Source organism: Cupressus sempervirens, chromosome 4 (genome assembly GCF_028749045.1).
Source record: "Cupressus sempervirens isolate cs-2001-9-10 chromosome 4, ASM2874904v1, whole genome shotgun sequence".
Lineage (NCBI taxonomy): Eukaryota > Viridiplantae > Streptophyta > Pinopsida > Cupressales > Cupressaceae > Cupressus > Cupressus sempervirens.
In genome coordinates, this window is record NC_143121.1 from 828,160,064 (window position 1) to 828,232,152 (window position 72,089).

At 33.0% G+C, this 72,089-nt stretch overlaps 1 protein-coding gene and 2 pseudogenes across 1 annotated transcript; 1 reads left to right on the top strand and 2 right to left on the bottom strand.

Annotated features, from left to right (window-relative positions):
• Nucleotides 1-28,880: 28,880 nt before the first annotated feature.
• Nucleotides 28,881-33,257, bottom strand: LOC149563946 (UPF0496 protein At4g34320-like). The gene is made up of 2 exons (XM_089827054.1): nt 31,678-33,257; nt 28,881-29,221 (listed from the first exon to the last, which is right to left on the bottom strand). The coding sequence occupies exons 1-2, from the start codon at nt 33,237-33,239 to the stop codon at nt 29,215-29,217; spliced, it is 1,569 nt and encodes a 522-aa protein (XP_089683180.1). The 5' UTR covers nt 33,240-33,257; the 3' UTR covers nt 28,881-29,214.
• An 11,715-nt stretch (nt 33,258-44,972) lies between these two features.
• On the bottom strand, nt 44,973-46,450 carry LOC149563947 (aspartic proteinase nepenthesin-1-like; annotated as a pseudogene).
• A 1,208-nt stretch (nt 46,451-47,658) lies between these two features.
• Nucleotides 47,659-48,489, top strand: LOC149563948 (F-box/kelch-repeat protein At5g43190-like; annotated as a pseudogene).
• The last annotated feature ends 23,600 nt before the right edge of the window (nt 48,490-72,089 follow it).

Genomic DNA, 72,089 nt, shown 5'->3' on the forward strand with positions numbered 1-72,089 from the left:
AGGGTTCATTATCTCCCAAATAAACAAGCCTAAAATCCCCTTGGACATAATCAATGAAATAACCTCTATGAGTTGTAGCATGGAATGAAGCACCAAAATCTAAAATCCATGAGTCATCAACACTTTCTAAAGATAGAAGAAAAGCATCCTCATCAGATTTGTTACTTACCACATTTTTCTCCTTGTCTCCATCTGGTTTATCTCCTTCATTTTTCTTTCGATTCCAATAATCTTTCTTTTTGTGCCCTAGTTTCTCATAGTACTAGTAGCCATTCAGTCCTCTCGATTGAGACCTCCTCCCTTTTGACTTTCCTCTTGATTTCCCATGATTTCCAGAATTACTTCCTCTCTTAGTCATTCTGCCCCTACTTTATGCATTCAAAGCACTTCCTAATGTAGATCCACCCGAGAATTTCCTATGAGCTTCCTAACTCAAAATAACACTGATCACATCATCATATTTTAGGGTACTAGATCTAGGAATAGAATTACTCACAGCCATTACCAAAACATTCCAGCTTTCAGGCAAAGAACACAAAATCAAGAGAGCCCTAAATTTTTCATCAAAATTGACACCCACAGAAGATAACTAACTAGTAATAGTATTAAACTCATTTAAATGATCTATTACAGATCCACCTTTTTCCATTTTCATATTAAATAAACGCTTCATGAGAAATACCTTGTTTGAAGCGAAGGGCTTTTCATATAGTGTCGCTAGGGTTTTCATCAAATCTTTTGTTGTCTTCACTTTTGTAATATTAAATGCCACCGATGGTGCTAGGCATAATCGAATGCTTCCAAGTGCCCTTCTGTCTAAAAGATCTCATTCATCATTTGACATAGATCCATGATTCTTGGCTTTTCCTTCTAACAGCTTCCATAAATCCTTCTAATAAAGATAGTCTTCCATTTGCATCTTCCATAACTAGAAGTTATGTCCATTAAACCTATCAACCCTCAACTTACCCTCATCTGCCATCGCTCCCACTTGATCGTGAGACTCTCACTCAACCATGAGACTTTCTTGTAGAGGATAACTAGAAAAAAAACCTCGCTCTGATACCACTTTTCAGGATTAAACCAAGAACATAAATAATAATTACATGCAAATATAACCAATAACAGAAAATAATAGATCACACAAAAGGGAACACGAGGCACCAAGATTATATGTGGTTCACCCAATCCCTAGGCTACATCCACCAAACAACAAGTCTGATATTTTTATGATCCAATGATTACAACCTGATTACAATCTGTAATCCCTTACAGCTCAATACCATTGCAAGAACCAACTTCACATCACAACTATGAAACAACCCCTAACCTTAAGCCCTTTTATACAAGTATTAAACTGCTTTAGAGTTACAACATGTCGACCCAAAATCCTGATAAAATAGGACCCAAATTTTTTTTCCTGAGGCGATGCCCCAAACCCCAAAGAATTTATGAACTATTTACAGTACTTTCCTAATCAGTCACCACAAACTAACATTTTCCAACAAGGGAAAGTGATTTTGTAATCCAATAATCAAGCTTCTTGGTAATCTTGGCAAGCACACCATTCCAATGTTCAACAAGCGTAGCCTGAAAAGCAAAAGGAATGCCAAGAAAGCATAAAATCTCCCCATGTGTAACCCATTTCCATTCAAACTGGTTGAGCCAAGGTGGAGTTGGCAAGAATGACTGGCAAAAGTAGAGCATTTTATGCCATTGAATAGAAGATCAAGAGGCTTGACAAAAGGTGTCCAAGCAACTTAAAGCATTGTTGATGTTTTCTTCATCGTCTAAAAGAGTGAGAAAGGAATCATCTGCAAAGTGACCATTGACTAATTGGGAAGATGATTTGGGCAAGGAAATGCCATGAACTAGTCTAGAAGATACAGGATGAGCTAGCAAATAGCCAAAACCTTCAGCAGTAAGGACATAAAGCGTCGGAGTCAAAGGGCAACCTTGCTTGATTGAACGAAAAAGGCCAAAAGCCTCTAATTGTGAATTATTGATGGTAATGCAAGAATTAGCATCACCAAAGAGCATCTCCATGGATTGTTAAAAATTGGGACCAAAACCCAGAGCTTGGAGCATAGCTAAAATAAAGGGCCATTCAATGTGATAATAGGCTTTAGAAAAATCAATCTTTAGAAAGATAACGTTCTGTTTGGACTTACAAGCCCACTCCATGCCTTCCTAGACAGCAATAATGTTGTCAAGAATATATCTGGACTTAATAAAGCCAGTTTTCTCAGGGCACACAATTGAAGGCAACATGTGTCAGATTTTGAGAGAAAGTGTCTTAGCAATAATCTTATAGGACACATTCAGTAGGGTAATGGGCCTCCAATTGCAGATGTCCTCTGGATCGCTAGCTTTAGGTATGAATTTGATATCATTGATGTAGTTACATGGGAAATGTACCACCACCTAAATCTTAGAAAAAAATAGGGAAGTGAGACAAAAACCCACGTAAAGCCAACCCATGCTAGCCAAATGAAAAAATACCTCAAAATCAAAAGTTGGCATTGAAATCTAAGAGAAAATTGGTTTTAAAATTTTCATTTATATAGTTTGGACATGTATAGGGTTTTAACTACTATTAATGCATGACAATATCGATCAACATTTACATATTTTATTATTATTATTCTAAAGGTCTTTTTTTATTTTGATAGCGTGTCCTCTTAAAAATCCTTGATAAAGAAATTTGATTAGAGCATCCTTTTACCATTCTGTTTCATTTCTATTCTGAGGGTTTGAGTGAAGATGGGAAACTATGTTAATAGCACCTATACCCAAAATGGAGCAAAGTTCTTGAACTTCACCAAACAGTCTCCATTTTCACAAAATCAAAAATTCTTTGAAGACAATAGAAAAAATGAACGTATTTCTTTTATCATGCAGAGCATCCATAATTTTCAAAAGATGTTTTCAGAAGTGTTCAAGTGCATTCATGAAAATAAGAAACATATATGTAAGGATAGAGACATGAAAGAGCTTGTTAGGGAAAGTATTGATAACAGTTTCGATACTTCAAGATTTTACTTTGGGCTTGCAAAATCCCTTCAAAGGGAGACGGCCAAGCAACGTATTATCGAGATAGCATTACAGAAAATAGGGGCTGAGGGGGGGCCTCTGAGTGAGACACAAGTTATGAAGATTAAGGAAAAACTCATTGAATTTGAAAGTGTCAAGGATCCATTTAAGGATTTTTTGTGGTAGTATGAGCTTCTCTTGGAAAGACATGAAGAAACATAGAATAAGGTAGAGAAGAAAATCAAGGAAATGGGTTGGAAGTGGAAGGTGAAGAGTGTGTTGAAGATTCTTTTGAGGATTATTTTGTTGATGTTGGCGGTGAATTTCGCAAAGAGAGGAAGAAGGCAGAATACAGGAAGAAAAACAAATTCTTGTCATTAAAAAAGATTAAAATAATATGTTCCCATTGCAAAAATAATAGGAATAACTGATAGAAGTTGCTAACAAAATACCATGCATGAGAGAATATCATAGGAAACAGAGATGCATGCATACAAATGAGAAAAATAAATTCAAAGTTAGGAAACTAAACTAAATTGAGTTTAATATATAAGACTTATGATTAAGCTAGTAAATAAGTCTGGATTAAGGAAATAGAAAAGGAACTAAGATGGATTAAAAAGAATAAATCTTGGGAGTTGGTTCCTAAGTGTCAAAATAAAAATGTGATAGGTAAAAAATGGGCCTTTGGAAACAAAATAGATGAAAATGGTAAGATGACAAGGATATTCATGGGATTATTAACCTTTAAAGGCTCTAGGATAAACAAAATGGATGTTAAAAAAATTCTTAATGGCTATCTTGATGAAGAAGTATTAGGATGTTTGTTTTTTATTGTGTTTTATCTAGTGAAACCAAGTTTTAAAAAAATTGCGACATGCTCCTAATTGATAGCCTCTTAATGAAAAGGCTAACCCAAGTGTACAATAAATAGAACCTATAGCTTTTGTACTAAAATCCACCTCTCCTTGGTCATGACTTCATATGAAAAACTTTTAGTCCTCAAAACCATATGAATTAAATAAACACACATCTTTAATCTAAATAAAAAAGTGTCACCTTAAGATAACACTTTCTTTACGTTAGGGTAGATTTATCTTGCCAAAAATGTGATTTATGATTTAAAAGACTAACTTGATGAAATGCGATCATTTTGTATTATTTTTATTTTAAAATACTTACAATATTCTCTCTTTCAAAACTAATTATGTTCTCCAACAAAATGAAATCTCCAAATGATCAAAATACACTACTAACTTCTACCCATTTCAATGGTATAATCAATTTCAAATAGAGATATGAGTCTAAATTTTTTATTAACTTGGGCTAGAATTCCTACTAAAATGATTGGATATATATGTCTAATAAAATAGAGGTGTAGAAACACTTTCCCTAAAATAAACTAATAATATCACTATGACAGACCTATAATAAGAATTCAGTTATAAAAAAGGAATCACTTAACAACTCAAACATGGATTTGAAATTCTCTTACTAGGAGACTCATATAGCACCCCACATATTTGTATATTATGCTAAAAGACTTAAGAATCATGTGGTCGACCATATTCTACATTACGAATGAGAAGAAGGCACACCTGCAAACAAGTAAATGAGAATGATTTTAGTAAAAAATGAAACATTTTGAACTTGAAAGTAAAATTGTTCAAACAAAATCATTAATAGAACAAACTGCAATCCGCAAGGCCTACAATTTTTTTTTTAAATACTAAATTTTTTTATTCATAGAAATCCTTCATCCCCAAAAATATAAGTTAATACTAGAATATTTTGTTTATAATGTTCTCTTCTATAATTAAACAAAATTAATTTAGAGGTTCTTAATAACTAAAATATTTTTCAATACTCAAATTTAACTAATTTATGATATAGGTAAATTTCTCCTTGTTCTTCTCAAAATGACTTACTTTCATTAGTACTTGGTAAAACTATTTTATATAGTATTTGTTATTTTTTTTGTTGGTTTTATCCTTTAAACCTTATTTAAAACCACATACCCATAGTCGATAGCATTGAACTATCTCTTTGAGTTTTCTACCATATGATCTTAACTTGTCCTTCTCTAAATTGTCCTTCTTCAAACTCATCCAAATTTCATCTCTTTTGCTAATGTCAAATCTTGTCTTTAGATGTTTGTGAACCCCCTTGTATTAGAATAACATTTCTTCCAATATGATTCACTTATGAAGGTGTTTCTTCACACTTTTTGCATAGATCAAGAATTATAGTCCTAATATAAAATGTGTTAGGTTTGGTGATCATTTTAAACACTTGAGAACTTATGATTTGGTACAACTTGATGAGAGGATACTCCCACTATAAATACAAATATATAACAACAATTAAGAAATAAATAGAAAATGCACTTACATTTAGAAAAAAAAATTCCTATAATCCTAATAAAATGAAACTAAATAATCTAGAAAATAACGTACTATAACCACATTATCTTTTTTCATTTCAAAATTTTTAAAGCTAAACACATAATTTTCTCTACTTAATTGTCTTTTATTACCCTCGTTTTGCCTTCTTTATATAGAATGTTTAATTGTGTTAGAATATTTTGGAAAGTGCAATAATTAGTTTTTTGGTTGAGTATATTTCTCTCCTTTTTCGGCCTTCACAAAATATTACTAAAACATCCTGAAAATGGCTTTTGGAGACCAATAAAGTATTTTTTTATTTTTTACTTTTTCTTTATGAAGTAGGATAACTTCTCGAGACCATAGCTTTTAATTTGAGGATTCAAATGAGTCTAAGGAAGGGTTCCCATGGGAGGGACTAGGGATCTATTTTTGTGGAGTGGGTGACCCATGATAATTTTTTAAGGGGGGCTACAAGTTTATTTAGAATCTATTCCTATAAAATAGGAGCTTCAACTTTTTAAGCCCCTCCATTTGAGCAAGTTAAAATGGGGTGGGGCTAGAAGTAGTCCACTAGCTTAGGGAAAAGACCCTCCACTTGTCAAAACCTACTATTCATTTTCTTACTAAAATGATATAATCTCACCAAAGAAATTTATGAAGAATTTAAATTCTAATTTTTGAAATTTATAAGACCACAAGCTTCCTTGAATTTGGGAGTTTATTTTTAAAGCTAATTCACATATAAAATTCATGGGACCACTTCCTCTTAAATATTCCTTAAAATTCTCAATGGCACTTGCTTTATTTTTAAGGAAATAGAAGCCCATGGGACCCAGCCTAAATTTTTTTTTTAAGATAGATCTTACAGTGATATAGAGAATGATTTCTATAAATCACCTTTTGATTTGGCAATCATTATAGTTATATTTAATCATTTAATGGTATAGAGGTGAAGTTCAACATTTTCTATAATTTTTTTGAAATGTGTAACATTAAAATGTCTCAAATAATAGATTATATTAGATGACTAGTACACAAATTATTATATTTTTTCATTTTTCTCCTTGTGGTTAGTTTTGAGGTTTATATGTGTACAAATATAAATTGGTTAAAAATAGTAACCTTATATTTTTAGCCCTTATTAATAATTATTGACCAAACTTGGAAGATTTTTTTTTCTTAATTATATTATTAGGATTCTCAAATACATCAGTAAATAATAAAGTCAAAGTATCATAACCTTAATGAATAATGAATGTAAACTGAATTTAATGAGGTCTTCGTAGTTTTTCCTCATGAAGTAGGAAAACTTATGGAGAGCATAACTTTTAAATTGAGGATACAATTGAGTCTAACTTTTTTTAAAGTAAAAATCTTGTAGTGATATAAACCATGCTTTCCATAAATCATTTTTTAATTTGACAATCATTATAGTTATAGATAATCATTTAATTGTATAGAGCTCAAGCTAAATATTTTTCATAAAATATTGGAAATGTGTAACATTAAGATTTTTCAAATAATAAATTATATTAAGATGACTAGTTCACTGATTATTATATTTTTTCATTGTTCTAAAAAATATTTTATACAGATCTAAAGAACTCTAAATTATATTTTAATGTTACAAGATGTGGATCATATTTTAATATTGCAAGACCTTTGTAGCAAAAAGAATAAATACTAAGAAAGCTAACTTGTTACTTAAGATCACAAGGCATGTCTATATGGTAGACAAATTTTACATTGGATCTTTTGTCCTAAACTTTCTTTCTTTCTTTAAAAATTCTTCTAAATTTAATAAATTGTTATGCAATCTTAATGTTTTTAAAGAAATGATTTTCAAGTGAATCATGATACTTATTTTATAGATTTTTTCATAATTTAAAATTATAACTTGTAGTATACCAATCAAAAAAATTATAACTTGTAGTAGATTTGGTACTTAGATTTTGTGATATAGCCTGTAATGAAGCCCTAGCTTCATCAAATTATATTAAAAAATTAAATATATCACATCTAAAGAGAATAATTTAGGGCCTGTTTCACTGCAGGAATAGGAATAGCTATTCTGGAATACTTATTCTAGAATAGAAAATGGGGTACATATTCCTATTCTCCATTTGGTTCAACCAAAATTTGATGGGAAATTTGCGGACCCAAAAATTTATGTTTTCTAAAATAAATAAAAGTGGAATAGGAATACGTATTCCAATTCCACCTATTTTGGTGGAATTGCAAAACTTCATTTTTGGGCCAAAATTGGAATACATATTCCTATTTTATTTTGTATTCCAATTCCAATTTGTTGCATCCAAACAAAGAATTCAAAATTTTAAGAATTTACATATGCCTATTCCGCTTGTATTCCCGATGCCAAATGGACCCTTACTAAAAGGAGATTGTAATTAGTATTTGTAAATATATGCACAAGAGTTGAGTTTTCATGGAAAATAAACGTCAATAGCTAGAAATGAAAAGTTGAACATAGGGCCAAAATATTACCTATTAAGTCAAGCCCACATAAGTCCGGCCCTCTGCTTGTGTAGTTGCTCGATGCAGCGATCCACGTCCTTGCACAGATCGTCGAGATTCTGGATTAACGGCTCCTGCAGCATCTTTATCTCCTCCGCTTTCTCCCTTAAATCGAGGACATGACCTGCATCATTCGTCAAATAATTGTCGATGTACCTCCAATTCTTTTATACTTTTTTGCAGGAAACATGGCATAAAGAAAGAGCTCACAACCAGCTATACACCACAATAGAATGGAGTGGCTAAAAGAAAGAAAATGATCGTTGTTGAAATGGCAAGGAGCATGATGAAAGAGAAAGATCTCCTAACTAAATTTTGGGGAGAGGTTGTGGCAATAGTAGTTTACCTAATTAATAGGTGTCCTACAAAGGTAGTTTGTGATAGAATTCCAATGGAAGCATGGTCACTAGGAAGATGGATAGTTGAACACCTAAGGGTGTTTGGATGTGTTGCATATGCACATGTGCCTAAAGAGCAAATATAGAAATTGGATGACAAAGGTGTGAAGTGCATCTTCATAGGGTACAATTTAGAATCAAAGGCATTCAGATTGTATGATCCATTGAACAACAAGATGATTCTCTCAAGAGATGTGAAATTTCTTAAAAATCAGTCATGGTATGGATCAATTGATGAATCATCGAGCACCTCAAGTAAAATGCCAATTATGAGTGAAGAGGATGTTGATGAACAACAAGATGGAGCAGATAGAAGAAAAGGTAAGCTGCCTCAATTATTGTCGAGCTCTTCCAGGCATGACCGAGTGTCAGTGCCAAGTAATAGTGAAGATCGAGCTGGTTAGCACAACATCAGCAGTGAAGATTCTAATCCCACACTCTCTTCCCTATTACCAAGAAAGACTAAGAGTCTTAGGGAGATATACCAAGATGAAAGGTATGAAGATAATGAGGAGAGTGTTAATTTTGCATTATTTTCTCATAGTGATCCAATATATTTTAAAGAAGTTTTTAAGGAGAAGAAATGTTGTAAGGCCATAGATGAGGAGATAGATGCTATAGAAAGGAATGAGACATGGGAGCTAACTAAATTGCCTCCCAAAAAGCAAGTGATTGGAGTGAAATGGGTCTACAAGACCAAATGCAATGTTGAAGGCAAGATTGATAGGCATAAGGCAAGGCTGGTAGTCAAGGGCTACAAACAACAGTATGGCAAAGATTATGATGAGATGTATGCCCTAGTTGCAAGAATGGAAACCATGCGTGTTGTCATAGCAATTGCAGCTCAGCAAAAATGGAAGGTATTTCAAATGGATGTGAAGTCTGCTTTCTTGAATGGTGTATTGAAAGAAGAAATCTATGTGGAGCAGCCACCTGGTTATGAAGTTGCAGGTGAAGAACATAAAGTATATAGATTGAAGAGAGCTCTTTATTGGCTCAAGCAAGCTCCAAGGGCATGGTATAGTAGGATTGACTCATATTTGATGAGCAATGGCTTTAGCAAAAGCAATGGTGAGCCTACTCTCTACATCAAGGCAGAAAATGGAAATGTGTTGATTGTTGTCTTGTATGTAGATGATTTGATTTTTACTGGTAAAGACAAGGCTCTAATTGGTGAGTTCAAAGAGGCCATGAAAAATGAATTTGAGATGACAGACCTTGGTATATTCAAGTACTTTCTAGGCATAGAAGTAAAACAAATGCATGATGGCATCTTCATCTCTCAGGAAAAATATGTAGAGTAGATCTTGGAGAGATTCAAAATGCAAAACAGTAAGCTAGCCCCTACACCAATAGCAATAGGTCTGAAGTTGAGCAAGGAAGACTCTAGCAAGAGAGTGGATCCAACACTATATAAGAGTATGGTTGGAAGTTTAATGTATTTGACTGCAACTCAACCAAACTTGATGCATACAATAAGTTTGATTTCCAGATTTATGGAAACACCAAAGGATTCCCATTGGCAAGTGGGAAAGAGGATCCTAAGGTATGTGAAAGGTACCAAGGGATTTGAAATTTTGTATACTGCAACAAATGAATTCAAGTTGGTAGGTTATATAGATAGTGATTGGGTTGGAAGTATAGATGATAGGAAGAGCACTTTGAGATATGTATTTCATATGGGATCAAGTGCAATTTCATAGGCATCCAAGAAGCAACCTATTGTTGCTCAATCTACAGTAGAGGCTAAATACATAGCAGCAAATGCAGCAGCATGTCAAGCTATTTGGTTAAGAAGGATCTTGACAGATTTGAATGAAAGGCAAGAGGATGGAACCACAATTTATTGTGACAACATTTCCTCAATTGCACTGTCCAAGAATTCAATCTTCCATGGGAGAAGCAAGCATATAGAGATCAGATATCACTTCATTAGAGAGTTGGTGATAATTGAAACGCAAAAGTGTAGTCCTTATTTTTTTACCTTCCTTAGGACATTGTCCAATAGTTTTTTTGGTGAAAGATGTCATCTTGTAGGAGTATCTAAAACCACTTGAACGAGCTATACACATATCTTATTCTTTTCTAGCTTAGTATTTCTACTTGAGAGAATTTCAAATTAAATTTATTGAGTATATTAAATACCAAATAATAATTCTTACTTGTGCATAGGGACTCTGTGTGTTTGGGTAGTAATATATTGCTTTCAAATTGAAATGTAACTTGAAGTGAATTAGACATTACATTTCTAATCATTCATAATAGGATATCAATATAAAATTTGAATAGAATTTGTCAATTTAATGAGTATGAAGAGGGAAAAATAATTTAAAGAGTTTTAATATAACTTATGCACCATCAACATGGAGATATGATCATAGTACACATCATATTATTACACTGGCATCCAAATTCTTATGATTTGTAAAGAAACCAAATAAGGTTTTTACGAATAAATCACCCCATTTTGGAACTTGGCTTATTTAGGCATTTCTCAAAAAAATTGGTTGGCACTTGTAAATTTTAAAGAAACCAAAATGGGTAAAGGACACAATGAGGGTGCAAAATAATGAAGGGAACATATGGCGCAAAGCATTTGAGAATTACATGATCTATATTTTTTTTGGGAGAAATGACAGTGAGAAATTTGATCACACAATACTATGTGTCTATTTGGGAACTAAATTTTTCTTAAATCTATTTTTTTAAAGAAATGATATAAGGATTGAGAGGTTCAATTTAAAGGATTCATAATGAAATCAAATAATTCCATATAATATTGAGCATCACATGTAAAATATAAAAACCAGTCCACCCATGAAAGTGGATCTTTATAGAAGAAAAACTCTCTCCTTAGGATAAAGGAAAGGGACAATACATTATTTTAAAGGTATAGTATAGAAGATATGATTACAAATAGGCCTTGTATGCTTCGATGAAATGATAGAAAAAGGAACCTATTGTATTGTTCATAGAGAAGAATTAGATATGAAATTTTTGCACCATATAAAAGATAGAGCCCCAAGTAGGGTGGTCTAACATTCAAGCTACATGTGGTGGAACAACATAATAGGAAATGTGGGTGCTACTGTATATATTTTTAACACTAATAATTAATATAATATGTTTTCTAAATGAAATTGTTTATTTTTCTACTAAATTTTGATAATTTTTCACAAAGGAACAATGCAATAAAGAGAGTGATTCTTTCTACGATGATAAGTATATAGTAGATGTTTTATCATTTGGTTATTTATTTTTTAGAAGCTTAATTTATGCTAAACTAATTTTTTTAGCAATTTTTAATGTGAGATAATCTCTTAGCACTAATAGAAAAAATATCATCAATATTCATTGAAATTAGGAAAGAAAGAAATGTAGAGTTTGATATCGAAGAAATAGGATTTTGATGTGGAAGATAGGATGGTGTTTTAGGAAACAAATTCCTATACAATTTTTGGTGACTTGTGTAGGAGGATATATAGGCAACTTTATACATTGTTTATTAATTATGATACCTTGTTCATAAATTCTAATACATTGTACTTCATTAGTTAGGCAACTATAGTATTTTTTAATGTGAGATAAGCTCTAACACTAATGAGAAATGATCATCAATATTCATTGAAATCGAGAAAGAGAGAAATGTAGAGTTTGATATAGAAGTAATAGGATTTTGATGGGGAAGATAGAATGGTGTTTTGGGAAAATAATTCCCATACTATCTAGGTTGACTTGTGTAGGAGGATATATAGGCAAATTTACACATTGTTCATTAATTCTAAGGCCTTGATCAAATTTTCCCTTTATCGAGACTCTATATCAAGGGGCTAGTAATTGGCCATTCACCTTTATTAGGTTTTTCCACTACATCATTCTTCACTCTATCTTCAAAGTTAATATAAGGAGAGCCTAAGTTGTCTTGACCTAAACCATGGTGACATTGAGCCTATTCATTTAGTTTCTTAAGATTGTTAATGATATTTACATAACCATATTTTTTACTCAGATTCATGAGTGCCCAAAATTTTTCATGTACATTATCAATGGATACACGACTATCCTCCATACAAATGCACCATTGACAAATTTTCAAAAAAAACTAAAAACACAATGGATTTTGCTAAAACAAATTGGCATTTGTTCTTAACGATTTGTATATTTCGTGGTAAAAAATAAAAATTTGGAAAAAAAATCATTGTGTTTTTGTGAATTTGGAAAAAAATTGTTTGACTTTTTTTTTTTTGTCTTTGGTGCATTTTGTTTGGAGCTTAGTCAGTGCTTATCAATGGTCTCTTTAAGATATGTAATATTTATTAGTTTTTAGTGATGTGTTGTGACAAAATGAATTTTTTAGCTTTTGTGGTTAGTTATGACATCACTTCAACAACAAACTCTTCCACCAAATAGAAACACATTTCGACAGGAAATTAATAATTGTACTTTGTTTGGCATCTCCATCTAAGTTGCAAAGAAAATAATTAAACCAAGTTATCCTGCCAAGTCAGAATGTCAAATCTATGAACTTGAGATTGCTAATGTTATTTTGCATAACCATTTTACTCACATTCATGAATTTCTAGACTTTTTCATGTACCTCATCAATGGGGGCACAACTATCCTTCATACAAAATGCATCATTGACTAGATTTCAAAAAGAAAAACACAATGGATTTTCCAAGGTTTTTTAGCATTTTTTGTTTATGATTTCCATATTTTGTGGTAAAATATAAGAAACTTAAAAAGAATAATAATCATATTTTCATGAATTTGGGGAAAAAGTGACATTTTTTTTTCTTTTTGTCTTTGGTGCATTTTGTATGGAGCTTAGCCAATGCCTATCATGGATCTCTTTAAGATATGTAATCTTTATTACTTTTTAGTGGTGTGTTATGACAAAATGAATTTGTTAGCTTTGCGGGTTCATGTGACATCATTGCAACAATAAACTCTCCCACATAATAGCAACTCATTTGGAAAGGAAATAAATAATTGTTCTTTGTACTTGGCACCTTCATGCAAGTTTCAAAGAAAATAAATAAACCAAGAGAACCCTCCAAGTCAAAATATCAAATATAAAAACTAATATAACTAGTAATTGCACCTTGTCTACAATAGGTATGCCAAAGATATATTGAAGATTAATTATGAAAAAAATATATAAAGATAAAATGAGAAAATAATGGATTTTCTCTTTGTGAATTTCTCTATCTTGTTCTTTCTAGCTCTACCTCTTTATAACTAGACTATATACCTCTCTATCTCTATGTATCCTTCCATCTTTTGCCACATCTCTCTATCATTTTCTAGCTATATCTCGCTCTATATGTATCTACTCTCTATTCAATTATGGTATTCCCTCTCTCCTTTCTCATTCACTCCATCTATGCTACTTTGTACATATGTCTCTTTTTCTCTTTGTATCTCCCTTGCACTCCTCCCTATATTTCCTTCTATTTAGTTGGGTAGTGTTCATTCTCTAACATGAAAACTCATTTTAAATAGAAATACAAAATATATCTCCACTTTTGTAAATATTTGTAAGTATTAGCACTAAAAATAGTTCAAAATTTTTATAATTCACATTATTAAACATTTTTTAGCTTTATAAGTTCGTTAATCACCACCATGAAAATATCTTATAGAAGGATCAATGATTAATGTTATAAAACCATGAAAGAAAGTAGATGGAAAAAGACATCTATTATTGAGTTAAACCACTAAATGATTGGGGGTGAACCCACAATAGTGGGTTACACTTTTTCGGAGGAAGAAAATCCTCCAAAATCACACAACCACAAAAATTTCACATCTTAGTTTTGATAGAAAATTTAAAAATTTTTGATAGAAATTAATTAGTTTCTATCAAAACTCACAAAAATTAAAGTTTCTATCATAACATTTTATGCCACGTAGTTCTAATCGAAACTACATTGAAAGTTTCGATCAAAATTTTTAATGTAGTTTCAATTAGATCTAAGAAGCTTAACCGAGGTTTATTAACCCCACTGCTGGGCTCCTTAGTTTCAATTGAAACTATATAAAGTAGTTTCATCAAAACAACTTTATATAGTTTTGATTGAAACTATATAAAGTAGTTTTGATCGAAACAAATTCATATAGTTTCGATCGAAACTAAAAAAATGGAAATAGATTCAAATAGTCTTGCAACTTGACCCCACATGTCATTTTTTACTATGGCAAATAGTTTCGATCAGAAGCGCAAGGAAGAGGAAAGGCATCTGAATTTACCAACCTTCAAAAAAGGTATGATTTTCCCATTTTTTAAACCTATTTTATACATTTTTAGTTTTATTTTGTACATTTTTAGTTTCATTTTATATGTTTTCTTGCTTCATTTTATGTGTGTGTGTGTGTGTGCATATATACATGATAGATATGCATATATATATATATATATATATATATATATATATATATATATATATATATATATATATATATATATATATATATATATATATATATATATATATATATATATATATATATATATATATATATACACTCACACACACACACAAACATACATAGATACATTAAAAAATTTAATGTACACACATGAACAAGGTAATAAATTAAAATTTAAGTTCATGTATACATTTGTGTGTGTGTGTTTTTAAATCTTCACCTTACTTCTAACTATTTAATTTCAATGAACTAACCCTTTAACGTTAGTTCCAATAGGTTGCCTCTCTCTCTCTCTCTCTCTCTCTCTCTCTCACACACACACACACACACACACACACACACACACACACAAACACACACACACACACGAACCCTAATATAAACTTCACCTTGACCTCCTCACCCTAATCTTGAAAGTCTAATTAAATCTTGACTAGATTTAACCAAATCTAATTTAAATAAATATAATCATGCAATCCTAACCCTAGAATTTTCATGTAACACAATGCTAACCCTCATGTAAATTTAATCCTAATCTTATCTCTAAACATGTTATATATATTTACCCTAGAATCATGACAGGTTGATTGTAACCATAAACATAAAATCTAAGTTACCCTAGAAACATAAACCTTTAAACCTAAAGTTATATCATTTTAATGCAAAAGTTATCCCTAAACCTAACCATGAATATTAATTCTAACTATAAATTTTTACAGGATGGTCCTCACTTCTTAACCCTAAAAATTAGGCTAATTTATGAATCCTAACTAAAAACTTTAATCTAGATTTGTACACTAGCCCTAAATATTCAATCCTAAAGATCCCTAAACATTATATTAATTTTCTAGGTAACATTTCAATCATGATTCTAACAATATAACTATGTAACCATGTAACTATAGTGAACCATAACATATTTACCTTTTAATCCTAGGTAATACTAAATCAGGTAATAGGCTAATTATAATAACTTACTCAACATTTAACACTAAATTAGATAAACCTAATAATAATTCTACCTGTAACACTAAAATAAGTCTCACATTGATATTAAACACTAGAATGATCTGACTATATAAGTTATGTAGAATTTTATAACACTAACCCTATATCTAACCATAATAGCTTACTCTTGACATAAAACACTATTCTGAACACACACTCATTTAACCCTAGCCCTAAATATTTTCCTAACAGGCTAACTTAATGAAAATTTACCATGATTAAACCCTAGAACAATGGTCCCCTAAACTCAATCTTAATACTAAACTAGGTAACCCTAAAATTAACCCTAGAGCCATAACATATAAGTCCCATAATCATGATAAAAAATTATCATCAAGAATGTCAATCCTAATCAAATTAATTTAACCTAACTAGGCAATGTTTTAACTTTAAGCCTAACCCTAAAATTAACTCTAAACTTAAGACTAACTAGATAAATTTCTAAGCATACTTCCTACTTATTTTCCTAGATAAAATTTTAAAGCATGATCCTCACTTCTTAACGCTGAAAAATGGGCTAATTTATGAATCCTAACTAAAAACTTTAATCTAGATTTGTACATGCTAACCCTAAACATTTAATCTTAAAGATCCCTAAACATTATATTAACTTTCCCTAACATTGATCTCATGATTCTAACAATATAACTATGTAACCATGTAACTATAGTGAACCATAACATATTTACCTTTTAAAATCCTAGAGGTAATACTAAACCAAGTAACATGCTAATTATATTAACTTACTCAACATTTAACACTAAATCAGGTTTAAACCTAATCATAATTCTACCCGTAATGCTAAAATAAGTAACACATTGATATTAAACACTAATGATCTTACTATATAAGTTATGTACAATTTTATAACACTAAACCTAACTCTAACCATAATAGCTTACTCTTGACATAAAACACTATTATGAACAAAGACTCATTTAACCCTAGCCCTAAATATTTTCCTAACCCTAACTTAATGAAAATTTACCATGATTAAACACTAGAATAATGGTCCCCTAAACTAAATCTTATTATTAAACCAGGTAACCCTAAAATTAACCCTATAAACATAATATAAGTTTTACAATCATGATAAAATATTAATCTCAATAATGTCAACCCTAATCAAATTAATTTAACCTAACTAGGTAATGTTTTAACTTTAAACGCACATATTATTTAATTTCATGTGTTTACAAAATTCTAGTTTATTAAATGTCATATTTTAATTTAGGATGTACAAGTTCACACATGTAGTACTATACATATGTTATGTTCATTTCATGTTTATACGTATTATATATGTTTAATTCCATGTTTACAAAATTCTAGTTTCTTAAAATGTCATTGTACTTGGTAAATTTCAATTTTATTAAAAAAATTATATTTAAATTCAAATTTTAGGTTTACACATTATATGCATGCATGCATATACTACATACATTGACCTTTACATAACAAATCAATAGCCTCATATCCCCCCAGAGCAATAGCCTCCTACACCCCCAGAGCAGTGGCCTCCTATCCACGTCGAGCAGTAGCCTCCTATCCCCTCCTATCCCCCCCTCCCAAGCAGCACCAACGTCTTGCCCCCCTTGAATACCAAAAACCTCCTATCCCCCACTAGTAGTAGCCTGCCCCCCCTAGCAAGGTGTTATTCCCACAAATTAGTACCCTATCCCACCCGACATGCTCTATGATTGTACTAACCAAAAGATTCATAGACTTCATCAATCCTTGGCTAGTAGAACATGCTCTAGTGCATATATTAGTACATGTCAAAGCATCTTATGAAGCCTCACATATATTAGAGATGAGATTCATGTTGCTTCTCCATATTTTGCATGTAGTATACAAATTGTTCTTGATAGTAAGAGGCAAGAGGTCTCTGCAAGGCTCTCACTACAATAGGTACAAGGCTTCATGCCGAAAGAGACACTGAAGAGGGAATGTTTACCTCATTATCTTCCACTAAAGTATGTGAATGGGTATTCTCCCCTTAAGTGTATAGATCCACAGATGGTTGTACTTATATACCCATGCTCCCTTACTACTCATGGTCGTTATCCAAATAACGACCAAATTCCACTCTATTTTGCATGACAACTTTATGCTAAGGTTCGCTTAGGTAAGGTGGCACGAACTACACGGATTTACCATGACATTTAGGATAGGGATGTGGTAGACTAGTTGATAGGCAGGTAGGTTATCCACAACTAACACATAGGTCGATTATCAGAGAGAGGGCACCTACTATTTCCCCTATATTAGGTCTGTTAGCTAATAAGGCCATGCATAACACACAGTTGCAAGGGGTTATTTAGGGAGTTGGAGAGATTTTTGCAGCTATCAAATCTATTTCTAGTGATGAGGTTGGCCAGTATTTAATGTTACATTGACATTCTAGATCATCACTTGGCGCTTCATCTTCAGGAGACTTGTACAGTGTAGTGGGCATCCCTTCACTAACTAGCTTAGAGGGTCTCACTGGAGTGTTGGCACGAGAAACTATAAGTATTCTTGCAGAGGATCTATTATATTCATATAGATTCACATTAGAGAATCTTGGCATAACGATATTAGATGTTTAACATCATGTCCACGGTGGTATTAGGAGACATCCTCACCCACATTCCTCTCATCGATTAGGTAGTGGTCATGATGGTAATACACATCATGATCCACCTACTGACCACTCTTTTACTATAGAGGGACATATACATACTAGTGCAGACCCTTCAGCTAGTGCAGGGCATGGTCAAAGTTCAGATGTGGGCCTTGATGATGTTGACTTCACCTTGTCGACCATAGGATGGATGGACTTGTTGACACATGATGATTCTACTTCTATGCCATCTCATCTAGTCAATACATTTGGCTCATCATTATTAGGACATGTGCCAGCCACTAGTCATGGCAGTGTAGATGTACAGATGGAGCTAGATGAGGCCCAACAAAATCTAGATATATTGATGGACACAATCGATGTTAGGCCATCTAAGTATTATAAAATGCCACCATCTACAAAGGTAAATCTAAAGTTTTTTACATGTTCATGTTAAAATTTCAATTGAACATTTGTTCAACTAATAATGTATGTATGTATACATATTGTGTCTTTGTAAAATTAAATACATGTTTTAATATGATTTATTGTACACATGTATGTATGTATTGTAGGGGGGCATTCCTTTTTTTAACTCCATTTGATGCTTGATTGTATACACCGTTGAGACTCAATTGATGATGTCAGTAGTGGATAGGTGAGTTTTAATTTTTTTGAATTAGACACGTGAGTTTTAAATGTAATATATAAATTGCATGCAATTTGTAAATTTAAAAGATATTTAATTATATATGAATTATATACATTCATTTCACTTTCTCTTTAATATATATAGGGTTCAGCACATCCTAGTGAGCATCGTGATAGCCAGTATTTAGACCGCACTATGAGGAGATATCATGATGATAGTCCTACACTTGACGATCTATAGTTTCTTTTTATATCATAGATTATTTGATCTAGACTTTCATCCAAAATATACATGTTTTTGTTATTTTTTATTTGATGTAGGCTTTCATCTAGATCAGACATGGTTGATGATTGACATACATATATACTATGTTCTTATATGTTAGATTATGTTGGATTATGTTAGACTATGTTCTCTTACATGTTAGATTATGTTGGATTATGTTATTAGACATATTAGATTATGTCAAGGATAATGTTATATTATCTTGGTAATTATGTTAGATTATGATAGATTATGTCGGATTATGTTAGATTACATGTTCTTTTACATGCTAGATTATGTTACATTATGTTGGTTTATGAAATTGATGTATATTTCTATGAAATTGGTTAGGGTTACGGTTAGGTAATTAACTTTACATAATTCCTAATTCCTTATAATGCAAGTGATATTTAGATATGATTATGGTTAGGGTTATGGTTAGGTAATTAACTTTACATAGTTCTTAATTAGTTACAATATTCCTAGTTCCTAATAATGCAAGTAATATTTAGATATGATTAGGGTTAGGGTTATAGTTAGGTAATTTACTTTACATAATTTCTAATTAGTTACATGATTCCTAAATCCTAATAATGCAAGTGATATTTAGATATGATTAAAGTCTAGTCCTAATTTCATCCCCTTAAGACACAAGTCCTAATTTGATCCCCTTAAGACAAGTGTTCAAATTTCTTCCCCTCCAAAGGCACATGTCCTAATTAGTTGCATACAAGTTCCTAACTTCTATAATTAGTTACAAATCATAATTTAAACTTCACAAGTTAAATGAAAGAGTAAAAGTAATATATAATTAGTTACAAGTCCTAATTTCATCCCCTTAAGACACAAGTCCTAATTTCATCCCCTTAAGACAAGTGTCCAAATTTCTTTCCCTCAAGGCACATGTCTTAACTAGTTGCATGCAAGTTTCTAATTGAACTATAATTAGTAACAAATCACAACTTAAACTTCACAAGTTAAATGAAAGAGTAAAAGTAATATATAATTAGTTACAAGTCCTAATTTCACCCCATTAAGACACAAGTCTTAATTTGATCCCCTTCAGACAAGTGTTCAAATTTCTTCCCCTCAAGGAACATGTCCTAATTAGTTGCATACAAATTTCTAATTGAACTATAATTAGTAACGAATCACAACTTAAACTTCACAAGTTAAATGAAAGAGTAAAAGTAATATATAATTAGTTACAAGTCCTAATTTCACCCTCTTAAGACACAAGTCTTGATTTGATCCCCTTAAGATAAGTGTTTGAATTTCTTCCCCTTAAGGAACATGTCCCAATTAGTTGCATACAAGTTCCTAATTGAACTATAATTAGTTACAAATCACAATTTAAACTTCACAAGTTAAATGAAAGAGTAAAAGTAATATATAAGTAGTTATAAGTTCTAATTTCATCCCCTTAAGACACAAGTCCTAATTTGATCCCCTTAAGACAAGTGTTCAAATTTCTTCCCCTTCAAAGGCACATGTCCTAATTAGTTGCATACAAATTCCTAATTGAACTATAATTAGTTATGAATCACAATTTAAACTTCACAAGTTAGATGAAAGAGTAAAAGTAATATATAATTAACTCAACCAAAATCCAAATTGAAAATGATCAAGTTCAACCAAATTTTAAATTATTGAACCAAATTTCAGATTTCAAATAGTTCAACCAAATTTTAGATTTCAAATAATTCAACCAAATTTCAGATTTCAAATAGTTCAACAAGTTGTTTCTATCTCGTATCAAGTGGGTCAGCTCGTTGCTGGATAACATTTAATATTTTCTCATGATCATCACTATCGAGTGTCCACTTACATATTCCAGGTCCTTTGACTAGATGAAGAGTTAGACTAGTGACAATAACATGGTTACTATCCTAATACACCTTATTGCTAGGTTGATAATCAGTGAAATGAATTCCATTCTTAAGTACTTAATTTGGCTTCAAATATGTTCCTTGTACAACAAGAAAACCTACATAAAGGTCAATCAAATAATTCAATAAATTTGAATTCATATAAAAACATAGATGTACATACACGTACATGATTCAACTATATAGTAACCCGTGGGAAACATAATTCCATCACTTATTTTAGTCTTTGTTAGCTTCTCTCTTTGTATGGTGCAACCCACTAAATAATAGATAACACCTTCTACATTTTTAGATTCTCCATTGACTGCAAAAACATTGCCTACATAAAGTATATGCATATAAATTCCATGTGTCATGTACATGAGTATATATATATATATAAACAAAAAAGATGAAATATATACCAAATCTAATCAATCCTGAAATATGGTCATAATCACTAGAAATCAATGGAATATCATCACAGTTTTCATCCTCAAACTCATTTGTATTGATAACATCTAGTGGCACCAAATTCCATTTACCCACATATCCATGTTCTTGATTAATGGCACCCATCATAGTTTTCATCAATGCAATCAGGAAAAAAAATGAGTATTCTCTTGTGCACAATGACCACACATTACTATCTATACTCATAACTGAATGCAACGATCGTGTCTTCTCTATCCTCTTGCATGCATGCATTGATCTTCTATCGACACCTGAATGTAAGGTCCATATATACATATATATAATTAGTTTTAAACATGTGTGTACCATAATTTAGTTATGACATAACATATTAAATATAAAATTGATTCAATTATAATATTTGAAAATTAATTTATACCTAATACCTCCCAAAACACTTTGAATGGTATGATTTGATCTACTTGCGATGACATGTTATTTGTATTTTTTGGCACTGTGCACCACTCAACCACATCATGAGCATTATTAATGCGGTATCCTTTATAGTCCATTTAATAATTTCCTAAAGAACATTTGATACAAGCTCCTGCACCATCATGCTCACCCTTTCCATATCCACACTCAAAAAAACTCGAAATGTGTAGTATATTAAGGTATCGATGATATCTACATAATGTGTAAAATGATCTAGCTGATTTAAATTGTGTTGCACATCCATCTAACCATACAAAATGCTTTTCCATTTTTATGCCTTTGTTTTTCAAATAATCAAATAATATCTTAAAATAATGTTCCACAAAATGTATGTTGTGTTCTTTGTCATCACTAATGTAAAAGTGATACTCTTTTTTAATGACTCGTTGTTGATCTATACTTTTCACACCATCGAGATCAATTTGTGCATGTTGATAAGACACTTGAACTATATAGTAACCTGCTCTGTATAGTAGTATTCCACCTGAAGTTGTTTTTGAGAAATGAATGAGTAACTCTATGCAAAGTCAACAATAGATAATATTGTCTCGAGTGAAAAGGATTCTCTTAGTGTTTGAAACTACTCTGCTTGCCACTTAGCAAAAAAAGCATGACGTATATATGGTTGAATCAATTTATGAAAATTTGACATAAATTCTCTAGCAGGTATGTCATCCTCTACATATTCCAACCTTGTTGATTCTTTTCCAATTTTTGTTTCTGACTTTATGTACTTATATCTCTTACATTTTACTATCCTCATCATATCATTATCTTCATCTCTCATAGGAAATTTTGTTAGGTTACCACATGTTTCACAAGTTCCTCCCATGCAATCTATTTCACCTATTGCATGATCATTTGGTTTGTCACATAAGATTGATGTTGTGAATTGGTTCGGTCGTTTATGAAAATAATTTTGAGATCTATCATCTTTCTGAACCCTTGATAGTACAAATAAAATTAAACATGATATCGACAACAACATGTTTCAAAAGATCTATCTATCTTCACAAAATAAGGTTTCAATCATTCAAACATTGTTTGTCCAATCTTTGTGTCAGGATTTAAATTACAAAATGAGAGATACAATTCATGTTGTGTGACATCCAACCAATGTTTTGTGTTTTGAAGATACTCCTTAGGCCCAATCCTCTGCTTGATGGTACCTCTTCTATTTGGTGAAGGACGAGTATTATCAATCCAAAATGGAATGACTAAGTTCTTAATTATTACGCAATCCTTTTAGATCGAGGAACTCTACACATTAGTGCCCAGTTTCCTTCTAATGTACTATCATCCAAATTGTTTCTCCTTTTTAGATAATGTAATATCATCTTTTGACTATACCCAATATAAGATGACAATGAAGAAATCTGTCTTTTTTTCCATAATTCCTAATTTAAAATAGATGTTAGTATCACTCTTCATGCAATGGATTTATCTATAGATCTAGATTTTTTTCCAATAGAGTGTAACCCTTCCTTAACACTTTCAACAATATCTTTTTGTAGTTTAGAATTCTTCCTCTTTTTTACACTTGTATCTATACCCAATAGTTTCAATGGCTCTTTTAATTCATCTTTAAGAAGTGAAATTGATAATAGTTGAGCTTTCTCTGCTGTATCAAGATTCTCAAATTGTGCAATTATTTCGTTAGACTTTTTATTCAATTTCCTCTTCAGAGTATGTGTAGATTGACTAGCATATTCTCTCAATTTTTCGACATCCATTTCAATGAAATGATCTATGTTTCTATGATTAATTTTTCTCTTCAAAATTTAAGCTTGATTAACATTCTCATTTGTTGTTTGATCTCGAGTTGCAAGAAAAATTAAATTAAAGACTTAAGATACAAATTTTCTTTAGGGTCCACATATGTGTATATACATAACAAATGAATTATTCAATACAATTTTATCTAACCTTCAAATGGTCCTTCTTCAATATCCATTGCTTCATCTTCAATTTCCTCATGTCCAACATTTTAATCATCTACTACTACACTTGCACAATATAACAAATAAAATCAAGTAAGTTTGTAAGGGGATTTTTCCAATTCAGGGCTTTTGTTGAGAAACAGAGTGGTTTATCTATCAAGATATTGAGATCAAATAGAGGAGGAGAGTATAAGTCAAATGATATTTTAGATTATTGCAGAGATCATGGAATCAAAAAGCAATTTACTACTAGTTACACACCATAGAAAAATGGTATTGTAGAGAGAAAGGATAGGACAATAATGGAGATGGCAAGGAGCATATTGAAAGGTAAGAACCTTCCTAATGAGTATTGAGTTGAGATAGTTTATTGTGCTATTTATATCTTGAATATGAGTCCAACAAATATTGTGAGGGACATGATTCCACAACAAGCATGGAGTGGTAAGATTCATAGTGTTTCTTATCTCACGGTGTTTGGTTGCATTACATATGCCCATGTTCCTAAAGAAACTAGAAGTTAATTAGATGATAAGTGTGAGAAATGCATTTTCATTGGCTATGATGAGAAATCTAAGGCATATAGGTTGTTTAATCCTATCACCAAAAAAGTCATTGTGAGTAGGGATGTTGTATTTAAAGAGGTTGAATCTTGGGATGGAAATATAGATAAAACTGTTATAGGTGCTACAACAATACCATATGATGAGAAGGATAAAAAGATCATGAAGATCAAGAGGATCAACCAAGTGACCTAGAAGGAACTCCACCATAAAATCCACAAGGAGATCACTTAGAAAATGAAGTCAAGAACATGGAGAATCTTTGAATTCACAAGTAATGATTCAAATCCTATACTTGCACAATTGAGATCAAGGATTACAAACAAGAAAACTAGAAGTTTGAATGAGATTTATGATCAAAGAAGTAAAATGGATTTGAAATCAAATTGTTCTTTATTTTCTCAAGACCCTATATATTTTGAAGATGCAATTAAGGAAGAACATTGGATTAATGCAATGGATGATGAAATAGAATCAATTCAGAGAAATGATACATGAGAATTAGTTGATTTTCCTAAGAACAAAGATTGCATTGGTGTAAAATAGGTTTATAAGACTAAGTTTAAAGCCAATGGAGATGTACAAAAATATAAATCAAGGTTAGTTGCTAAGGGATTTTCACAAGAATATGGGGTTGACTATATTGAGAAATTTGTACCTATGGCAAAACTTCATACTGACTGAATAGTATTAGCTATTGCAGTTCAATACAAATGGATGGTTCACCAAATGGAGGTAAAATCAACATTTTTTAATGGATATTTGAAAGAAGAAGTCTATGTGAAGCAACCACCAGGATATTAAATAAGAGGACATGAAGACAACGTTTATAAGTTGAAGAAGGCACTCTATGGTTTGAAGCAAGCTCCAAGAGCCTGGTATAGTAGAATAGATTCATACATGATGGAGAATGGATTCAAGAGAAGCACAAGTGAACCTACATTATATACCAAGATCAATGAACAAGGTTTGATTTTGATTGTTTGTTTATATGTTGATGATTTTATCTGTATAGACAATCTGTCTATTGATATGTTTAAATCAACAATGAAAAAGGAATTTGAAATGGCAGATCTAGGATTGATGAAATCTTTTCTTGGCATTGAAGTTACTCAAAATGATAAAGGAATTTTCATCGTCAAAGAAAGTATGCAAAAGATTTGTTGAAAAGATTTAGATTGATAAATTGTTGTCTAGTTTTGATACCTATGGTAGTAGGCACCAAACTAAATAGAGAAGATACTAAGAAAGGTTTTAACTCAACTATATTCAATTGGTAGTTTGATGTATCTCAAAAAAACTAGATCATATATTATGTCTGGAGTGAGTTTAATCTCTAGATTCAAGGACTCACCTAATAATTCACATTGGTAGGCAGGAAAAAGAATAGTGAGATAGATTGCAAGAACTATGAATCATGGCATATTGTATTCTACTTCAAATGATTTTAAATTAGTTGGATATAAAAATAGTGATTTTGCAAGGAGTATTGAAGACAGAAGAAGCACACCTCGATATGCATTTTATCTTGGGATAGGTGTTGTAGCCTGGGCATCAAAGAAGAAACCTATAGTAAATCTTTTATTAGTTGAAGCAGAGTATGTAGTGGGAACAACATCAGCATGTCAAGCAATATGGATGCGAAGGATTTTGAAAGACTTAATGCAAGTTCAAGATGGACCTACTAGAATCTATTGTGATAACAAGTCTGCTATTGCACTTTCAAAGAGCCATGTGTTTCACAAGAGGACAAAGGACATTAACACAAGGTATCACTTCATTAGAGAGTTGCTTAGTAACAAAGGAATTTATCTACATTGCAAATCAAAGGAACAACTTGCAAATATCTTCACCAAGGCTTTAGCATAGGAACAATTTGAGATTTTGAGACAAGCATTGGGAATTGTAAATATTAATGATGTAGATAGTCAAAATTAGGTGGGAGTGTTAAAAATAATAATTTATACTTAGGATTAATTGTCTGTCATTAGATGTTTCTAGATTTTTTGGTTTAGGTATTTTGGTTGTGTTAACTATAGTATTTTCCAAAAGTATGTAGATATTTTGTCTTGTCGGCTAATGCTAGATTTATCTAGAACATTACATACACTTGCCTATAAAAAGGTACTATGTATTCATTTGAGATCATAGTGAATGAAATGCAATCTATTTTTATTGTGCTGCAACACATTGAGTATTGTGTTTCCATTTTCTTGTGCCTCTACCCATCCATCAAAAAAGGATGCATTAAAAAGGAGGAAGGGGAAAAAGATTCCTCATAAAAGTCTGGATCATCTTCATCCCCTCCACCATTGCTAGATTCTATATCAGATGAAGCCCTACCTGCTCGTTGCGCTCCATTCAAAATTGCACCCCACTCCATTTCTTGTTTGATGCTGACTCAATTATTTTGATCAATTATTTTTTATTAAGTATTTAGATCAGGTTTTTTTTTTCCTGAGTTTGATCTACTATTGTTCTATATTTGTGTGTGTTTTGGTGATGATTCTCTAAGATTTGAGGTAGAGAGGAGGGTAAACCATCTTTTAGGCTAAAACTATTAGAGGTTTCATTGGATTAGTATATGCCTTTGTCTTATTGAAATGTTAATAATAATCTTTTGCTTCTTTGCAACCCTTACCATGGGTTTGATGTATTTGGTATAAAGTTTCTATCACAAGAAGAAGCAAATTTCATCAATGAATGATGCTTCTTGGCCAAGAGCCTATATTTTGGTTATGATCCATTGTTCAACAATAGTTATTTTACAAAAGTGTTGCATACCAGGTTGTTGAATTCTATCAACTCTAACATAGATCTCTACCAATTTAAATACAAGTTTTGAACTCGGTTATGAGTTGAGCACTTGAGTTGCCAATCTCCTTTTACATTTCTACAATGCCTAATCCTATATTTACAATTAATTGAAGACATGTAGAAGGGGATTTGAATAAATAAGTTAAAAGAAGGTAGAATTCTATTAATGTAAGAGAGAAGTATTTATGTTTTTGTGTATTAAGTAGTGGTTATAAAATGAATATAAGATAGATATAATAAGATAATAAATAGAGAGATAAATACATATGTATCCCTCCCTCTATTCTTTTGCCCGCCTATGACTCTCTCCATTTCTCTTCCAAAAATGCTCTCTCTATGATCACTCTCTTCTTCTCCCACTCTTTATATATCTCTCCTCCCAGCCATGTCTTTCTCCATCTCTTCATCTCTCATATTTTCTTTTTTGTCCATTTCTCTATCTCTATGTCCCTCTCCCCACTTACCTATTTCTTTTTCTCTCTTTTACTTTCTACCACTATCTATATTTGTCACTATCTCCACATCTCACCCTCTATCTCTCTTTTTGTATCTATAAACATATTTCCCTCCTCTTCTCTTGCCATTTTTTCTATTAGCATATCTCCCCCTCTCAATCCATTGAGACCCCCCCTCTCTTTATAAATAGAGATAGAGATAGAAAAATAAAGGAAGAGATATACAAAAAAATATTAATATTTAGTAATAAGTAGAACTATAATTATATAACATAATATAATAACTTAAATCTAAAATTTTGAAGTTTTTTTTCACGATTTTCCACCATGTTTACACCTTTAAATTTACACTGAAAGATTAGCTAGTAAAATCTACATCTTCCACTATCTCTTGTTTCTTTTGTTTATTTGTGAATGGAAGTAGGTAAATTTATAGTCTAGTTTAGCAAGTTGACGAGTCAATGCTAGCACAAAAAAATAGAGATAAAATTATATCTTTAACTTTGTTCTATGTAGCAAGAGAATTAAGAAATAAATAAATATATAAATAGTTTTCTTCAAGATACTCTATCAACTCACTTTGTGTCTCTCCCTCTAGGGGCTATGGAATTCATGAATATAAAATATCTAACCTTACTTCTTCTTTTATAAAAACATTATTAGATTAAAATTCAAAATGATCACCACTTAGGCTAGAAAATATCTTCTATCATTGATAAACCATAATAGTAATGTTTGTGTTGTTGTTATTGTTACAACAATGTATTCACTGCAAAATAATTTAGCAATAATTACCACCTTCTCTTTCTCATGATCTCTTGTATAGATTGCTTTATTCACTCGAAAAGATTATATAAAATTGATCCTAATTTTCCATATAGAAATAAAAAATATGAAGTTTTACTAGTGCTACCATATAAGACTTTGTAAGAACCTAAGCTAAAGAATTATATTCTTCCATCCTAAACATACAAATTCTTGTAATAGAAATCTAGAAGGAATTAGTCTTAGAGATGCAATAAGCAATCCTCTCTTTAAATAATGAAACCTTATATCATATCACAATTTTTTAGTATAATAATATATATAATTAGATATTAGATACTTTTCTAGTAAAGAAGGAAGGTCCATAGTTTTGTTCAACATTTAATAGATCATATACAACTGGAAGAGTCTCCTTTCTGACTTGCCCTAACACTTAATTTAAAGTAGCTTCTTGTCCACTCTATAAGTATGTAAGTCCTTATTAAAATGAGAAATATGAATAGACATAATGAAATAGCCCCATATACTAGAAGTCTGGTGTGCCAAAATATAGTGCATATCCTAATTTTTCCATTGTAATCCATCACACCCTGAAAATCAAGCGAAATCTAGAATCAGAAAAATCTATTGGTAGAAAAAAGAAAAGTTATTTGATAAAAAAAAATTAGCTTTCCTTTTATCCTTCACAAATGGAAACCTCCATAGAGGATGAATCTTGGAAGTTGCTTTTCACTCCATTATAAATAATTTAACTTATTTGAAAATAAATCAATATTTTGGGTTATTAGTTTATTAATGATAGAAGAAGTTTAATCAATTAAAATGTAAATGAATAATAACTTTGTAATCAACACAAAAAAAAATAGGAATTGTAATATCTATATTAGAGGAAAAAAATCTTAATATGTTTTTTTTTCATATTTGGCTGGGGTTAGTCTCTCTTGCCTTCATTGCTGATGTTATTTGGGAAAAAAATTTAAAATGGTGGTGGAAGTGCAACTTTTATAACACTTAGAAGGGTAACTCTGGACCTTTTGGAGCAAGATTGATCATTTGAGATTCAAATGGTGAGCTTATTGCATGTAGAGGGAAACATTAATTGTATGGTACAAATAATGTTGTTAAGGAAGAGGTTGATCTCTTGGTAGTACTAGAAGCCAAGAAACTAGGAGTTAGGAAACTTCATGTGGAGGGCGATTCACAAATCATTGTCAATGTGATAATAAAAGGGGACAAGTTTTCTTAGCATTTGCAAAGCTACATGGATCAAATTAACATAGAATTAGCATCTTTGGATGACTTCAAATTATCACATGTCAAAAGGAAAGACAATAAATAGTGTGGCATCATGTCCAATTGGGCATTAGATCTCAATGTATGAAATTGTACTTGAGAATTTCCAAACTTTAAGGATCAATGGGTGAAATCATTCATGATCATTCCTTTCCTTTTTTGGCCACTGTCAACTTCATCCATTTAATATAGTATACATGCAATGATATTTATGTGATGGGAGTTCTTTTTGTTACTAGAAGTGCCATGTTATTACTACCAATTAGTTTGATACTGATGGAGAATGTTTGTTTTGTGTGCCCTTAGAATTGGATTCTTAGTGCAAGTTGGGTTTCATAATCACATTGTCATCTGAGAAGAATTTTGTAATTGGAGTGATGGAATTTTCTTTTACTCTCATATGCACCAGGCAAAAAATTCTTTAAAATGGACAAACAAACAAGATTAGGCTTGACATAATGTTCAATTTTGTGGAAAATAGATTAACTAAGAGTGGTTTGGTTCTACTAGGGCAATGTTCGACCAAGTTGAGAGATGCCACTAAACCATCACCAACATCTATTCCATGATCATGGCATGGGCTCTATACTGGGCGAGGATAGGGACATCATCAAGCTTTTCATGGAAAAATTAGTCCCTTGGGAGGCTTTAGGTGGAATAGAGGAGATTTTAGCAAATTTCATCCTAGAAATAGAGATAAATTTGGGTGATATGCAAAGTGGCTTGGAAAGGATTTGAAGGCACCAAGTTAACAATTTTTGTCTGATAATTACATGAAAGATTCATAAAAAGGAGGTTTGTAACGACTAGAAAAGGATGGTTTGGTATGAAAATAAAGGCAATGATTAAGCTTGGGATGAAGATGTAGAAAGCATGAAAGCTAGTTTTGTTTGGATGAATGAGGATAGAGCAAGACTTTAGGAGAAACTTCGGCAATGGGAGGTGGTTGGAAATTGAGAGCACAACATATCTAAAGAAAGAATCAATGTATGGCTGCACGAATAGATTGGTGGTGTCATGGTTCCAAGTTGGTACTAAGGGATGGTAGTTTTCCCTAATGATACCTTGCCATTTTATTGTAGTTCTCCAACTTGTTTGGGAGTTTATAATGTGTTTGATGCCCATTGTGCACAGGTCTCTTATGACTCCTTCATTTTTGAATGGGAATGTCCATTTAGGTTCTCTAGTGTGGCATGACGCTAACTTCTTTTGCATTGTACAGGCATGTCATGACTGTAATTGGAGGTTGTGGATATAGAAATTTGTAATTTCTGATTTTTTTGTGGTTGATGTCCATATTTACTTGCAGTTCATTTTGGGATTCCCATTTGTTTCAGGAAAGTCTTGGAAAGCCAAATTTGGCTGTTGGATTCAGAAATGTCTTGGAAAGCCAAATCTGGTTGTTGGATTGTAAAATTTTCCTATATTGACTATAATTCGGCTGTTAATAGCCTGTGGGAATTTTTTTGACTAATTAAATTCAGAAACTATTATTACAAAAAAAAATTAAAAAGAAAAATAAATAAATCTTTTGTCAGTATTCTAAATACAAATCTAAGTGATCAATTGATACAAATCTAGGTGTTCTGAATATACATTTGCAATTTGTTGTCAGATAACCTTTCAGATATTCTATATCTAAGATCTCTATCTAAAGATTATCTGTAATGGAGAAACTCCTAATCAATTTGAGTAAAGATTACCATTTTGTGTTCTCTAATTTTCTTCATTAATAAACCAATAATAAAAGTACCTGATGTTCTTGCAAATGACTAGGACGCTGTTATTTTGTATTTCCTGTCTGCAGCGACTCACATGATTTGAAATCTTGGTGATCTGGTTCCTAAAGCTCTCCCGCTTCTTCAAGATATCCTCAGCTACAGCCTTCTGAATATTGGTCTGCTCCTCAAAGCTTCGAATTTTCTTCACGAGACACATGAATACATCGTTATTGATATTGGACTGGTCGCCAAAGCTCTTGTGCTTCTTCATCAAATCCTCCACATCAGCACTCTGGAAACTGCTCTGCTTCTGATCCTTGCACATATGGAGATCTTCTTCCCCTAGAGCATTCTGAATATTTGTCTGATCCTCAAAGCTCTGGTGTTTCTTCTTGATATCCTCCACCACAGCATTCTGCCTGTTGATCCTGATCTGGTCTTCAAAGATCGGCTGTTTCTTCCTGATATCCTCCGCTGAAACATTCTGGGTGTTGGGCGGATCCTCACAGATCTCTTGTTTATTCCGCATATCTTCCACTTCAGCTTTCAGGGTACTCATGGTGGCCTGGTCCTCGTCATGACTCGGCCGTTGCTCCCTGATAAACCCCACTGTAGCCTCAAGAACATCGATTTGATCCTTAAAGCTCTGCTCTTCCTCCCTTATATTTTCGACCGCATCCTGCTGGTTTGCTTCGTCCTTGCAATACATGTCGACGCTTTCGAGAATCAAATCGATGCTGCTCTCCAATCGCTCCACGCTAACCTTGATTTGATTCAACTCGTAAAGCCCACCGTAGGTTATTTTCTGCATCAAGTCCAAAACCTCACATTTCACCTTGACGGTCTTCTCGTACTTTGCCAACTTAGAGCCGAACCAGCGGACCAAGCAGCTAACGGGATTCGAAATGGCTGTGAAAACGATCAATGGGTACGGCGCCGACGCCATGGTCCCTGCCACCACAGCACAAATAAAAAAGGAGGCAGTCACCGTCGCAAAAATGATGTAGAAAATCTTCCGGCAAGCCCTCACGCGCTTAAGGCTCTTATCCAACTTCCTCTTTTTTGCGTGAAGCTTCTCAAGAATTTGTTGGTGCTGTACGTGGGCAGACTTCAACAGCTCAGAAAAGTCCTCATTAAAGGAATTCTCAGCCTTAAGAAACTCCTCCAGCTTTTCCTTACATTTGCTGTACTGTGCCTTTCCGGGAGGAGGATTTGCGGGCGCTATGAAGCGTAACGCGACCTGAAGTAAACTGAGCTTGCCTTTCATCTTTCCCAGGCAATTGTTGATCTCATTGTAGAACTTTGAAGTCGTTGTATTGAGTTCCTCGTAGAGCTCAACCAGCTCTCTCAGGTTCCTATCTTTCCAGATATCTTTCTTGTTTTCCAGTATGAGATTTTTGAAGCGCCGGTCTTGTTCAGCCAAGCATGAGATGACCTTCCTTAACAAATCCGTAGACAAGCGGCCCTCAGCACTGGCGTTGATAACTACTTCAATCTCAGCTTCGAGGTTGTCGTCGAAACTCTTCACGTCTGAATCATCTCTGCACGCCTTTCTGTACCTCCTTTCCCAATTACTGGGCTCTTCGCCTCCCATCTTTAATCTCTCAACAATAGAAACACTACAACATGAAGGGGCTTTTAAGACAATATTGGAGACAATTTTTAAGTGAAAAGGGGCTTTTAAGACAATATTGGAGACAATTTTTAAGTGAATCGTTGTAATTAGAGACAAAAAGAAAGTTGCATATTGTCTTAAGTATTGTCTTTAAGTGAGTGTCTTAAACTATTGTCTTAAAGTATTGTCTTATAAAGACAATAAGGAACAAGTGCTACTATTGTCTCGTAGAGACGATTTTAATTTTGTCTTTATAGAAAGAACAACAATGTCTTTAATCATGCTTATTCTCTTCTTGAATACAGTTAGAGAGAAGATGATATAAAATAATAAATTAAAGATATATATATATATATAAATAAATAATATAAACTGCAATATAATTAATTCATTCATGTTAAAGCACGATGGATTCGAACCACCATCCCCCTGCTTGTAATGCAGGTGCTCGTCCATTGAGCTAGCACCTTTTAAAATAAGGAAAATTAATAGTCTAACGTTTTGCAAATAAGAGATACAAGAAGGGAGCAAGACAGATTAATTCACTAAGTAGGAACATTGGTGGTGAGTTGAGACTTACATATGGATAGAGACGGTGATGGGTTTTGGCAGGTTCAAATCTCACACTCAAGCTTGCTAGCTCATCACACAGATGTTGAAACAAATTAAATGGATCTAAAACTCGTTTTAATTGTAAACTATAAGACATGGTTACAAATGTTGATTAAAAGCTTTTGATAGTTTCAAAAAATTGAATTCTAATTTAAAAACTTTTACATGTTCTCTACATGTGCTACCTTGAGGCTTTGAAAATGGGTATGCACATACAACAACAGAGACAGATTTTAGCTACAGCTGACCTGGTACCCATGTACACCTAATGTGGAAGTAAACACAGGCATGCCAACTAATTTTCATCACCACTTATGCCAAGACTAAAAGCCTTTAAAAGTAACTAACTTATTAATCAATTTTAAATCACTGCATTCCAAGAAGACCATTAAACTCCAATTCTAAACACGACAATACACATCAAGTAGAAGTTGAATCACCCTAGGGAAGATGAATGGAAGAAAAAAAATTTAAAACTTTAAAAAAAGCCAAATCTAGTGTAATAGAATAGGGAAGTACATTGGAAATTAGAGACATTGTTGTGAACAAGAAGGAGAAGTGGGGTTGTGGGGCAATGACAGGGAGATGTGAAGAGGAAGAAAATAGCTAAGAAGGGTGCAGTAAGAGGGACAAGAGCCCGGTGTCTGTGGACTAATAAGTGTGTGGGAATATCAAAATAGAGGAAGCAGAAAGGAAGCAAAATGCATACCAAAAAAGAAAAACCAAATTCCAAACAACTGCAAGAGAGTATTGATTTATTTAAGTTAATGTTGGGCACAAAGACTATTGAGCTGGAAGAGGAGACATTCCTGGCCACTAAGGCTTGACATAACCTTGAAAGCTGGTTGATGTGGTTTACATAACCTTGAAAGCTGGTTGATGTGGTTTATGTGGTTTGATGGAAGGATTGTGATACTTGACACTATTTTTCTAGATAGATCAGAATAAGCTTGGGTCAGTGCTATTCCTCTTTGATTGGGAATGCCATGAGGAATACTTATCACATCTTCCCTTAAGAAATGATGGTCTCTCATGTAATGAGAAGCCCCATGGTCAAAATTTAAGTATTCCATTTAAATAGAAATATATGAGAAAAGAATAGACTCGCTGAAAGAAATGTTGGAAGATTAAGGACTTGTTGGTTTTTCCCACATTCTAAAAAAAAAGTTAAGTGGAAAGAAAATTTGAACTTATTTGCATAAGAAACCATGGCAAGTCAAGGTCCTCCCTAAATGATATACACGTTACTTAAACGGTTAAACCTTGTAAAGTCTAGTTGGCAACTGTAAGTTTTTAAACATTAAACTAAACTTCCCCTTTCTTTATTGACCAACCACTAGTTACAAAAACAACAGGAAAGGTCAAAGAACCATACAATGTCATTTGAGATGTGTCTCGTAGTTTATTAATGTGATAAATCTGTAAGAGGTTCTGCTTATAACCACCTGTACCATGTTCTTCCCTCAACATATTAAAGCCAAGTCACAAGAAGTATAATCACAATAATAAGAGAGAGATATCTTGAAATGTAGAATAGAAGCACCATTCCCAACTGAAAAAATAAAAAAGCTAAATAGCTCACTTAACGACCAAACTTTGTGTCAAGAGTTTGTCTTACCATTGGCTTCAAAAACATGGTATTCATGCTTTCAATAATGATTATGACACAAAAAATATGAATGGGAAGTAACTAAAATGCATAAATTTTTTGTTGATCAAATGCTGCGATCTGCAGTAAAATACAAGCTCACCATGCTTAATTAACCAGGGTGGGCTGCTATCTAGTATACAGAGGTCTATCTAACGTGCAGAGGTAAGGCTTTTAAAAATCACTGGTCAATAAGATAACCAACCTTCCAGCAAATGGTGCAAACACGCTACTGCAGAATTTGTCTGCAGCCAAGCTTTAAACTTAGATATCCAAATAAAAAAAGCCATCATAGCAGCTAAAACTTAAAAAAGCATGAAAGTCAAGGAAGTAATCCCCATAGCTCAATTCAATACAACCAAAAATGTGCAAACGAAGTAGTCATCAATAATCATAAATAGTTACAAAACAATAAGGATGATTTTTGATGGTTTGAGTGTTAAAGTCACAGTTTTTTGGGCTTATTTCAGATTCTCTTAGCTGACTGTATAGGTTATGCTAAGCATACCAAGGCCGTTATGTTTCGTCTATTTTCTATGTATTTGTACTCTGAGTTTAGGAAATATGCTGTCCGATCACAATTTGATTCCTAATCTGAGCTTGCTATTTTGGAAATGAATGTTTGATTCCATTTTCTTTTAGAATGTCTTCCACTCAACACTCTTGTGTCATAATTTTGTGGACAATGTGTCAGTCCAAGTATTCTCTTGTGTCATGCTTTTGTGGACAATACATTGATCCAAGCATTCTATGCTCATTCTTTTGGCAAGTGTAGCTTCTTTAATATTAGGTCCAAATCTTTCTTAGGGATTGATGTCTTTCCTACCTCATCTTCAAAAAATTGTGTCACTTTAAGATGTCCTTACTAATAAAATAGCATATCTATGCCAATTTTTAAAACAGATACTTGACTAATAGCATAATATCAAGTCGATGTTTCTTTTTAGAATGAAGTATTTTCTTTATCTTTCTTTCTACTTGGTTTTGATATCATTCCCTCTACACAAGAAGCAGAGGATTCACAACAATGAAATAAGCTTCCCTAACTATGACAAGATGGGCTGGCCAATGATAACATGCAATCGGCCTACCATGTTTAACTGTCATGCAAATAAGCCTGAAGAACATCAGTACATATCAGCAGTGACCTATTAAGTTGTTTTAGGACCAGCAAATGCATTTTTCAAGTAAAAGAGTATAAAATTTTTTACACTTCTTTTGAAACTTTTGAACATGATTTCCCTGCGAAAGAACATGGTTTTTCCAGCATATGGGGTAACCATATCAACAGGGTCATACCTTGGTTTAACTACATGGGCTCCTATTCTCTCCTATTTTTTCCTACAATGGGACCCCAAAGACATGGATCCAAGGGGTTTCTAGATTCCTCTATCAATATATATTAAGAGAAGAAAAGAAATCTAGCCTTTATGGATTCATCATAAATCATAATATGATCATCTACAAGGAAAGGCCTCTAAGTTGCATCTTTCTCTGTTTTTCTAGAATTTAAAATTTGCCTTCTTTATTAACAAATGATTATATTGTAAAAACCTCTTAGCAATATCACAATTTGACTTTCTGTGGAAAAATCATCCTCATTATCAATGATTACGTTCTTGTAATTCAATTGACATGTATTTTCTTCTCCTTTGCACAGGTTCCCAGGATCTTCTTTTTACTTACAAGAATCATTTATTTTCTTTAGTTTATTATGTGCTATTACTTTAAAAGCTTCTGTTGATCTTGATGGAGCACATTTTTTTACAAAATAAGAGCTCCCATCCAAAAATTGGACATTAAGCATGGAAAAATCATCAGATGCAGAAATAATTCATGAAGTTCAGGATGCAGATGCATCATAGGGACATCTTAAGAAGTCTAGGAATGGAATTAAAGATAATGCATAAAACATTGAACTTTAAATTGGAGGAAAAGTTGTCTTGTAGGTACTTGTGATAACAAGTACAATGAGGGAAGACTTAACAACGATCATGGCTATAGTGTTGTTTAAAATCACATGGTTATTGCACCTGTTAATGGAAGCTTAGGGACATACCAGTTCAGTTGTATTTATGGGTAAGGACAAATGGAATTGGTAGGGCCTCTGATGGAAATTGTAATATCACAGAAATAGGAATCTCACATATTGTAAATAAATATTATTTTATGTGTTAAGCTTCAGGTCTCAGACAATAGGAGTATTCAACATAATTGACCTGTAAGTATATGTACGCTCTTCCCGTAAGTATATGTGCACTCTTGTGAAGAGAAACGAGCCTGTATATGACATGTTGAGTCAAGAAGGCATGAAGAGGAAATCAAGAACAGTCGCAGAAACATATTCATAGGCTGGCAGTAGTATAACAGATCCATTAATGTGACGCTCTATATGCAATGAACAGTTTAGCAAAGGACAACTCCATTGATGTCTACCAACTACAACACTCAGAAGCCCATGCCAATGGAAGAGTTATATCTTTGTCAAACATACAAGCTTTAGTCATTATCATAATCCACAAGCCAATATGCTTAGAACTATATATTCATCAAATCAACCCCTAAAGAAGTCCAATAAAGTTTTCTGAGTCACTTTGATATGTGTGGAAATGAGAGAATCCAGCCCACGTGAAAGCCCTTCCAATGTAAACAAATCTACAGAATAATCAATCAGAAGATGAAGACCATGTGCTAGTGAAAATAATCAATAAACAAAGAATTGGGAAGCAAAGAAGTTGTCTTGGAAATGCCAGAAGAGGATGCTGAGTGCTTGACGACAATGAAGAATATTGAGACGGTCAGACCAAAGGATGGTGAAAGTCCATAAGAAAAACCCAATACAAACCCACAAGAAGATCAATGCCACCAGTAAGAGTGCTGGAACACTCAATAGATGGCTACAAGAAGGCATGCCTAGCTACAGGAAATGATATTTGTTACAAACTTCATAGGCACACCAAGACAAGAGATACACAGGAAGAATCAAATTTACGGCAACCATATATAATAAATTATCAAAAAATACACATCGATGATATAATGTTTATCAGGGATGATAATATTAAAGAAATAGTAAAAACTCTACAAGTTCTACCCTACATATCGTATATAATTGTATAAATTAAAGTATCTTACTATCTTCTAGCTCAATGTGTTTATATAAATACTATTTTGTATATCTTCCTCATATATCATTTTGGATGCACTTTCCCTAAATGCCCATATAATAATTTTGAATCACAAGAAATGACATTTATGTTGTAATTTGTTTCCTTGTTTCAGTTCCATTAATCTTGTGCAATGGATATTTATCATTCTTCCATTTCACATGATGTTGTAGTGTTAATACAAAATAGTTGCAGAAACACTAATTTCATAACATGAAAAAAAAATTGAGATCCAAAAAAAAATTTGAAGAAAAGTTCAAAATATTCATGCCGATTTACCAGTCTTTCTCAATAAATTCTACCAATTGTAAGTTTATAGCCCACTTGGAACTGCATCATTTAAGGACATAATGATAAGTATAGTAAGATTGGATGAACTCACCGTTCTCCTGCATAAGTCATTAAGTTTTTAACCTCCGATGACTCTTCCAGAACTTCAGCCTTCTCCCAATAAGAATCCCTAACAAATAAATAACATTTTAGAGAAATATAACATAAGGATTCAGTTCATACAAGAACACCTTAAAATAATCTCCTTTCAACTAAGCTTCTAATAAACATCCCCTATGAAATATTTAAAACCAAAAAATATTTAATGGTAGTCATACATCATGCTTACCTTTTTATCTTGCTTGTTAACTAAGACATAACATCAAAAAAATGTCATCATCTTTCTTTTATAGGAATCTTACACTGGAACCTTCTTGTAGTCGAGATGTTGTTTTCTGAAAAAGCTCTAAACATAAATAGATAGAACATGAAGAGTGCACTAGAATATAGAATCTGGTCCAGACTCTACCATAAGGTACCAAATTCCTAAATTTTTCTCATAATACCTACATTCAAAGAATTTGAATAATGCCCCTAAATTTTAAATTCTATCATGAAAATAAAAGATTTGTTATAAAACCCCTCTTAAGTCCATTCTACAAAGACTAAACATAACTTGGGAAATAGGATCAGTCAATCCTAAATTTTGGCTGATTTAAAAGCTGTTAGGATGGCTTGTTTGAACATTTATCTAAAAAAAAATATTCTAGCTCAATATGGCCTTATTATCATGGTGAGATGTAGTATATGAAATCTGAACATGTTTCCACCTTCCCACGAGCGTGGCCTTAATGGCTGCGTGATAGATTCCTTGGGCCCTCAAGTCAAGTTCAGGAAAACATCTAGCATATTATAAAATCCCCCCAGCTGAACTACACTAAGCCGTCCAAGAACTTTGATGTGCTCAAGATTTTCTCCCTCTAAAACATTAATCTCACCCATGAGACTATTTAATTGAAGTAATCCATAAACATTTCAGACGAGATAAAATTTAGGTGTGAAATGTATCCTTAGACAAACCGATGAAGGGGTGCGAGAATTCATAGCAGAAATTTCCAGTCTTGGTTGGCTTCAACATTGAAGTATTGTGCAGATCAGAGGCTTCTGTAGGCGGCAGAAGCAGCTCTTCATAGTTTATGACTACGAATGGGAGCCTGGACGAGATGATATTCGGAAAGCCAAAGAAGATGCTAAAGTGGGATCAAAGGTACAGAGTGATCAGAGATGATGTTGTGGGGCTGTTGTATCTTCATGAAGAGTTGGAGCAATGCGTAGTTTACAGAGACATCAAGTCCAGCATTGTTTTTCTAGACTCGGAATTGAATGGGAAGTTAGGGGACTTTGGGCTTGCCCAGTTCTACAAGCATAACCAAAGCTTACACACATCTCGTGTGGTAGTAACACTAGATTGTTGAACCAAAGTTCGTACAGACAGGGAATGTTCAAGAAAAGAAAAGAAAAGACTCACCCTTTGAACTACATTCAAGCCTTGGGAATAAATGATAGATATGTTGGCTATTTCTCATAGAGAAACTCTAGGGGAACAACTCCAAAATTGTATACATCAGATTTTTCTATCACTCACCTGCTTTGAAGGTATTCTATTATTTCACACATAGAGGAACCAAGGTATATTAGAATCTCCTAAATTATTGTGAATCGCTACTCATCAAAGATGGGTGTTTTGAATTACTAATAGTGTTGAATTTAAAGCAGATGAGAGATAAATTTGGAATTAGTTCTGCCGATAAATCTAAATCCCCATAGAAATTTTGGGATGGTTCTTGTGGGTTTCCTAGTGAGAGTCCTCATGCACAGAGAATCTTGCAAGCTGAAAAAAAACAGAGGAAACAAAAGAAAAATTGGTACTTTACAGAGTAAAATCTTTTGGAATCACAATTAAGTCAAGGAAATGACAGATTTATACATTTTGAGCATTTGGGAACATATCAAAGAGGTTTGATTGACATTTTATTCTTGGCAGACTGCTTTCCTCAGAAAATATTTCTGGGCATGGCTGGGTACTTGTTTTAGAGTTCTGGTTGAAACAAAAATTTTGGAAATCCCTCTCCAATCACAGAGCACAAGCTAGTCTTCCAACACAACACAAACAAACTATAAATCATGATTTATGCATGGATAAGATTTGATCTTATTCTACTCCTCTCATTTTTGCATGGGTGGAGACAACATGCCAAACAATACTAAGGTATGTTGTAAGGTTTTTCATTTCATTAATTCTTTCCTAGTTTATTTCCTTTTTTACTGGTAGATAACTAAATATTCCACCTGTCTACACCATTGCTAAGTTACCGGTACTTCTGAAAAAAATTTCCAAATGCTGGTACAGTACATATCCGAATCGAATACATTGAAAAATCACTGTGGAATCGGATAGGATTCAATTTTTCAAACCTGTAAATGTATGTGACTTTTGCAATAGGTATCCAAACAATTTTATGCTGATTTGGCGATTTTATTTCGAATTTGAATGTTGACGTGGCGGAATCTCTCAAGGCAAGGCTCTCCTCTTTCATTTCTTTCCACCACAAACACAAACCCTCCCAAATGGAAACAGAAATGCCTGCAGACCACAGTTTCAAATCCACTGCAAGTGCAGACGTTCGTCTTCAGGTAAACCTGTGCCTAAGGTAGCAACCTGTGAGAGCCAGCTGCATTGATGGAGGAACCTGCAGCCATTGGCTATGATTGAAATTTTTATTAAAGTTTAAAAAAACTTAGGTTATGAGGATATTTCGTATGGTTTACGTTTTTTTAAAATTTAATTAGTATTAAACTAAAAAGTACTTAGTAAATAGATGTTACCAGAATAGTTTTTGGGATGATACTTAAATAGTAAAAACATGATTAAACTTAAGGATAATAGTTACACTTTAAAAAATATATAGAATAGTATTATTAAACTTTAAAATGATAATAATTATAGCATTAAATTTTAAAATAATAATTTTTTTATTAGAGTGATAATAGTATTGAATTCAAAAATATTACATATATTTATAATAGTAGTGTGTATATTATGTTATAAGTTCTTAAAGTTTCTAAAACATTTAAAGTCTAACTTGTAAATCATTTTGGCGAGTAAATGGCAGCAGCAGTGATAATCAGGGCTTTCAAGGTACAGGATCAATTTATGAAGAAGAACCTAGACCTGATTGACAAAAACACAAGTCAATTTTTCCATAGTTTTGCATCTAATGAATGATTGATTCATCGTTTAGAGGTATTAAGTGCTATAGTATGGGGGTTGAATAAGCTATGCGTCCTATTCTTCAAGGCCTAATAATCGTTAAGATTGAATTTTAATAGTAACATTTATGGCTCAAATGATTGATCTTCAGAATATATATGGAATAGTTAACAACTGATTGTATAATGATGGAATGGTAATGTTTATTCATATGGTGATAGTTGAATCAATATTTGTAACCTAACAAAGAATGGTACACTTGATCTATTTGAGGAATTTTTTTATGCAAGGAACTAAAGATCCCATCAATATTTAATCCCATACCAATTTTTAAATATAAAAGAGGCTTTGCAAGAAGACAATTACCAATCTATCAACAAGAAATTAGCTGGCATTTACCAATCAACTAGTACTCTACATGCTACCTATTCAAGCTTAGGTTAATGTTTTATTTCATAAAAAATGATAATGTATGATCAAATAGAAAAAAAGAGTACCTGGTCTGCCATTTGGTATGGACGCCAACACAGTATCTTAATAGATAGCTACAAAGAAGAGTGTATGCATGTCAATTATGATCATTACATAAATAGGCATTAAAATATATAAAATACATGAACCATTACAAATTAGCACTCATCCAAAATAGTGGAAGAGTGATTTTTATGTGCAAAACCTTCAATTTCAGCTTTATCACAGCCCGGCAAAAACCAGACACTAGTCAGCAAGAGAGATTTGATTTTTATAGTCAAAATTATTCCTTAGTTTTTGGATTCAAGTTCTAAACAAAATTTTACCTACTCAAAACTTGTCATTTATGGAATGTCAAAGTGTTCTCTTTCTATGTCAAAAAGTAGATATCCAACTCGGTAGATCAGATACAAAAAGCTACATGTGCGGAAGATAAAATTTCATTAATTATGGCTCCGGAAGGTTGGAAGTTCTCCTCTTTCTATGTAAGAAAGTAGATATCCAACTCAGTAGATCAGATACAAAATGCTGCATGTACTAAAGTTAAAATTATAGGATAAGCTACTATACAACATCTTTGTTTGAAGAAAGAATATTTAACTATCAGCTATTATACAACATTTACAATATTGACTGTAATCTATTGTAATAACTTGGTAGAAGTAACATGGGAGAAGTGAATTCAAACATACGGAGATAGAGAACTGAGATCGGGGGTAGAGTTCGGGAATCATAGATTAATTTATGTATTTTAGTTTCGAAGATCTAAACAAGTGGATGACATTCAAATAATTATCCCCTTCCTATTCTAGCAGATAAAAACATTGAATGGGGAATGAGTATTTGGTAGAGGAAGAAAATAAAAATAAAATTGATAATATACAAACTTGTCAAGTAACCAAATTTATATGCTTACCACTATTGCAAAAGATCGTAGTGGTAAACATACGAGGAATTCATTGATGATAAAGGAATATATTGGTTAAGGGGAAAAAACAACACTGGTCTACAATGTGGTCTATATCAGGAACAATCAATCCAAAGCATCACCCTATAATCTAACTCATCTAACAAGCAATCCAATGCAACATCTTCTTATCTAGTGAACAAACAGACCCAGAAAGAAGGCTGGGCCATAGCGACTATAGAATATCATTTCCTTGAGAACATATAAACATCTTCTAGTATAGAACACAAATTCTAGGCCAGGATACATATAATAAATCTAAATATAGATATGTTGAATATAATCGAGCTGAATCGTCGAGGAGTCTACACTTAATGTGATTCAATTCTAGTGGAAAATCTTCATCATAGATATCTGTAACAGAATGGAGGAAAAGAATGGGATAGTCAGTGCCCAAAACAATGAAAACATGAATAGAGAGGGTAAATGAATAATACTAGTTGATATTGGGATTAGACATTTGCATTCGATTGGGAAAGATAAGTTTGTGGACCATAGTATGAGTACCAACACATATATATGGAACCCATGCCTGATAATATATTAGTAAACTCCTACGGCTCCAAAAAAATTACCCACATGACTATCAATGGAAATGATATCATATAAAAGACAATTACAAGGTAAATTATTCATATCAAGGACATATGAAAGGAGAGAAACTCAGTCAGCACTAATCTCAAAGGTAGTCATAAAGGGATGCACACATCAGCAACCACAACACAAATTAGTACCCAAAATTTGGGGTCAATATTGAAGTCATCTATTATTATCTGAACATGGACTAATTGAGAGCAAGCAGTGATTAAGAAGCTACCAATAGACATTGTGTATGAGGGAAGTTCTAATCAGCAGCAAGGAACAAGTACAGTCAGCAATTAGAGATATGTGCAAGATAATCATAGAGTAATGTAAACATCATCAGTGGTGACTAGAAGCTATAAACATAAGTAAGATATAGAGAGTTGATCTAAGATAACATGTACATCTATATTCATACACCAATATGCATTGGACATATCTATGGTTATTCTGCCTACATTAAATGGATATATGATCAATATTTAGTAATATAAGACATATGCATCAATATATTCTTCTAGGATCTAATTCATGAAAAAGACTGGAACAAGATGAATATGTATCCTATTCAATGCAAACATTTACAATCTGTTAGAGATTTTTGTGCAAGTTATAGAGTGAGAGAAGTTTTTTTTTTTTTTTGTTTAGACACATAACTAAGAAATTCACTCCACATTTAAGGAATCTCTAGAACACGACATTACACAAATCCATGCTAAATTATTTAGTGGCTATCACAAATGGAGGGAGAAAAGGACAAGGTGTTTTCACAAAGCTCATAAAGAATATGGAAGTTTTGTTATTGAACTTTCCCAAACATAGGGAGGCCAGTGCTTGGCAACATCACAAGGTAGACAACACCACTGGTATCGTGAATCAAGTAATTCTCCTTTGGTAAAACATAATCAGGTCCTTTTAAATGGAAAGTAACACTTAGAAATTTTGTAGTGGCAGTTGCAGAAGTATAGCATAGGTCCAATCCAATAGAAGACCCATCATCCCATGCAAGCTTAACTGCAGGCTCCAGTCCTTTCTTCAAAACATCATAAATACTCTGCTCCAAATAAATGATTGTTCCAGAGTCTATGATAATTCCACCAAACCCAATCAGCCTGAAAAGTAAAGGCATCGGAAGGGATATCCAATAGCTTTGATCCTATGCTTACTACTTTCAAGGAAGGATAATAGAAGGTTTTTCATGAACTACTTTTGAGTAGAGTAGTGCCTACAGACTAGATACTAAGCCCCACACTTGTCCATAAGATCAAAGGGATTTATTTGGAAGGAGGTTCGTTAATTGACACTAGACAATAAGAAAATATATTTCCCACGGAGCTTCCAATCTGTGAAATGCATGAAAAGGGTCTCTCGCGAAATCTTTAAGGCCACCTCCTCGAGAAAACCCACTTCCTTTGTTATGTAGGCCACATCCAAATGCAATATTGAGAATCTTTTGAGAAGAAAGGGTGAATGACTCATATGAAAGGATGCCCTAAGTGGAAGAATAGTCACCATAAGTGTATAGATATTCACATTGGGATTTTGGGAAGATGGATGATGGAAGAGCGTCTTTCATAGAGAACTTGAACAAGGGATTGTATGATAAATCTGTGTATTAACTTTTATTCTCAACGGAAGACTCACAATTTTCCTGCGCAATATAAAACTGAGCCTCTTATTATGAACTGATGATTCACAATCTACCTAAACAATATCAACTAATACTTAAAATACTGTCTTGCAATCTCAATCTGAATTATATGTATAATCTATAAATTTGGAAATTTCTTTAACTGACCAAAAGAAACTTCACAGAATAATCCTTTTAACATTTCTATTCTGTTTTGTCTAACTCGAACAAATTTAACATTCAAAAATCACAGAAACATGATACCTATATTTCTGACCGTAGTTGCAACACCATAGCTTTGAAACTGTCAAATGTTTAACATAAATGATCTCTTTTATTTAGCATCTCTTGGACTTTTTATGTTTCATGTAGTTTTCTAACTCTTCTTCAATCAAGAGATTAAATATTTGTTAGAGAAAGTTACAGTTATACCATCATATACATGCCAAAGCACTCAAATATATAGAGGCACTCAATACCTTTAACGAGGTTAATTCAGCTGTGATTATATTTACCAATTTCCAGTAACCAAAGATTTGGTTTTGCTTATTATTATTTGGAATTCCCGACATGGCCACTGTCTCTTGTATATTTGTTCTTTAACTAAAACTAATCTTGTCTTTGCACCATTTCAAGTGAGACACACAAAACTTATCATTTGGCCAGAGTTCATCATCTTGAAGAGAACATGATATAAGTGTTCAGTTGTGATACACAGAGTTGATCTCTGCACAACATGTCATCAATTCTACATTGTAGTTGGTTTTAAGTTTTAACTAATAGAGTTCCACGTAATGTGAACAACAAGTAGAGATAGAGATAGAGGAATTACTCCTTATCATTGACAGAGCAAGTTTAAGTTTCCATAGATGAGAAATTTGACAGATTTGAAAAGGAATGTCACCCGTGACACAGTTTACTGCCAAGTGTAAATCAATCAATTTTAAGAGATTTCATGACGTAGGAATGTAGTCTGATAAATTATTTTCTACAAGGTAAGGAAATACATTTTCGTGAGCATTCCTGGTTCAAATGGAATAGTACTTGTGAGATAGTACCCGTGAAATCTAATTTTCCTAATTTAATGAGAATAATCTAATATAGATATTTATGAGAATGTCTCATATAGGCACCTATCAAATAATTTAACATAGAGATTGTTCTATCTATTGTTCCTAGAATTTATTTTATTCCGAATGTATATATATGCTCACATTTGCATCTAAAAAGACTTGATTTACATAAATATATATAAACAACTTTCACATCCCTCCAATATAATTAAACAACAAAAATACCCCACACTTTAAACATATTAAAAAAATTTCAAAACTAATTATAAATCAGCATGTTGAGAACTTATTTCCACTCATAAAATCAATAAAGATTCACTAATTTGAACCTTGGCCATTAAATAGGGTCCACGAATATAGACAACAAGCCATAATCTATTTACTATTTCTTCTACATGTAGATCAAAATTCAATCATTTATGCTCTTTGATCTTTTCAAGATGGGGGCATAGATTACACAGACGTGATTGAATCAATTTTTTTTGCAGTCGGCTAAATGGTCAGTATATTGGAAAAATTAGGTTGGTTTGAATACTCTCTTAGATAGGATCAGAGCTCAACTTCTAGGTGACTCAATTCAAGCCATGAAATAAATACTGAATTTTCATTGGATGTAGGAAATTATTCCCAGTTGACCCAGAGTTCAGAGGAAACGAGTTCTTCTATGCTTCAAGCGTGGTGTGTATTGTCACATTGTGTGATCACCAATGATGGAAGAAAGAATTTGGAGCAATTTACGTGAGGATTTAATAGTTAAAACCCCTAAAAAGCTATCAATAGAATCATTTCTCTATCCTAGGTTTTTGTGCAAGAGATAGAATGTTCTTCTGTCACCGCCAAGCTTTCTTTCACTTTGTAGCAAAATATCACACATGCCCTGGTTGGTAATGCTGAAATGTCAGGATCACAGAATTTGTAGATAATTTTCTCAGTAAGTGGCACATCACATTCCTCTCATTTCTTCCTTTTACAACATAAGTTCTGGGGACCTCGGGTGGCTTATTGTGCTTGAAAACCCAATCCTGCCTTTCTAATTGCAATCCCCAAACAAAGATATGGAGAGAGCTTCCCTACACTTCATTTGAACGTACAACTGGAATTCTATTGCAATGGTGGCTAGAGAAGGTCTTCATGTATACAAGATTTTAGTTATATGCAAAGAGGGTCATGGACAAGGGTGGAAGCTACCACACCCACACCGTTGTCGGACTCACTTGTATGTAGTCATTTGGTAAGTTGCAGCAATCAACTTTATCTGGTTGGTGGAGTTGCAGATAATGGAATTTCAAGGATCATCTGGGTGTGGGTGCTGAATGAAAACAAAACAGAATGGAGGGAGGCCTAGAAGTTTCCAGAGATGATGTGCAATTAAAAATCCTTGCAATTTGCTACCATAATTATACCAAATATGCTACATAAGCCATGAAGACTAAATCTGCCTCTCCTATTTTACATCACCTCAAGTTCTTGTTTAAAAGTATCCATGCTAGACATGGCATTAGATGCCTAGATGTTCATCTATTCTTGAAGAAAATTAAGGTTGAAGCTTCAATTAGATTGATTTAATCAGAGATGAATTATATTTAAAAATTCATCTTGATTAATTAATTAATCATTGTTACCCTTGACTAATAATTATTAGACAATTAACATACACTCACGCACAGAAGAGACGTGATATTTCCAGTGCCTGTAAATAATTTAATATACCTATATTGACATCCTAACCCTGATGCATGCACAAACCATATAAATAATCTAGTATGCTTCTAATGCCATCAAAAAAGCCAATGCTGACTTTTTCATTGTTGCTGAAGTATATGCAAAATGAAACTCAAAGCCCTTGCACAAATGCTTCAACATCATCTAGCGGTAGCATTCACCTTACTTGTGGAGACATATTCACATGCAAAGCTTCAATTCAAGACCCCATAAAAGTAAAACTGGGGAAACTAATGTATCCAACTAGCAAAGTAACATAAATAACAATCAAAGACAGATCCAAATGCCCATGAAGTTGTCCTAAAATAGTGACATCTAAAGTAGAGGTTACCCCCAATTACAAATAAATGAAACCAAAATTTAAAAATTTAAAAAAAATCCTACAGACATTAAGGAATGCTACAATTAGAATGCTCAGAAGCTCCATTCATACATTTTGTGCACAAGCAGCAGTCAATTTAAGATGGAACTTACCAATTAAAACCCGACCATTGTTTCCCTTGTTTCTTATTTATGCTTATTTTTGTCATTTTTGTATCTTGTTTGATTTTAATATATACTGTTTAAGGGAAAGCATAGCCATTGAAGCAACATGTTGCACAACAACTTTCTTTGGCTATAGCTTCCTACGAGCTCATGACCCACTTTCCAATGCATAAGATGCTATTATTTAAGAGATTTTAATACTAGAGGATCAATCATTTTTATCTTTGTAAATGGCCTTTCACAATATGAGGTATACATTTTCTTTAATTTATGATAAATTCTATAGAAATTTAAAACCATCTTCCATACTAACAGTCTTGACATTCAAGACGTCCAATACTTAATATGGCTGAGAGTTGTCTATCAATGATTTTTGTATGTTATTGTAGGATATACATGGGGCAGTTAGAGAATAGATATGATAAATCTAGACGAAGACACAAGGAATTTCTATAGAAGGTTGATTAGCTACCTTTTTAAGACATGCATTCCCTCAAGCACTTTGTCATCCTTTAAAGATGAAAATCAATCAAGAATAAATTGATATTATCCAAACATGAGTATAATATTAAAAAATGTAGAGGTAGCAGAATATAATGACATTGACAAAAAGAAATTAGGTGGTAGATTATAATATTCTTGAATGTTATGAATGACATCTATATAGAGATCCACTTGGATAAATTCTAATCAAACATAACCTTAGATTAAAGAAAATAATAATTAAAAAAAATTCAAGATCAGATAGACTTGTATCTAGGAAATAGGATTGAATACAAATAATTTCACATGTTTATAACCATCAGGTTTAGAAAAGCTAGAAGACAGAACAAATATGCAATATAGTAAAAAGTAAATGAGCACCAAAACCATACCTGGCCTTATGGATCTTTTGCAGATTCTTCACACTTATCACTCTGTTCAATAGAACCAAGTTCTTTTCAGATTGTATCAAACAAGTAGCTGCAAGTTCTTTTACTTGATAGAAATCTATGGCCATGAGGTTCCTGAAGATCCAAACTATAGCATCAGATATTCATATTACAGAGAAGAAAGTGAAGCTAATGATGATAGTAGAGCTTTATTCATGTAATATAAACATCCCAAAATGTGGTTGTATTGCTTCAAAATTTTCGCTTTAAAATTTTGAATTGAAAGGCTTCTCTCAATTTTGTCTTGTGCGATGTATGCTCTATTGGTTATTCCTTGTTTTTGGTTGTAGAGTATATGATAAAATGTGAGCTAAGGCAATTATACCAACGAATACTTCTTTTGAAAATTAGAAAGGGTAAAAGTAGAGCCCTGCTGACATACCTGGCAAATGCGGAATCCAAAGCAATATCTGCATTTTGCATCCAAATGGGTTCCTAAAATGCAGATCAAAGGGTTTGTCAAAGGGGGTAATAGTTACCCAATTCTTAGAATACACCATTACGTAGAAAATCAATACCTCAACTATGTTGAACACAACCTCTCAGATGGTGGGCAGAGCCCTCCTCCCAACATGGACTTGTGCTTCCACATTCAATCTGTTGAAAAGAACTTAAATTTGGGGCAGCTCTTTCCCAACTATCAAAAAAAATTGACGATAAGAAAAGAAAAAGAAAAAGAGGGGGAAAAAAACAAGACTACTACCTATCAATTCTGGCTCTCATTCCACAAAGCAATTGGTCAGAGTCCTAACATTACATTGTGGGAACATCTAAACCTCCTTGTCCTCCATAGTTTCAACATTGCTTTGTAGAAACATGTGGACATCCTCCATAATTTTGCACCCCATTATTTTAGAGGGAAAAAATCAGAAAAGAAGATAAGTTAAGTGAGATGAAAAACAACAAATAAAGGAGGACTGAAAATAAAATAAAAATCAAACTGAATGGAAAAAATATAAGAGATGGCAAAGTAATCTTAATGGTGAATCTAGAGATCACTAATAACATGGGTAAAACTTCTTTTATGCACTCTCACATAAAGCTTTTGTGGCCAGGAGTGAGGAGCTCTTACCTTCGTGTCATCTGGGAACAGTTTTTTACAACTCTAAGCCTTGCCCTTCACAAACATTCAAGCGGGAAATGGGCAGGTGTTATTATTAAGCCAAATTTCAGCATTCTTCCTCCTTAGAACTGCATGAGTAAATCAATTTAAACATAATGTGAGGGGGATTCTTTTGAGATGAAGTTAAATAGTCCTCGTGAGGTGAAGAAGAACAGGAATTCAGTTCTAAAAAAAATAGTACATAGAGTCAACATTAATGACAAGAAACTAAAAGATAAACAAAGCAGGACAAAAAAAACATTGCAATGCAAATTTTTTTACAGTGCTTCAAGACATACCTGCAAAATATGTTCCAAGCTCTGCAAAAAACATTAAAGTCCAAATTAAATGATCAAAAAATAATGGAGGACTTGATCAAATCAACGGTGAAAAAAATCCCTAATAGATACCACACTAATTACCATAAAAAAAAAACCTTTCTTATAGCCCAATTGGACAGGAAATCCAGATTGAGATTTTAAAAAGCTTCACACAAAAATCAATGAAATCAGAATCAATAATCTCAACCTTCAATGTATTTAAGGAAATACACAATTATGAGAAGACAAAGTCAAACCATCAGAAATGGCTGACATAGATAAATCAATCATACCATTTTCAAGTCTAGTAAGTAGTTATAATAAAACATCGGTCTCTCTAATAATATATTTGAGTCAGTACGAATGCTCGGCTGGAGGAAAAGGAACTTAAGAATAGCTCAATATCATGATGATGAACTAGATTTTTTTTCAGTTAATAATCAATACATTTATGTCAATCTGGTCGGTATTTTTTGGATAGTATAAACACAAATTAGGGGAAATTTTTCTAAACTAATATAACGTGTGCCCTAGCCATGATAGGGTTTCAAAGGAAATGCAAGTGTCTTTATAATCATAATGAAGTTGTCATTTTGTTACCATGTTAGGGTTTTGACAAAATGCAGGACACTATAGTTTGCTCTCAAGAAGGACTCAGAACAGTGTAGCAAAGAGGAAAATCGATCAATCCATAAATCATACCTCGATTATCATCTGATCTTTGGAAATTCTCTGCAGGAATGTCTAATTCTGCTATATTCTTTTTGGGGTTGCAGAAGTACTTCCTCGGTCTTTTTTAGTTATGCATGAACTTCAAAATTATACCTTGGTAACAATGGTCCTAGTGTTCCATCGCCAGGCGAGAAGAACCCCAACACCATTTGGATGGGATGCAAGTGCATAATTTTCCCTATGTGAGTGCTTCCCAAGCCACTACCATGGAGCAATAGAGACGTACACAGAGTGCTGAAGGTAACCACCATGTCTTCGCCCTGATTAACACCTATCGCTTAGTGCCACCGATGTTGACTGCCACTCCAATCGCTAATCCGCCCTTATGACCTGAAATATATATAAAAAATAGTATGAAAACCTAAACCCATATTTTTTCTGAGATGTAACAGATTGTATATGGTATTCTAAATTTATTAAACAGCCTGAGTTTGGTGTGTGCGACGTACTGTAAGCAGAGCACCGGGTAAGCATGACGATGCGCGGGGTCGACAAAATCGATGAGCCACATTTTGGAAGTGGTCGTCCTCGCCCCTCTCCTCCACAATTATGATCTAATGTGGCCCTGTACTTCCACTCTAAGTCATTCATCGAACCCTGGAAAGAAAGAACAAAAAAAATAAAAATATTTTAGACTCGTCTATGCCGTCAATTTTCTTTTCTCAACCCTACCCAAGTACACAGGGTTTTCTGAGAGCTCCTTGTAGAGATTGCAAGAAGACAATTTGAACAAATTCTGTTTGCAGGTCGTATTGATGGAAATCAGAGCAAGCCAGTCCATTTTAGGGGTTTTCTATCGCATGCAAGTCTAAATCAGATTTATCTGTCAGATGCACCCAAATGAAAAATTTCAATTAATCGCATGAAATTTCGTACCAAAATCTCCCGCTTTTTCTCCAAAAATTTACTCCGCGCCTTCCTCTGCCTCCGCCTAATTCCTCTGCTTCTTATGGCGTAAATGTTTTGTCCAAGTTTTAAATTAAGATAATCATACTAAGACTTCCTTTTTTAATAATCATTAAAAATTTAAGACAAAAATTTAATTTCGTCTTCAAAGTATGTCTTAAAATACCACCTCATGTAGTAGTGAAATTAAACAGAGAGGGATTGGCATTCTCAAGCATCTAATGCCACAATTATATGAAAAATTGTTAGGATGTTTTTATTTGATTGGACTTCACGTCATTATGAAGATTCGATTTTATACCCTAAGAATGTCCAAATCATATTAATAATATTTCATCCTAGGAACGTTCAAATCATATCAATAGTATTATCAATTTCTTTTGTTTTTATTACTTGCACTGTTATCTCTCTACACACTCGTTTTATTGAAGAAATGCTTGTATTATTTCATAGAATGTATATTTTAATCTAGGAGAAGGTATTTCCTGATAAGTCAGCCTTCCTCGGGCTTTCATGAATCGTCCCTTACCTTTGTTTTGTATTCCTTACACGCCGGCCTCTTGGGCTCTCAGCCGCCCTCGCTGTTTCCTTGTTTTTGTTTTGCACTGCAACTGACATGAAAGTGCATTGTACACGTTTATATCTCAATCAGTCGTTACTCACTTTCGATTGAAACTCCCACGAATATGCAAAGATGAAATATTTATTGACATTTATCGACGCTACATCACTTGTTAGATTGAGCGTGTTCTTGTTGTAAGGATGCTTCGCAAGTCTCTCCGCCAAGGTGAACAAGTCCATTTGATTCTTAGAACTCACATAGATAAGTAGGATATCACCATTTATCTGAACATAGGTTATCACGAAAAGGAACATTATTTTCGATCATATTCTACGAACGTAGACAAATGTTTTCTAGGATATTGGTTTCAAGATATGCATATGTGTTTTGCACATATTAAACAAAGTGCTGCAATACTATTGATAAATGTGTTTTTTTACTGAAATTTGAGGGATACATATAAACAACCCAAACATAAGGAAAGCAAGGGAACACTATTGATAAATGCACGTATTTTGTAGGTTATAAGATTATTTTAAGATAATTATGTATTTAATTTATTTTATAAATAGATTACAATCATTTTAAAACAAAGAAAATTATATGAAAATGGTCTAAGAATAAATATGAAGGTCAAAAAAACTATTGCCAAAAATGTGCATTTTTAATTTTCAATTAAAAAAAATGTCTATTTTATATTTTTATATTTAATTTAATTTAATTTTTATTTTCTTAAATGATCTTTCATGCCTATTCAATGTACTTATTAAACATCATCATGTCATTGCTAGATTATATGATCATTTAAGACCTTTTTTTAAATTTACAAAACATAAAGTTTAGTCTCTTATAAGTGTATATTTTTAATTTTTTGATGAATAGTCCCTTTTCTATTAATTAAATATTGAAGTTACATACTTACAAAAAAAGGCCAAAGGATACAAGATCACCCCATGAGAGTTCAAACGGTAGAGCCGAACACATTAACAACTTTTCATAAGAAAAATATAAGAACAACCCTCAGGTGGCTAAAGGAGTGCTAGCCAAGGGACGTGGATCCTGTTGATCATAAAACCCTCATGCATCAGTAGGGTTGGAAGGTGACTTCGAAGGAGCCCATCCGTCAATAGCAATAGCAATAGTTTGCTCTTTTTCCTCTCCCCTGCCCAGAGTGGTGAAATTGCCAAATCCAAGGGAGGGAATGACCATTTGGGGCTAGTAATAGGTGCAAGCCAACCAAAAGCAGTGAGAGGAGCATTTGGTGACCATCTTGTGCCACACTGTGGAGAGGCAGAAAAGCAAAGATAAACATCCCAGCCACTCGAAGAGTAACAAGGGGCTCAGGAATGCGGCACTTGGGTAAAATTAACCTCTGGTGATACTTGGGTAACTCTATATGGTGCATTGCCCCAATGATTGAGAAGCTCCTACAGGTGGACCACCTCTAGAGCCACTTTTTTGTCTTGTAATTGAATTTGTAGCATTACATTATTACATATGCAAGTTTTAGTATACATAGAAACATTTATATCCAAAAAATTATGTGTAAAGAGCACAACATCTCTATCTTTCCAGAGAGTGAAAAGAATCTCCAGCCCAAAAGCATACTAAATCTGGGAGAATTGAAATGGGATTTTAGTAGAGTCCCAGAGAAAAACCATATGCCAAGAAAATGGTTCTGACCTAAAACGCCTAAAAAAATCTTGTATCTAGAGCTAGTACTATTGAGTTCTCCGACAAAACCAAAAGATGTGCAAGGAAGTCTCAAGTTGCCCAAAAAAAGGACAACATGGGTTAGGAATACCCAAATTCTTATGTGGAGGACCTAGAGCCAAACCTTGGAAGAGAACACACCAAGGGAAGTGTGAAATCTTTGGCTCAGTATTGGTTTTCTAGATAGTGTTAAACTTGTATCTCTAATTATGTTGTGTGGACTGGAGGTGCCAACACTGGTTGAGAGACTCCACCATAGGCAAATGAGGTACCAACCACAAGTAACATATTTTCAGCTTGTAATTGATAGGACGAGTACATAGATACCACTTCCATACCTTCTGCCAAGGTTTGGCTAGTTTAATTCCTAGCTTGTAAAGCAAGCGAGGAGCCAAAGTAGAGACCATAAGGTCAAAAGTCTCTCAATCTGGGCAAGTTAGGTGATGTGGGGTTTGCATATCTTCCCGTGATCACAAATTCATGGAGACTCTGGAAAATAGATCTTTAGGCATCCAAATGACATGTCTAAAAAAACACAACTCATGGGTACCATAAATCTTGGCAAGTGACACACCCTTAATAGAAAACAAGGGTGACCACCATAAATTGTGTTGATTCACAGAAAGCCCATCTCTGAAACCATTACCATCCCATTAGAGCCACATCTTGATAGCCTCCCATGCTCTCTAAATGATCTTAACAAAAAAGGAGACTTTGATTTGCATAGGTTTTGAGGTGATTGGAAGGGTTTGAGACTTGATCCCCTTCCATGTAAGCTTGTTAACTGAAAAATTAGAGGAGATGCAATGCTTGAGAAAAATCTTCCAGACCTCGTCCCTAGAAAGATATTTGATAATCCAATTGGTACATGAGGCAATAGCTTGCTTGTGAGTGGAAATAAGGCCAAGGCCACTAGATTCCTTAGGTAAGAAACAATACTCCTAAGTGACTCTATGAAAGCCATGATGCTGGAAATTTGAAGCCTAAAGGAAATCTCTAAGAAGCTTCTCCAATTTGGAATAAGAGGATTTGGATGGAGCCTAAAAGGAGGAATAATACACATGGATAGCAGCCAGGACCTTGGAGAAAATTTTGAATTTATCAACCAAACAAAGATGCTTTGTAATCTAATAATCCAACCTTTTGGAAATTCTGTCAAGCATGGCATTCCAAAAGTCCACTGCAAAAGCTTCAAAAGAAAAAGTGATACCCAAAATATGAAAGATTTCACCATGTTGGATCCATTTCCACTAGTATTGAGCTAGCCAAGGTGGAGAAAGAAGGAAGGACTATCTATAGCAGAGTGTCTTGTACCACTGATGCTTGACCCGAAAGCCAAATAGAAAATATCCAAGCATTGGAGTGCATTGGATACATTGTCCATGTCCTCAATGAGGGTGAGGAAGGAATCATTAGCAAAGTTTCCATTGACAAGTTAAGTGGAGGACTCAGAAAGAGAAATGTCTCGAACATGACCAAATGAGATGGAGTGGGCCAATAGGTAACCAAACCCTTCAACAACCAGAAAGTATGAAGCAAGAACTAGAGGACAACCCTGGCAAATGGATCTGTAGAGGCCAAAGGCCTCATATTGTCTATCATTTATAGTGATACAAGTAGAAGCATCACCATACAGAATCTCCATAGACTGAAGAAATACAAATCCAAGTCCTAAAGCTTTTAGGATAGCAAGAATGAAGGGTCATTCAATGCGATCATAAGCTTTGGCAAAATCAATTTTGAGAAAGATAGCTCACTACTTAGACCTATGGTCCCATTCCACAATGATTTTGTCTAGGATATAGCAAGATTTGATAAAGCATGTCTACTCCAAATGGACAACTAGGGGTAAGAGATGTCATCTTTTAAGTGTTAGGTCTTTGGTTATGATCTTATCTAGGAGACATTCAACAAAGTAATAGGCCTACAATTACAAATATCTTCAAGATCACCAGCCTTAGGTATGAATTTGATATTTCCTTTGTTGATAAGGTTACCTAAAGATTTAGAGTGAAATGCTTCTAGGTAGACCTTATGAAGATCATGCCCAATGGAATCCCAAAAGGCTTTATAAAATTCATAGGGGAAACCATTGCACAGAGAAACCTTGTCATCTACCATGGAAAAGAAGGTCTCCTTGAGATTACTGAGAGTAAGCAAATGTTCATATAAAAAATGTTGCTCAATCGCAAGGCATGTACAAGTAACAATGATCCATTCCTTCAAAGCCTATACTCACTTTAGCAATTGATCCTAGGTAGTGAAAACCTTTTCATAATGGTGAAAAAAGGCTTGAAGAATGTAACGAAGGCCAAAAGGATTTGTTTTTCCCTTTCTTAATTTTTTAATCCCAACCAAAGTATTTGAGACCCGATCCCCTTCCATGTTAGCATATTGATTGAAAAATTAGAGGAGATGCACTGCCTCATAAAAATCTTCTAGGCCTCATCCCTAAAGAGATATCTGATAATCCACTTAGCACATAAGGCAATACCCTGCTTATGAGGGGAAATAAGGCCAAGGCCACCTGATTCCTTAGGCAAGCAGCAATACTCCCAAGCGACTCTATGAAAGCCATAATGCTGGAAACTTGAAGCCTAGAGAAAATCTCTAACAACCTTCTCCAATTTGATTGTGCACATGGGTAGCAACCAGGAACTTGGAGAAAATTTTAAATTTACTAGCCAAATAGAGAGGCTTGGTAATCTAATAGCTCAACTTTTTGGAAAATTTTTCAAGCATGGCATTCCAAAGGTCCATTGCAAAATATTGAAAAGAAAAAGGGATACCAAAAAAATGAATGATTTCATCATCTTGGATCCATTTCCACTGGTATTGAGCCAACCAAGGTGAAATGAGAAGGAAGGACAATCTATATCAAAGCATCTTGTGCCCTTGGATGGTTGACCTAAAAGCTAAACAAAAAATATCCAAGTATTGGAGCACATTGGAGACATTGTCCTCATTCTCAATGAGGGGGAGGAAGGAATCATTAGCAAAGTGTCCATTAACAAGTTGAGTGGAGGACTCGGGAAGATAAATGCCTCGAACGTGACCAAAAGAGATGGAATGGTCTAGAAGGTGTTGTGGTTTCATAATGCACACCCCATTTCTCCTAGAAATGTGGACCCCCTAGTATTTTTTTTGTCTCCCAAACCCCTAGTTTGGGGCCTTAGTCACTCAGAACTCTTCATGAGTCTAGATCAAGCCCCAGTCTCTGACTGGGCAAGTCTGGAGTGTTAGAACTAGAAGAGAAGTGAGATTTTTATGAGTTCTCAATGAAAAAGTGTGCACTAGCGCACTAGTGCACATGACACCAAGCCAAGGTGTGCAGGTGCACAAGTGCACAATAATCTCCCTCCAGAGATGTGCACATGCAGACTTGCACATGTGCGCACCTTTAGAGGGTGCCCACCCTAGGTCCAAGGTCTATATGAACCCTACTCGCGCGCCCCCCCCGGCCCCTTTTCCTCATTCCTCTTTGCACTCTAGTTTTCTTCGCACCTCTGCACCCTTGCATTGTGTGCTCATCTACTTACAATCTACACACTAACAAACATCAAGGTTAGCACACACACACACACACACACCAAAAGGTGCACGCATGCTCACCTTAGATGAATGCAATAGATGACTATGCTATCTGAATAAGGGATTATTTTAGGATGACTCTATATTTGGCAGAAAAGGCCTTGAAAATGAAGATCCCACTCAAGGCTATCAAGAAAGACATGGAAGATGTCTTAGATCTGCTATAATAAAAAGGAAAAAATTTATGATAGGTCAATAATGAATGTAAATATTAGTAGGGATGAGAATGTGGACATCAACAATAGAGCCCACCACATAGTCCAACTGACGAAGGAATGGATCAAGAATCCTTTCAAACTTGATCCAGTTCCATAGGTTGTTCCTCTACAAGCCACAACACAACCTACTAAAGGAAAAGGTATAAATCTTATAGTACCAACTTTCTTGACTCAGTCCCTAGTGATGTTAGCATGAATGTTGATGCTATGGGAGAGCAGCGCAGAATTGTGTTATGACTGTGTTTGTCATTGATGACAACATAGTAAGACTGACAGAGCAACAGACTAAGATTTATGTATTGAGGACATCACATTGTGTATCTACCCTTGTGCAGTTAACAACATATACTACAACATGTATTTGACATGTGGTCAAGTAAGCAGAACTTGAATCGACAACGTATAGAAGATATTGATGATTTATTGAGAACCACATGAAAATAAAGTATTGAGAAAATAGTTTTTGTTGTATGATCAATATCACATATTTAACTTGGAATGAAAGGTTGCGCATTTAACTAGAGGGAGTACATTGACAACTAATGATGTTAGCAGGTGTATAGATATGGAAGTTGCACGTGTGAAAGTTTGGAAGCAACTATGAGCTGACAGCATTAATTAAATATGTAATTCATATGGAACCGACTCAAATGAATGTTAGGTGTATGAAGCTGACTCAAAAGATTAATAATTGAGTATGGTATAAAGGAAAGATGTTTTCCAAGTTCTAGATATCATTATTGTGATTGAGAAGTAGAGAAAACTTGCAAATTGTGAAGTAGAAGAGTAGAGTAATCTACTAATGTGTGTAAGTAACCTTAAGGGTTACTAATGAGTTCCAGATCTATTTGCATGAGCTAAAGGTGAAGAAGTCCAACATACTAGATAGAGGAAGAGAAAAGAAATTGTTCCACATCTATTATTCTGGAAGGAATAGTACTGAGATCAATTAGACAATAGGTTCATTGATATGATCCTAAAGCTGTTTGGACAATGGGTTTAGCTGCCTTCTTCGACTCCTAACAGGGTTGGAATCTCCTAACAAGGATTCAAAGTCTCCTAATAGGGACTTTTTGTACTAAGCATTGTAACAGAATCCTAACAGGGTCTATCATTCCACAAGGAATATTTAGATTAGTACATTATTTTGTGGGCATCACTCCCGTCGGGATTTTCCCTTTGATTAAGGGTTTCCCTAGTCAACAAATCTGGTGTATGTTTGTATGCACATTTCTTTATGATTTCTATTTACTTTGGTTGATAAAGTAAGAATTGTTTAAGATTGATATAAAACTTATTCACACCCCACCCCCCCTCTCAGTTATATTGTGAACTATCATTTCTAACAATTGGTATCAGAGCATCAAGTCCTTGAAAGAAAGTTTAACAACTTTGGAGATCTATGGTGAATATGTTAAAAAAGGATAGTCCTAGATTGGATGGCACAAATGACCACAAATGGAAGGATAAAATGAAGACTCATCTCTTGTGCATGGGACTAGGATATTGGTTTGTGACCAAGACATCCAAAAACATTGCAAAAGAAAACAATCTTGAAACCTGCACCAAAGAACAAAGAGAAGTGTTTATATGCAACATAAGGGCAAGAGAAGCAATACAATCAACATTACCTAAAAGTGAGTATAGTCAGGTAAAACTACTTAAAATATCTCATGAAATTTGGAAAACTTTAGAAGCTAATTATGAATGTGATACACATGCAAAACAAGTTAGATTGCAAAACTTGTATTGCGCATTTCAAGATGCTAAAATGATGGAAGATGAATATGTAAGAAGCTATGTTGGGAGAATATCTAAGATTTTTGTAGGAATCACATCTCATGATGGAAAGAAATCTGATGCTGAAGTAATATGGAAGATCTTGAAAAGTCTGACACAACCTTTCAAGTCAATAACACAAATGATTCAACTAATGATACCTTGCACTACTAATTTCACCAAAGAGACATTGCTTGGTAGATTGGAAGTTACATAATTTGATTTGAAATAGTCTAGAGAATTGGCAAAATTTGAGACAACATTTAGTACTTTAAACATCAAACCTGGTTTAGCAAGGAGCACAAAAACACAAGGAGACATTGCTAGTAGTAGCAAATCCATTGAAGAAAAGATCTAAGGAGTGGCTCTTCTTGTGGAAAGAGAAAAGGATGGTAAGAATATCTTTAAATGTTGGACTTGTAACAAATATGGTCATTATGCATCTAAGTGTCCTAAAAGAGAAAGAAAGTTTAAGGGTAGATTTAAATCTAGAAGATCTAGAAACTATTTATATGCTAACAAAGAAGAAAATGAAGAAGAATCTAGTCAAAGAAAATGTGAAGATGAATTAGGATTTGTAGCTATAAAAGAGGATGATCTTGATAGAGAAATTAGAGAAGAAAGTGCGCTAATTTCACAAGTTGAAAAGAAAGATTGGATCATTGATAGTAGTTGTTCACATCACATGACTGATGATACGAGCAAGTTTGTCAAATTCAGAAGCTATGATGGAGGAATTGTCAGAGTAGGGAATAATGTAGCCTATTATATTATAGGAATTGGATCTATAACACTTGGTGGTAAAACATATACTGATGATGTTTATTTTGTTGATGGACTTAAGCATAGCTTGTTGAGTGTTGGATAGCTTATGGACAAAGGCTATGAACTGCAATTTGGTAATGATACATGCATTATCAAGAACAAGGAAGGAAAACTACTTGGTACTGGCACAAAAACTAGAGGTAATGTATTTTGGTTAAACTCCATTGTAATAACATGTTTAGTAGCAAGGATTGACAACAGTTGGTTGTGGCACAGAAGATTTTGTCACATTAACTTTGATAACATTGTGAAGGCTAGTAATACACTTGCTATGAGAGATTTTCCCAAAATCTCTAAGCCCATTGACACTATTTGTAAGGAATGCATTTTGGCTAAGCAAAAAAGAGTCTCATTTCCTAGCAAGTAGTTTTGTACTACACAAAAGCTTGAATTGGTACATAAAGATATGAGTGGTCCTACAAGAACAAGAGGATTCTATGGAGAAAGGTACTTTATGATTTTTGTTGATGATTTCACTAGGATGATGTGGGTAGCTTTTCTTAAAGAGAAATCACAAGCATTTGAGAAATTCAAGATATTTAAGAATAAAGTTGAGAATGAATCTGGACTTAAGATCAGATAGAGGAGGAGAATTCACCTCTAGAGAATTCAATATCTATTGTGAAGAACATGTCATCAGGAGACAATTATCCTCAACCCATACACTTGAGCAGAATGGGATTGCCGAAATGAGAAACATATCAATTACTAAAGTAGCAAGAGCCATGCTATTTAAGAATGATGTACCAAAGACCTTTTAGAGAGAAATAGTCAATACAATAGTATACACATTGAACAGAGTACAGATTAGAAAAGGAATGGACAAAACACCCTATAAATTATAGTTTGGTCATTCACCATTAGTCAAATACTTTAGGATATTTGGAAGCAAATGTTACATTAGAAGAGATGATGATATTGGTAAGTTTGATCCAATGAGCGATGAAGGTATGTTTCTTGGCTATTAATTAAAAAGTAAAGCCTACAGATGTTTTAACTATAGAACAAAAACTATAGTAGAGTGCACAAATGTTAAAATTGATGAAAAGTTTGGTACCAAGGAAAAGATAATGAACTATAACTCTGATGGAGATGGTTATTCTAGAATGGCTAACAGAAGTAATCAATTGCTTTTTAAGACTAACAACGACTTGCAGAATAATGTGCAAATTGAAAATGTGAGAGAAGAGCAAAGTGTAATACCTGAGATAAGAATTGAAGTAGCAACTCCTCCAAATAGGAACTTGATAAAGAATCATCTTGCAAATCAAATAATAGGTAGTAGGGAAAAGGGGTGATGACAAGGAGTAGAATTAACGAAGAACTATGTTTGATATCTCAAGTAGAACCAAGAAGCGCAGATCAAGCAATCAAAGATGATCACTAGATAAAAGCAATGGAGGAAGAACTCCAAAAGATAATCAAGAATGACACATGAGAATTGATTCCTAGACCAAAGAACAAAAATGTGATTGGCACTATAACACCCTGCCAAGGAATCCTAAAAGCATACTAACTCAAAGGCTCTAAGACAAGTCGACATCTAATTCCCAGAGGCACACAAAGACATGTAGGAAACCTACTGTGTAACTGAGCAAGTGTCATCACATGAATCATGTTGGAGTAACACTGGCAGTCTCTTAAGACTCTAGGGTCCCTAGTGATCCCTATGTGGCCACTAGTATCCTCTTGTACTGACAAGGCATACTACAGAATACAAGGTTGCAACCAAGTGTTCTCTCTACTCCCATCCTATTTTGTACTAGCACTTGAGGCATGGGTGAGAACATACAAGACTCTTATTAGGTTCATTTTAATCCCCATTTAGTGTAAATGTTTTCACTTATTAAACAACTTACAATGGGTTACCCTCGGAACCACTTAGGGCCCCCAACCCCCATTGCAAGCCACTTCCTGACACTACATGTAGATAACCTACCATAGGCTCATAAAAATACAAATAAAATATAATCATATAAAATTGCCTCAGTCCTATACAAGCAACTAGAAAGCATCAGAAGATAATCATAATGATCACACTAGTTCTCTACGAGCAACTGGAAAGAATCAAAGATAAATCACAATATCCATCGGTTCTCAACAAGCAACTAGGAAGTATCCCACTAATACTGATCAATGACTCAAAATGATAAGTCAAACATGTCACAACATGACATCATCAAGATCAAAGCAAACACTTCAGTCCCACCAAGGCAACTGGAAAATAACCCAAGTATAACTGATCGAGGACTCAAGAATGGTTAAGTCAGATATCTCATAGCATAAATCTTGCCATCCCACAAGGCACTAAAAATAGTAATCAACAATATAAACACACTCAACATAGAGCATACCATCACATACCATGGTTAAGTAAAAGTAATCAAGATCGAGTCAACATGATACCACACTCACAAAACCCCCGAGCCTCTGGTAACAACCTAAATTGGTCAATATCTAATCAACTCCAAAACCCCCGAAGCATAGACAGTACATAGAAAACATAATAGTCTCACAGTTCGGTTTGATTTGAAAATATATTGTTAATTCAAATGTAAGGGTTTTAGTTTTCATTTTAGTGTATATTTTAAGTAAAAAGATTCATTGATTACCCCAATAATTAACCCATCCTGATATTCCAATAACAAGCACCATTACCCCTATTCGACTTTTAAGTAAATTTCCTCCAAAATAACTTAAGGGTAGTCATTGATTAAATTATTACAATAATAATCATTGATGTTTCAATAATACAACTTTATTAAAAATCAATTTTATTAATAATAAAAATAAGATAACTCTATGTCTTCTTTTAGCAATATTAATCATCAATTAAATTCAATTAAACCAATTTTTAATTAAATTAATTAATAGTTATACAAGACTACTATATTGCCATTCATTAATAATCTATTAAAAATTATAATTATTAATGAATAAAAATTCATTATTAAATTTAATAAATACAATTAAAAATCTTATATTAAAACTAAGTAAATAATTAAATATTAATAAATTATTACATCATTAATAATCTTATTAATAAATAATAATTTAATTAAATATATTCTAATTTTTATAAAATCATATTATATTAAAAAAATATTATACAAATATTTATTTATTTTTTTAAAACAAAGCGTATTTTATGGCCCATCGACCCTCATCTTTAAAATGGCAATGACTGTTGTCCTGCCATAGTAGGTTGCTGCTGCAGCAGTACCTATTGTAGCAGCGGCAATAAAGGCCACCGATGTAAGGCAAGGGGGTAGAGGGTGGGTGAAACCTGCCCCTCCCCAATTATTGTGTTTAATTTTTTTAAAATTTTTCATTTTTATATATAATTCAATTTCCCAAATAATTACACCCCCCCACTCATGTGATAATAAAAGATTTTCAATCTTTTTTAATAACATCTACAATATTAGTTTGATAGGGAAAATAAGTTTAATCAATCAAATTTCTAATTTAAAATTTTTTTTAATTACAAACCCTTCCCAAATAAAAATACTAAATTCTTCAATCTACAACACGGGGTCTTTTTTTGATTACTTTTCTAATCCCCATGTATGCAAAAGATTCTGACATGCATTCAGTAATTAACACCATTAAAATGTTCAAGGGTACTTCATAGAGAAACTTGAATTTAGAATCCATAGGCACAAATAAGACATGAAAGGAAATTGCATAATTAAATATGCAAAAATCACAAGCGTCTATCTGGACACTAATGCTAATCGCTACGCCCCAAAAAATTGTAGAGAAAATTGGTCCCCTTAGAACCTTCTCCTTTTTGAAAATTTATTCCTTCTTTGCGTCCCAATTTCATCTCCCTCGAAAATGAACCTTGAATTGGTGATAAGGAGTTCTTTCCTTAAATTGGGGCACTAATTGTGTGTTCACCCAGGAGAACTCCATGCTCACTAGAATTCAACTCCTATTAACTTTTATTAATATTTTCTTTATCGCTTCCCATGCACGTTAATTGCATTATTAAATAACTTTATTTAATTTTTACTTGACTTCTATTTAAATTAATTTATTAAATTTAATCTCATGCGCACTTTATGCAATTAAAATATCTTTAGTAAATTCAATTGCTTTATCTTTTAAATTAATTTTTCTTGTATTTTAATCTCATGCACGCATCATGTGAACTTAAAAATTCTAATAATTTAATATATTTTCACTTTTAAATATATTTTTGAAATTTAATTGATAAAATATTTATTAACTTAAATAATAATAATATTTAGCATTTATTTAAAAATAAATTCTAAATATATTATTACTAAATTAAATAAATATTATCATGTTCTAAACTTATCCTTATAACTTTTTATCTTCAAATTTGATTCTTTTTATTTAATTAATTTCCTAATTAATTAAATATAATTAAATATTAAAATATAATAATAATTTTCATTAAATTAAATCATTAATTTAATCTTTTAATTAGACTTAATTAATAGAAAAATTCACCAAAGACTCATAAAACAACATACGAAAACCCATCATAGAAAAACTCATACAAAATCAAACTAAAGGGTGTCAATAATGAATTAATGTCATTCAACGCATTTGGAGGGTACACAACTCAGATACTTGTCCTCATTTTCAATCAGGACAAATGGCTTAAAGGTTTGGGATTTGGACTTAAGAATTTATCTCCCCTCTCTTACCATTGAGATAATGTGATAAGGTATGCTCATCCTTGCAATTCAAGGAAGTCGATACCCAATACCTGCAACCTACATAAAATTCATGCATGTACAAACACAATATTCTAAACTAAAAAAGCAATGTCAAGAAGTGGTGCATCATGTAGATCTCAACTAGTAGGTGACTATGACTCCCTTCCTTAACCACATCAGAAACACTATACATAAAGAAAACAAACACACACACCATACACATGTAGTATGGGGCAAGTATCCATAAGAAAATACTTATTATTATCTATCTAACGAATCATCATCAATAGCTTAAATCACTGAATAAGCATCGTGCATACATGAAATATAGAGTACCAAGTAATCTCATCATATAATCAACAGAATGTAAAACAATATTTGATAATCTCAAAACAATACTACTAATCAAAAGCATAAAACTAGCCTAAAAGAGTTCAGAAATGATAACATAAATGCAAACTAGGGGCAGGCAGTACATCCACCCCCCCTAGACTTAGGCTTACTCCTAGAAGCCTACAAGGATGGTAAAGCTAAGAACTCACTGTGTAGGTCCCATTAGACCCTTTCCCCCTGTAGGAGAATATGAATCCACTAAGAACACTACAACAATAATATCCAAGATGACAAGGTACTATGATAACCAAAAAAAATACTACTTTCAATCACTTAGAGCAATATGATTCTAGTCTAATAGTAAACTGAAAACTATATTGATCCAACATTCATCCTTTTTAACAAATACTAAAATAGATTCCCTAAACACTCTAAACAAAGGATCAACATCCCTAATCCATTGGAAAACATACAAGATGCTATAATAACCATAAACAATACTATTGTAAAGCATAGATAAAAGACACATGTTTTGCAAATAAAATAGTTTACAATTTTCAGTTTGCCTATATTTAGGTTTAAGTATAGTTTTCAGTTGTGAAGTCTGAAGTATGAAAAATATACAACTAAAAGTTTAAGTTTTGTTTCAGTTCAACTAGTTCAAGTTTTAGTTTGAAATAGATATACATAACAGTTTAAAGTTTTCATTTTTGTTCAACTAGTTAACACTACTGGCATTCCAATATACCTAGAGCTCCCAATATAGAAACTTAGGCTCTGATATGAGTTGCAACACCTTGCCAAGGAATCCTAAAAGCATATTGACTCAAAGGCTCTAAGATAGGTCCACATATAATTCCTAGAGGCACACAAAGACATGTAGGAAACCTACTATGTAAGTGGGCAAGTGTCATTGCATGAATCACGTTGGAGTGACCCTAGCAATCTCTTAAGACTCTAGGGTCCCTAGTGATCCCTATGCGGCCACTAGTATGCTCCATACTGACAAGGCGTACTACAGAACGCAAGGTTGCAACCAAGCATTCTCTCTACTCTCATCCTAGTCTGTACTAGCACTCAAGGCATGGGCAAGAACATACAAGACTCTTATTAGGTTCATTTTAATCCCCATTTAGTGTAAATGTGTTCACTTATTAAACAACTTACAATGGGTTACCCTTGGAACCACTTAGGGACCCCGACCCCCATTGCAAGCCACTTCCTGACACTACATGTAGATAACCTACCCTAGGCTCATAAAAACACAAATCAAATAATCATATAAAATCACCTCAGTCCTATACAAGCAACTAGAAAGCATCAAAAGATAATCATAATAATCACATCAGTTCTCTACAAGCAACTGGAAAGCATCAAAGATAAATCACAATATCCATTGGTTCTCAATCAACCGAAAAGTATTTCAATAATACTGATCAATGACTCAAAATGATAAGTCAAACATGTCACAACATGACATCATCAAGATCAAAGAAAACACTTTAGTCCCACCAAGGTGACTGGAAAATAACCCAAGTATAATCGATCGAGGACTCAAGAATGGTTAAGTCAGATATCTCATAGCAATAATCTCACCATCCCACAAGGCACTGAAAATAGTAATTAGCAATATAAACACACTCAACATAGAGCATACCATGACATACCATGGTTAAGTAAAAGTAATCAAGATCAATTCAGCATGATACCACACACAAACCCCTCGAGCCTCTGGTAACAACCCAAACTGGTCAACATCTAATCAACCCCAAAACCCCCAAAGCATAGATAGTACATAGAAAACACAATAGTCTCACAGTTCGATTTGATTTGAAAATATATTATTAATTCAAATGTAAGGTTTTCAGTTTTCATTTTAGTGTATATTTTAGGTAAAAGGATTCATCGATTATCCCAATAATTAACCCATCATGATATTCCAATAATAAGCACCATTACCCCTATTCGACTTTTAAGTAAATTTCCTCCAAAATAACCTAAGGGTAGTCATTAATTAAATTATTACAATAATAACCATTGATGTTTCAATTATACAACTTTATTAAAAATCAATTTTAATAATAATAAAAATAAGATAACTCTATGTCTTCTTTCAACAATATTAATCATTAATTCAATTCAATTAAACTAATTTTTAATTTAATTAATTAATAGTTATACAAGACTACTATATTACCATTCATTAATAATCTATTAAAATTATTAATTATTAATAAATGAAAATTTATTATTAAAGTTAATAATTAAAATTAAAAATCTTATATTAAAACTAATTAAATAATTAAATATTAATAAATTATTATATCATTAATAAATTTATTAATAAATAATAATTTAATTAAATATCTTTTATTTTTTATAAAATTAAATTATATGAAAAAATATTATACAATTTTTTTTAAAAATAAAGTGTATTTTATGGCCCGCTAGCCCTCACCTTTAAAATGGCTATGGTCGTTATCTTGCCATAGCAATAGTACTTGCTACGGTAGTGGCAATAAAGGTTGTCGATGGAAAGTAAGGGGGTAGGGGGTGGGTGAAACCCCACCCCTCCCCAATTATTATTATTATTTATTTTTATTTTTAAATTCATTTATATATATAATTTGATTTCCCAAACATTACCCCCCCCACTCATGTGATAATAAAAGATTTTATTTTATTTTTTATAATAACATCTACACTATTAGTCTAATAGGAAAAATAAGTTTAACTAGTCAAATTTCTAATTAAAAAATTTTCTTTTTATTACAAACCCTTCCCAAATAAAAATACTAAATTCTTCAATCTACAACATGGGGCATTTTTTTGATTTCTTTTCTAATCCCCACATATGCAAAAGATTCTAACATGCATTCAATAATTTACAATATTAAAATGTTCAAGGACTGTACTTCATAGAGAAATTCAAATTCACAATCCATAAGCATGAAAAAGACATGAAAGGAAATTGTATAATTAAATATGCGAAAATCACAAGCGTCTACCTGGACACTGATGCTAATCACTACGCCCCAGAAAATTGTAGAGAAAATTCCTCCCCTTAGAACCTTCTCCTTTCTAAAAATTTCTTCCTTCTCCAAAACTTCACTCTCCAAATTTGCTTCCAAAATTCACGTCCCAAATTTGTCTCTCCCGAAAATGAACCTTCAATTAGTGATAAGGAGTTCTCTCCTTAAATCGGGGCACTAATTATGTGTTCACCCAGGAGAACTCTGTGTTCACCAAACTTCAACCCCTATTAACTTTTATTAATCGTTTCTTTATCTCTTCCCATGCACGTTAATTGCATTATTAAATAACTTTATTTAATTTTTACTTGACTTCTATTTAAATTAATATATTAAATTTAATCTCATGTGCACTTTATGCAATTAAAATATCTTTATTAAATTCACTTATTTTTATCTTTTAAATTAATTTTTTGTATTTTAATCTCATACACACATCATACAAACTTAAAAATTCTAATAATTTAATATATTTTCACTTTTAAATATATTTTTGAAACTTAATTGATAAAATATTTATTAACTTAAATAATAATATTTAGCATTTATTTAAAAATTAATTCTAAATATGTTATTACTAAATTAAATAAATATTATCACATTCTAAACTTATCCTTATAACTTTTTATCTTCAAATTTGATTCTTTTTATTTAATTAATTTCCCAATTAATTAAATACAATTAAATATTAAAATATCATAATAATTATCCATTAAATTAAATCCTTAATTTAATATTTTAATTAGACTTAATTAATAAGAGAAATTCACCAAAGACTCATAAAACAACATATAAAAATCCATCATAGAAAAACTCATACAAAATCAAAATAAAGTGTTTCAATCATGAATTAACATCATTCAATGCATTCAGAGGGTACACAACTCAGATATGTGTCCTAATTTTCAATTAGGACAAATGGCTTAAAGGTTTGGGATTTGGACTTAAGAATTTATCTCCCCTCTCTTACCATTAAGATAGTGCGATAGGGTACGCTCATCCTAGCAATTCAAGGAAGTCGATACCTAGTACCTGCAACCTACATAAAATTCACACATGTACAAACACAATATTCTAAACTAAACAAGCGATGGCAGGAAGTGGTGCATCATGTAGATCTCAACTAGCAGGTGACTACGACTCCCTTCCTTAACCACATCAGAAATGCCATACATATAGAAAAAAAACATCCACACCATACACATGCAGTGTGGGATAAGTATCCATAAGAAAACACATAATATAATCCATCTAACTAATCATCATCAATAGCTAGAATCATTGAATAATCATCATGCATACATGAAATATAGAGTACCGAGTAATCTCATCATATAATCAACTAAATGTAAAACAATATATGATAATCTCAAAACAATACTACTAATCATAAGCATAAAACTAGCCTAAAAGAATTTGGAAATGATAATAGAAATGCAAACTAGGGGTAGGCACTACAGGCATGAAATGGGTATTCAGAAATAAAATGAATGAACAAGGAGAAGTGATAAAGAACAAAGAAAGACTTGTATGCAAATGTTATTTTCAGCAAGAAGGAATTTATTATGATGAAATATATGCACTTGTAGCAAGAATGGAAGCAGTCAAAATGTTCCTAGCATATGCAGCAAATAAGAATTTTAAGGTATATCAGATGGATGTTAAGTCAACATTCTTAAATGGAGAACTTGAAGAAGAAGTTTACATTGAACAACCAGAAGATTTTCGTTTAACGGAAGAAAAGAATATGGTTTGTAGATTAAAGAAAGCATTGTATAGATTAAAACAAGCACCAAGAACCTAGTCTGTAAGGTTGGACAAATACTTAGCAAAGCTTGGATTTACTAAAGGAATAGCAGATGGTAACTTGTACTTGAATAAAATAGAAGATGGTTTGCTAATAATCATTGTATTTGTTGATGACATCATTTTTGGTGGAATGATGAAGCCAATAACAAATTCTTAGAAGACATGAAGAATGAGTTTGAAATGAGCATGATAGGTGAAATGAAATTTTTCTTGGGATTGCATATTGTTCAGAACAAAGAAGGTATCTTTATTTCTCAAACTAAGTATTTAAATGATTTACTAAAAATATTTGGTTTAGAAAGTTGTAAACTTGTTGGAACTCCTATGGTAACTGGTCATAAATTATCTAGCAAAGATGAGATGCCTAATGTTGAACAAAAGA

Excerpts from the sequence above, each read along its gene's own strand:
- LOC149563946 (XM_089827054.1), bottom strand. The coding sequence starts at position 33,239 with ATGGGAGGCGAAGAGCCCAGTAATTGGGAAAGGAGGTACAGAAAGGCG.